Source organism: Hevea brasiliensis, chromosome 13 (assembly GCF_030052815.1).
Source record: "Hevea brasiliensis isolate MT/VB/25A 57/8 chromosome 13, ASM3005281v1, whole genome shotgun sequence".
Taxonomy (NCBI): Eukaryota; Viridiplantae; Streptophyta; class Magnoliopsida; order Malpighiales; family Euphorbiaceae; genus Hevea; species Hevea brasiliensis.
The window spans coordinates 35727338-35799426 of record NC_079505.1 but is presented as its reverse complement, the minus strand read 5'-3'; positions in this window follow the sequence as shown (position 1 = coordinate 35799426).

Genomic DNA, 72089 nt, shown 5'->3' with positions numbered 1-72089 from the left:
AAATCAGAATCAGTATAACCATCCAATTGCAAGTCTCCACCTCCATAGATCAAGAATAAATCCTTAGTTCTTCTCAAGTACTTAAGGATATTCTTGACAGTTATCTAGTGTTCCAAACCTGGATTGGATTGATATCTGCTAGTTAAACTAACAGCATATGCGATATCCCGCCTAGTACACAACATTGCATACATTAAACTTCCAATAGCCAAAGCATATGGAATCCCGACCATCTTATCTCTTTCTTCAGGTGTCATTGGAGACATCTCTTTAGAAAGATGGATACCATGTCTCACTAGTAACAATCCTCTCTTGGAATCAAGCATGTTAAACCTCTTTAACACCTTTTCCAAGTATAGACTTTGGGATAAACCAATTATTCTTTTCGCTCTATCTCTATAGATGCGAATCCCAAGAATATAGGTTATCTCCCCTAAGTCTTTCATGGAGAATGTATTTGATAACCATACCTTTACAGTTGTCAACATACATGTGTCATTACCCATGAACAGTATGTCATCCACATATAAGATAAGGAAAGTGATAGCACTGTCACTAACCTTCTTATATACACATGGCTCATCCTCATTTTTGATAAAACCAAAGGATTTAATGGCTTAATCAAAATGGATGTTCCAACTCCTCAAAGCTTGCTTCAACCCATAAATGGATTGCTTTAGCTTGCATACCTTGGAACCATCTTGGGATTCAAAACCCCTAGGTTGTTCTATGAAAATGTTTTCTGCAATGTATCCATTGAGAAAAGCTGTTTGGACATCCATCTGCCAAATCTCATAATCATAGTATGCAGTTATTGCTAATAGAATCCTAATTGATTTAAGCATGGCAACAGGCGATAAAGTCTCCTCATAGTCGATTCCTTGCCTTTGGCGAAACCCTTTCACTACTAGCCTTGCCTTATAGGTCTCCACCTTTCCATCAGAACCAATTTTCTTCTTGAAAACCCATTTATTCCCTATAGGTACAATACCTTCAGGTGGGTCAACAAGATCCCAAACTTGATTCTTATACATGGAATCAATTTCAGATTTCATAGCATCAATCCATTTTGAAGAGTCTTTATCTAATATAGCTTCTTCATAGGTAAGTAGATCATCTCCATGATCTATTTCTTCATGAGTGGACAACTCTTGTTCTTCTTCATGAAGGAAACCATATCTCACTGGTGGGTGAGATACCCTGGTTGTTCTATGAGGAATAGCTGTAGATGTTTCATCAATGGGTATAGGTTGACTAGATGGATCTATATCCATCTAATCTGTTGGTTGGTCAGAATTCTCTAATTCCAACTCTATTTGCCTTCCTTTGCCTCCTTCTTGGACAAACTGTTGTTCAAGAAATGTGGCATCTCTACTCACCATAACCTTTTGTGATGTAGGCAAATAAAAATAATATCCAAAACTATCTTTTGGATATCTAACAAATCGACCCTTTTCTGATCTGGTTTCCAATTTATCAGTGTTCAGCTTTTTGATATAAGCTGGACAACCCCAAATCTTAACATGCTTAAGACTTAGTTTTCTTCCATGCCATATCTCATAAGGTGTGGAAGAAACTGATTTTGATGGAATCCTATTCAGAATATACAAAGCTGATTCTAATGCAAATCCCCAAAAAGAGATTGACATATCAGTATAGCTCATCATACTACGTACCATATCCAATAGGGTACGATTTCTCCTTTCAGATACACCATTCAGCTATGGCGTTCCTAGAGGAGTCAGCTGGGAAACAATGCCGTGCTCTCTCAAGTATTCATCAAATTCAGTACTCAAATATTCACCTCTACGATCTGATCGAAGAGCTTTAATACTCTTTCCTGTTTGATTTTCTACTTCAGATTTAAATTCTTTGAACTTTCAAAGGATTCATGTTTGTATTTCATCAAATACAAATACCCAAACCTTAATTTATCATCAGTAAAGGTAATAAAATAATGAAAATCGCCTTTAACCATTTCCTTAAATGGATCACATACATCACTATGTATTACCTCCAAAATATTTTCAGCCCTTAGCCTTTGTCCAACAAAGGGTGATCTAGTCATTTTGCCCTGAAGGCAAGATTCACAAGTTGGAGTAGGCTCAGAGCCCAATGAGGATAAAATCCCCATTTTCTCCAATTTTGCAATCCTATCTTCTGCAACATGACCTAATCTTAAGTGCCAAATATATTTTGAATTTTGAGTTGATTTTCATCATGGCATTGCATTCTTTTAGATTTCTATACTCTGGACAGTGGAAACACTTTCCTGCTGGCAGTGGAAACACTTTCCTGCTGATAGTGGAAACACTTTCCTTTACCTTTGTCAACTTTGATCTTTGTTTTTCTGTTTGGCTATCTTCTTGGAAGGACCAGGAATCTGAGGTTTCTTTTTCTTATTGCCCTTCTTCTTGTTGGACTTTCCACTAGAAAAAGATGCAATCAAAGCTACCTCTTTTCCTTTATTACCCGGCATATTCTTTTTGGCAATCACCAGCATGTTGAGTAAACCAGCTAAGGTGCATTCCTGTTTAGTCATATGGAAATTTGTCACAAAATTCTCAAAAGACTCAGGAAGGGACTGAAGGATCAAATCCGTCTGTAGTTGGAAATCCATGTTGAAGTCAAGATGTTCCAACTACTCAATCAGCTGAATCATCTTATGGACATGATCCCCAACATTCTATCCCTCAGACATCCTCATGCGGAACAGCTGCCTAGATATCTCATACCTAGCATTCCTACTGTGCTTACCATACAACTCTTGTAGGTGAAGGAGGATCTCACTCGCACTCTACATGTTCTCATGCTGCTTCTGTAACTCATTACTCATGGAAGCAAGCATGTAACACTTAGCTCTCATATCATGCTCTTTCCACTTGTCCAAAATTTAATGTTCCTCTGAAGTGGCCTCTGGAGGTAAGGGACCAAAAACATTTGAATCTAGAACATATCCTATATGTTCAAGGTTCAGGACAAGTTTCAAATTTCTTAGCCAATCAGAGAGATTAGGTCCTGTCAACCTATTGCGATCAAGTATGCTTGCAAGGATATTGGATGGTGGTGGTTGTTTTGTGCTCATTATTATCAGAAAACTAACTGCAGAAAATAACCAGATTAATTAGTAAATATATCATGTAATTAACCAAAATGATTATGGTCTTTTAATCAAATTGGTCCTCCCACTAACTTAGCGAATCCTACACTTCCAAAGTAGAAAACGAAAATCCTAGTTGGATGGATTTCCAGTGGGTGATTGAATTCTTATAATTCTATTGATCATCCTCAGGTACATCCATTATTGGAATTACAATAAACTATAAGTGAGCCACTCCTTGCCCATCACATCTCATGTGAGGTTCAATCCTTTACCTAACCCCTAATGCTCAAAATCTCAGGTACATCCATTATTGACTTATCTTGCATTAGTTAAGTTGATCCCATTGAGCCAGTAATTATGCAAATAATTTTAATGTCCTCAGGTACATCCAATATTAGCCACCAAACCATTTACATATTTACAACATCCCATGCTTAACAATTATTCTTAAGAAAATTTCTTAAATTAATTGCATCCTATGCAACTATTTAAAATTTCTTAAAATAATTGCCCCAATGGAGGGCCCATGTTATAATTACTTTAATTATTGCATTTCCAACTTAATCAATTGTTTGGAAGATTTTATAGTCATCATAATTACTATTAAGGTCTCACTTTGCACATTATCCATTTAGCATGCATATATCATATAATTGCATACATTCCCATACATCTCATGCATTCATGGATAAGTAGTAAATATGTTATGATCATGAACTTTCTAAGGGATTCAATTCTGAGCCACCAAGAATTGAATCAGGGCATTCCTAGGTGCATTTCATTCATTCATTTTACAAGAGTTGCTGAAGGAGTACATAATCAATACTTGATCTTGAATTCCTCCCACTGGTCCCACCAATGCTCTTGACCTCCTTGAACTTCTTGCAATCCAATATTACATAGTAATCCTTGGCATACCAAGGCGAATTTATAAGAACTTAAATAAATGAAATTATAACAAAAAATTATTACAAACTTAATAATACATGCCCAAATAAATTAAAATAAATTAATTAATTTGCAATCCCAAAGAAGCATAAAAGAAATAAATCCAATCACATTGGTCTTTTATAGTCCATGATCATCCATCATGCATATCACTATTTAACAATTAAATAAAACATACATACTTAAATTAAATTGAATATCTCATATTCAACTTAAAAATCCAGATTTGAATATGATTCAAATAAATTTAAAAATTCAGATTTGAATTTCATTCAAACAAATTTAAAAATTCAGATTTGAATCACATTCAAACAATCTTAAAAATTCAGATTTGAATCACATTCAAACAATTTTTAAAAAATCAGATTTGAATCACATTCAAACAATTTTTAAAAATTTAAATCTGAATATTATTCAAACAACTTTAAAAATCAGATTTAAATATGATTCAAACAACTTTAAAAATTCAGATTTGAATCACATTCAAACAACTTTTAAAATTCAGATTTGAATCACATTCAAACAACTTTTAAAATTCAGATTTGAATCACATTCAAACAATTTTTTAAAATTCTAATTTGAATTAAAATTTAATTGTGTGATTAAAATACTAATTAAACAATTTAATTAGACATAGGATGAGCTTTTAGATCATACAATAATTGCAAATTAAAAAGCAAAACCTTTGCACCACCCATGAAGCCAAACCATGCGCACCATTGATGGTGTTCTTCAAGCATGCCGCCATATATCCATTGCAACCAGCAATTGATAAATCATCTCATGATCAAACACACAATTAAATCATATAATCAACAATCTAAATGGCAAATGTTGTCTCTCTAGCTTGTCCACACTAAGAACACCTATGGCAGCCCTTGAACAGCTTCTAAAGCTTTTTCTATTATTTAGAAAATCAAGTTCTGCCTTTTAAGAGATTAAAGATGTAAACAGGACGCTATAAACAATTTTTAGTATTTTTAATTCAAGAGATTGATGGCTAATCTCTTTGAATTGATGAGAGATGAAGAAGAAGAGGTGCAGAGCCTCAAAATGGCGCGACAAAGGAGGAGTGGCTGCTGGTTGTCTTATTTTTAATTCATAACAACACTTATATAGCTAGGTCAACACATTAAACCCTTGCGACATGTCACTCTCTGATTGGTTCTAGGTATAATTGACCCAATCACATTGTGCCAAGTGTCAAACCTATATTTAATCTTAATTTTAATCATCTTACATGATTAAAAGACATTTGGTAAGCTTATGTTTAATGCCATATGTCACCATCTCATGGTGCCACATGTCACCTTATGAAATAACCAAAATGCCCCTGTGTTTTAATTTTGAGTTCTTAACCCAAAATAATTATTTCTCTTCTTCTAATCAATTTATATCAAATATAAATTAATTAATTAATCTCTATTAATTAATTTCTCATTAATTAAATTTATATTTAAACACTTTAAATATAAATTTAACTTATACTATACATCCAATAATCTAGATTTGGTTTCAAGTCATGCTAGGGACTTTGCAATCTAATTGCAAACTAAACCTATTTAATTAATCAATTAAACTCTTTAATTAATTAATTAAATCATATTTAATTAGGTGATAACTTGTGTATGTGTGTGACTTACTAGGCTCATCACTAATTGGCAATGAGATATGATATCAACTCTTAATATCATCAGAACTCTTTCTTACCATAAATGATTTCTCTAAATCATTTTATGCACCTCATAGACCATGGTTAACACCTAGCATAGCATGTCATGGCCACCCAATTAGTAATAAGGTTTACCTTAAATGAACCTATAATCATATGTTACCATGCACTAGAATCTCTCTGTTACAAAATCCCAACTCAAGTTGGAGTCATGGTTTATGTCAAACTCCATTTGCTATGAATATTATGTTCTCTTTTAATTCCAGTTCTTGATTAAAAAGATTTTCTCATCAGAAACTCTTTTCTGATTAAATCTATCTGTCCTGGCAGGAACTTGAAACATCAAGAACAATTAAATGAACATAGGATTTTATCTCTATTTACTTGGAGGAACAGATTCCTTCTTGATCAATACCTACCTCCATATATAACTAGTAGGAGCCAACACATGCCCATATACCCATACACAGTACAAGTATGAAAGCAGTATCAAACTCAAACTACCTATATATAAGATAACCGTGCTATCTCAAGTCTAAAGATTATATGCACTGATATGATTTATGACAAAACATTGACAAGAGTAAACTCCATGTGCTTGTCATAAGTGTCACTGGTTCGGCCTACTTATCATTTATAAGTGCCTATCATGTTTGTCATATGGCATGAGACTCACCATTCCATCTTATTTATATCTCATATAAATAACTTGGAAATAAACATGAATACAATCTTTCTGGATAAGTCATGTCCTTATTTTGAAGTATGCTCGATTGTGAACCTATTTATGATACTTTGTACTAGAAATACTGTCACTCATATTCTTAACAACTTAAGAATAGAATTTCTAACAAAATATCAAGGGACCTTTTCTATTACACATAAATATCTTATGTAAACAGAAAAGTGGAAATGTCTTTTATTAATAAAAACATGTACAAGATACATACTAAATAATATGCTCTAGGGCATACTAGTAACACATTTTACTTAAAGCTTATGTCATAATTAGCATTTAATCTCATTTTTATTTTCTTTTTCTTTCTTCTTTCTTTACTCATTTTTAATTAGTTTTTTTTCAATATTTATTCATATTTTTAGACATAATTCTCACTTACTTGAATGGACAAGTTGGTCAAAAATCGTTTCTGAAGGCGAAATATCCAAAATGCCCTTCATTTAACTTAACATACTAAAATTGTCTGTACTGATAAATAAAATTTTCTTAATATTTTCTTAGCATTCTAATGCCATTGAATCCTCAATGACTCTTCTCTGGAGTCCCAAAAAATATTTCATGAATTTTTTCCCGGGTTTAGGGCTCCTAGCTGCGAGGACCGCAACTTCCCACCGGGTTACCCATCGCTAGGGCACCAGCTCATTTAACTTGGCTGTATTTTATTTCTAAAATTTTTTCTAAATTTTTCTTACATTTATTTGGTTTCTTTATGACTCATAACTCTACTTTACATATAGTTCCAGTCATTCTAGCTGTCTGGACAGACATTAGTCACCGGAACAGTCGAATGTACGGACTAGTTAAAGTGAGGGTGTTACAATTCTTCCCCTCAAAATTTTCGTCCTCGAAATTTACCCAGTGTAAATAATCGAGGAGCTACTACTTCCTTATTTCTTCACCTTACCCGAGAAAACGGATCTGTATTAGTGTCACCTCGACTCATATGAATGCAATGCATGTTATACACATTATCCCTTTCCATCTATCTATGCTTAGGAATGCCTAAACCATGCTCTGATACCAATAAATGTGACACCCCTCACCCGACTACAGTGTAGCTGAGTAAGGCATGTCACACTTGGTACCGGAGCACCCTATCTTATCTTATTTCTTTAATCATTTTCAAGTGATTATCTTTTAATATCTATTATTTTTCGATGGAGAAACTAACGAAGTTTCCCCTATTTCATTAACGTTTGACGTGTTTCACTATTCACCTGTTTGAAAATTTCAATAATATTTTAAAATAAAAATCTCATCATTTCATGCATCATCTATATATTTCAATTCTCACATTCATTTTCATCAACTTTCATTCAAACTCCATTCACATATCAAAATTCTCATATTTCTATTAATTTATATGATTTACTGTAACACCCCTATGTTCAGTAGTGCGTTCTACTGTTCCAGTGACCAGTGTTATTTGGACAGCTAGGATGCCTAGAACTACACTTAGATATGAGTGAGGAGACATAAAATAATGAAATACAAGAAAAGAAAATACAAGAAAAACAAAGAAAGAACAATAGCAATGAAATGTAACCAAGTTAAACGAGCCGAGAACCCTAGCGATGGGTGACCACACCGGGAAGTTGCGGCGTGGACCGTTGATTAGCCCTGGACCGCGGGGAACCCTGGAAAATATTTTTAGGACTTAAATAAATGTCTATTGAAGTATAAATACCATTAGAAATATCAAAGAAAAATTAATTAATTAGTACAAAGAAAAGTGAGAAATCGTGAAAACGACAAAACTCGGTATTACCGAAAAATCGGGAATGCAACTCGAACAGGGGCATTGTGGTCATTTGACATCCTGAGTTGTCTTTTGACCTAAATTTTCATTAAAAATACATGATATTACACTTGGAAAATATCATGAAAAATTAAATTGGTGGTACGTAGTTTAAATAGCAAAAATTGGGAGCTTAATGTGAGAATTTGGGAATTTAAGATTAAACTAATATTAAATCTCATTTAGTGCTCCACTCACCTCACCTAAGTGGACCACTACACCTTTATTTAGGCAAAAACTCATCTTCTTCAACCCTTCCAAAAAAACCAGCCGAAAGTTGTCTTGAGAAATCCTCCATGGCTGAAGTTGAAGAAGCTTCATGCAAGCATGATCCAAGCCATTTTTCCACTAGCTCCCTTCACTAAAATTGCTCTACACCACTTGGGCAGTAGATAGGCAGCAAGAAGATCAAGTTTAGTCAAGTTTTTGAAGAGTTTCCAAAGTGATAAGTAGGTATTTTTGATGCTTGCTTCATTAAAGTTTGTGTGGATGTTATGGGTAGTTGAATTGTGAAAAGATTTTTAGAGTTTGATGTTTTAAGGGAGATGTATATTTTTGGCACTGAAACTCCATAAGAACAGTTTATCCTTGTATGTAAATGGTAGATTAAAGTGTTGATGAAGTGTTTATATGTGTAAGAATAAATTGGGTGATGTATACTAAGTATATGTGAATGTACACTTGATTTTGGAAGCTTGGAAGTTAATTGAGAGAGATGTATGAATCGGCAACTTGAAGTGTGAACCAAAATATGTTATTTCATGGTTTGGTTTATGGAATTATATTGTTGAATTATGGTGCTTGTTATGGCAGCTTGTACATGTGTATTAAGGTGTGAGTGTGGATATGTAAATGAGCTAGGTTATGTGGCTAAATTATTTGTAATTTGAACTTGGTAAATTCTGTACTATAAGGTGCATATTGAATGTGATTATAAGCTGCCAAAATGACCAACAATGTGAAGTAAAATGTGTTTAGGATATGGTACAAACCAGAATTGACATGGATGTGTAACTTGGTAATGTTAAATGTGTCATTTGATGAGTGATGAACAATGTGTAATAAGGCAGTGTGTATTTTGGCTTAGAACCTTAAGTGTGTGGCTCCAATTGGTATGAGACCAATTGGAGGTGAAACTAGGCACAAAAAGTGCCAACTTTCATGAAGGAAACTTACCAAAATTCTGCCTAAAAGGTGACTTGAAAAATGACCAAATCCGGATTAGTGTATTTAAGGCCTGAAAATTGACCATTTGGGCAGCAGTTAGTGTTTCAGCCATAATTCACTCAAAATAGGTCTAATTGACCTAAACTTTTTACCATGAATAGTTGAGACAAATATCTACAAGTCTTATGAAGACACCAAAGCCCAGAAATGACAATAAGCAAGTCAAATAGCTTGCACAAGTTCGGGTCCAAAAACTGGCGAAACCAAAAGTGACCTAAAGTGACCATTTTGATATATTTTGACCAGCAATAGTAAAATGACCATAACTTGGTCTACATAACTCAGAATGACCTGAAAATTTTCCCTGCGTCCAATAAGACATAGACCTACAAGTTTGTAGTTTTGACCGAAACCCGAAAATCGAGGGAACTAGGTAATCCTGCTAAGTCAAATTAGTATACCGAAATCTGGCAAATTGCAATAAAACGCAATATACATGGAAATGAATTGGGTAATATGTACCAACACTAAAAGGCTATTAAATGTGACATATTGGTAATATTAGAACTGACTCACTTAGAGTGCATCAAGGGTCAACATTATAGGTTGACTAATGAAATGAATTGAAGAGAATAGTACTAAGAAAATTTAAATATTGGATTTTATTGTTAGAAATAAATTCATTGAGTACTGAAAACTTTCAATTGTGTGTTTCAGTTGAAAAGGATATTGAGAAGCATAAGGAATACTGAGTCAGGGCCAAGAGGCATATATCAGAGGTTTGTGCACAATAGTTATTTCTTTTGAATTTTTCAATTGAAATAAATTATGATTATTTGTATGTTATTGTTTTAAATTGTGTTTGTGCACAATAATTTTGATTTCTCATTTTCTACTTAAAAATTTATTTGAACATTATAGTTTTAAATTGTATCTATGCACAATACTTTTTATATTCACTGCTTTTACCAAAAAAAATTATTCATAACTCATTTCTCCAAATAAATTTATTTGGAGAAATGAGTTATGAATAATTTTTTATTGTTTTGGCTTTGAGAATCTTATTTGGAAATTATTGTGTTGCCTACTTTGCAAATGGAAATTTTGAGATAAAATATGATTTGGGAATTGTAGGAAATATTATGATTTGGAATTGTTTTGATTCACAATTGGCATGACACTGTTATTATATTCCTCCCTCTTTGACTTATCAGTCTGGGGTGAGTGTGATTATGTTCCTCCCTCTTTGACTTGTCAGTCTGATATGAGTGTGGATGAGTTCTCATTATTTAGCTAGCTTCCTCCCTCATTGATTGCAATTATTGGGGTGAGTGTGTCTTGTCGTGGTGAACAACACGGCATGTGTGAAAAAATTGTGTCATGGCCTTAACACAATCGAATTGTGTTATTGATTGGCAACATTGTATTATTCAGTTATTTGATCAAATTGTGTTATTAATTGGCAAAACTATATTATTTAGTTATTTGATTAAATGGTGTTATTGATTGGCAGCAAAACTGTGTTATTCAGTTATTTGGTCAAATGGTGTTATTGATTGGCAAAACTGTGTTATTCAATTGTTTGATCAAATTTATATTATATGAACTTTGTAAATTGTGAATTATTTGATTTGTGAACTGTCAATAAAAGATTTATATATCGCATCTCAAATTGTTATTGTGCACCACTGAGTAAATTTTACTCAGTGATAGCTTTTCATTGCTGTTGTAGGTAGACAGACTGACAGGGCAACAGACTAGGCTGCTAATGCTATATTGAGAGTTCATCGGGTATATTGAGTATACCATATTTTGCATTTTGTATTTTAATGTATGTTCACTGTATGTATATATTGTTCTTGGTTTTGAGCAATTGTAAATTTAAAATTGTACATTGAAGTTGTAAAATAAGTTGTAAATTATTTTGACTTGTAAAATTTGTTATATATTTCTTTTATCTTAGTCTTTGAAAATACTGAAAAATTATTGTGGATTTGAGTTGAGAAACATATTGTGTTGATTAAATGTTGGAGTTTGAGATTGATAAATATATTTGAAGTGCTTTTTACAGGTTTTTGAAGAACTGTTTTATTCAAAATACAGATGGCACTCCGCCAAAATTTTCACAGAAATTACTAATAATTCAAATGTGTTAGCTGTTTCACTTCAGTTCAAAAATTTTTAACACCTGTAAATAGTGCTTTCCACTGTAAAAAGAAGTAAGAAAAGTTTTAAAATCCTTTGTAGTGTATTTAATGGGTTATCAGTAGACGAAGTTGGTAATTCATTAGGTATACTACGGGATCATGTTATGCCTTATAGAGGGGTAGGGTGTGACATTTACAACTAATTACATAAAGTTCATAATTTACATGATATACAATTTAATCAAATATGAATTAACTGATTTATTAATTTACATCACATACCTATTAATTACATTTTCATAATTTACATTACAATACTATAAGTAAGCATTTTATACAACATACGAATTATGACCTATATGGGCCCTATCTACATGAATTGCTGAAGATGTGACAACGTTGAATAGTTTAGACACTTCGGTAGATCAGAACTCCAAAATCTCTGTTTAATATTCGTTGGGCTTTACCTTCAGTACCTGCACGAGGAAACAAATCCATCGCGCTAAGCATTGCTGCTTAGTGGTGTAATAATATAACAAGAAATAATGTATACAAATAAAGAAAGAATCAAGCATTCTAAATATTCAAGTATCAATTTGATTTTAAATGACATTTCTAGTATTAACTATCTTCTATACTAATTCGTTCCTCTTTGGAAGTACTGAGTTTATAGCCTTACAGTAATAATATTCAATATACATTTTATTCTAGGAGTATTGTATTTGAGGTCTCTCTACGATTCTGCAAATTGTATTTTTGTTATGTTTCTATTGCTAATCTCTTTTTCACATTTTATTTAATACTTTCTAATGTTTTTAATTACTAATATTCTTAAAAAAAAATTCAATAATTTACACTGCCCAGGTAACCTATGACAGGCTGACTAAACTGGATAACGGGTCATTGGCACTGGACACCGCAGTGCCTCGGGCCGTCATACCATGAGACGCGAAACGTCAACCACGTATGCAGTCAGTATTGCTAAAAAGCCATGATAACATATCAATATGGCTAAAAGCCATGATAACATATAATCGGGCATAAAAGCCATGAGTGCGAGCATAAAGCCATGAATACAAGCATAAAGCCTTATGCAGTACTGCTAAATAATACCCTATTGGCATGCCAATCTATCCAATCTGACACATGTGTCTAGGAAATACATGGGCACATAGTACTACTAAATATTAATATATTTTGTTTCATGACAAATTCCAATTATAATTTATACATTCATTTGATCATTCATATGATCGCAATTCACATCAATTATCCTTCTATACCATTGTACTCAAAGTATTAGTCCTTTTCACAATAATGAGAACTAATGTCTCATTCATACATTAATATGATTCATTTATTCATTCATTATGTCATTCATAAGATCATAATTTATAACAATTATTTCATTATATATTCCATTATATATAGTTTTGTAACATTCTAAACTTTATTTCCTAGTGAAAATACAATATTTAGACTCATTTTCATCTAATGCATATATTCATGAATATCATTTATATAATTCATAATTTATCAATTATATCATCTATTTTTCCTTTCTAATTCCTTATCTAATTTATTACATTATTTTACATGTCCCTAGGTTCAACATTTTCATTTATATTGATTTTCAAACCACATTTCAAGATATATTAATAATGTCTCCTAAGTTCTATTTGTGATGAGAATACAATTCCCATCTACCTATTTTCATAATTTAGGTATACGTTAAATCCTTTAAGTGGGGTACCATTGTAACACCCCTATTTGCATAGCCTGGTGTATTTCACCATTCCGGTGACTGATGTCGGTCCGGACAATTAAGGAGATTAGAATCACATATAAGATAACTAGATAAACCATAAACTCAAATAATTAGTAATTGTCAATTAGTTAAGTATAAATAAGAAAAACAGAACATAAGAAGTTAAACGAGCCGAGAGTCACAGCGATGGGTGACCTTCTCGGGAAGGACTGCGAAGTCGATTTACACTCAAATTTCGAACCGTAAAATGTGACGCTGCGGTCCTTAGGACTATTACGAACAGTGGAAAAGAGAAAATCAAGAAAAAGAATTGTTAAGCTAGTCAAATAATTAGGTCAGGGAGCCAGAAGAAATGTTGAATTATTTACAAACCGGGTTGAACCGACGAGGGGCAATTTGGTCAATTGACCCCGAGAGCTGACTCCTGACCTAACTGTCAAATAAAATCGGAGAAAAGAAAATTTCAGAATCAAGAATTAAATTGAAGAACTAAAGAAAAATAAATGAAAAATTAAGGAAAATTGAAAAAGAAAAGAAAAAGGTATATGACATCATGTGAATGACATCATTGTGATGTCAAAAAATTAATTTTATTTTCTCAACTTTTTTGACCAAGTCTAATACTTAAAATTTCATTTAAAATACCTAAAAATTAAAAAGAAAAATCACTTCTTCCCTTTTCCTTAAGTTTTGGCCGCCCCACTCATTTTCACCTCCATTGACAATCCACCATTAAAGCTTGGTTACAAGCTTGATTCCACCCACTTAACCTTATTTTGTCCCTAAATAAATCCATAAAAACTTGTTAACTTCACTTGGGGAAGCATTTGAAGAAGAAAAGAAAAGGAAAAAGGGAGTGAAATTGAAGAATTGGAATTCAAGTGAAGGTAAGTAATTTTCTTTGAAATTTTAGTTTTGATGCACATGTATTAAGTTAATTTAACTTAGATTTTAATCTAAAAATCAAAGGAAACAATTGTTGGGGGTACTTTTAGTGACTTTTAGCCAGCTATGGATGTATGAGAATATGATGTGTTTTGAATGAATTAAATGTGTTAGGAAGCTTGATTGAGTTGAAGAAGCATGTGTATAGGTATTGAATTGGTTAAATACAACAAATTAGTGAGTTAAGGTTTTGGACACCTAGGGCTTAGGAGACAAAATTTGGAGAAATAGTTAAATGATGTGTTTGACCTAGTTTGAGGTGATAAATGGTCATTTGTTAACAAATGAAGTGTGTTGGAAGTGTTGGAGCTGAGTTTAAATTCGGATTCAATGTGGTCATGCTGCAAGCAACAGGACCAAGGTCCCTTTGAGGAACCAAAACTGAAAATTTACTAGTCCAATTGGTATGAGACCAATTAGGAATGAAAATAGACACCAAATGACACAATTTTCATTTAGGAAGTATGCCTAAAAAGTGACCAAAACCTAGTGAATAAATTGACCAAATCCGGAAATTCTTAGTCTGCCCTGTACAAATAGACCAAATGAACAGTGTTTATTCATTTGGCCATAACTTGAGCTAGGCAGGTCTAAATGACCTGAAATTTTACCAGTGGACAGATGAGATATAGAACTAAAACTTTCATGAAGAACACAAACCCAAATTATGCCATTAACTAAGTCATTTGGCCACCCAAATTTGGTGACCTAAAACTGCCAGAACCAGTTTGGTGCCCAGAAATCTGGGTTAAGTCCAATCCGGCAGCCATGGTTCAAATGGCTATAACTTGAGCTACAAAACTAATTCTAATAGAAAAATGACTAATGGAATAGTGCAACTTAAGATACCAAAACTGAAAATTTACAAATTTGCCTAAAAGACTTAGAATTTGAGTAAACAACCAAAACCAACAAATTTAGTGACCAAAATGTGGTATGTGGGTGAAGTTGGAATTCCCATACCTATTAAGCCTTAGAAAGTCAACAAATTGACTTGAATAGTGTAGTAAATAGTAACTCCAAAGCACAAATTTTAAAGAACGTCAAATTTAGCACATTAGAGCTAGGTAAAAGTGAAATTTAATTTATTTTTAGATTTATGCTAAGTTATGGTACTGAAACACTGTGAACTGTGTGTTTAAGTGGAAAGGTACACCGGGAAAGAACCCGAGGAATCGAGTCAAGGCTAAGAGGCGACTCACTTAAGGTTTGTGCACAACGTATAATTTTTGTAAATTATCTTCTGCATATTGTTTTGAATAATTTGAAATGTTGAATTGTGACATTACTATGATGAAGTATTTATGATGTTTTTTATTTAAATTATTGAAAGTTATTTGTGTATATTTGAAATGGCAATGTTTAGTAAATTGTTAAAATAAGTTTTGAAACCATAGTGTCATGACCATATATTTGAACACCTCACTAGCATGACTAGTGGAGGTAATCAGTTTCAAATTTTGATTCCTTCTATGGCTGGAGTGTTGAGGTGTGTGCCAGTAGAAGAAGAAATTGAATGGATATCCATATATTTGAGCTAGCTAGCCTTGTGATGTGACTTCTCCTTAGCCTCTGGCTATTGAGATTATATTTGTTTCGAATGACATGATATAACTGTGGGTTTTATGAAATGTGTTTTGATACTTCGAAATGAACTTGTTTGAATTAAAATCTCATAATTTATGTTTTGTATTTAATTTTCATATTCAGTCCAATTTTTGAATAAATGTGATTTAAATTCTGCAAAAAGATTATTTTAGTATATTGTGCACCACTGAGTCCTAGTACTCAGCGATAGCTATTATTGCTGTCGCAGATATAGAGACTAGAGGAGCAGTAGATTGAGCTGCTGAGGACAGGAGAGCTACCTGCTTGAAGTTATCGGGTATAATTTATACCCTGACTGTAAATATTCATTTTGATGTATGTATTGCACGTAATTGTATGGACATATAAAATCGGTCTTGAGCAGCTTGTACAAAGTTTGTATAAAATTTGTAATAAATTTTAGTTTGAATTCTTTTAATGTAAATTTTTGCAATGATGTATATAAATTACTTTGTCATTAATGAAATATGAATGGTAGTATTTTATTTTGAATTGAATGAAATTCATTAATGGTATTTGATGATTGTTGGATATTGAAAATGGTGGATTTGAAATTTGAAAGTTGATAAATGTGTTGAAATTGATTGAGATGATTGTGAATTTGAAGAAGTGTTGAGAAAAATTATTAGAAGTGTTTTTTTTACAGGTATTTGAAGAACTGTTTTCTCAAAATACAGACGGAACTCTGTCAAAATTTTTATAAAATTTGCGAAAAAATAAAATGGGCCAAAAATTTCAACTAGCTTTCAACTTTAATTAAATGTTTTGATACCAATTAGAAAATGCTCACCACTTATCAAAAGTAAAAAAATTGTTTTCAAATTTCTTGTAGGGTACTTAATGAGTTATCAGTAGGTGAAGTTCGGTAGTTCATTAGGTATTCTATGGGATCAGGTTATGCCTTACAGAGGGGTAAAATGTGACATGTTTTAGTGGTATAAGGTCCCTTAGGCAAATCCCACATCGACAAAGCACGGAGATGGTCTTGGGTTCAAAAAGTAATGATATATAAAATGGGGGAACTAATCACTAGAGGCGCCTTTTGGTGGAATGGCCTGGAGAGTTGAAAAAACTCCATGGTTAAGCGTGCTCGCTTGAGAGAAATCCTAGGATGGGTGACCTCTTGGGAAGTTCCCTATTCCACCTATGGGACAAACCGTGAGGCTTGTGGCCAAAGCGGACAATTCCTCTAGTGGTTGGAGTCCGATCGTTACAATTGGTATCAGAGCCGCTCGCGTGTCCTCTTGGGTGATAGTGGGTCAAACCTCAGCGAGGACGCTGAGTCCCAAAAGTGGGGGAGAAAGGTCCCTTAGGCAAATCCCACATCGGCAAAGCACGGAGATGGTCTTGGGTTCAAAAAGTAATGATATATAAAATGGGAGAATTAATCACTAGAGGCGCCTTTTGGTGGAATGGCCTAGAGAGTTGGAAGAACTCCAAGGTTAAGCGTGCTCGCTTGAGAGAAATCCTAGGATGGGTGACCTCTTGGAAAGTTCTCCATTCCACCTATGGGACAAAACTGTGAGGCTTGCCGCCAAAGCGGATAATTCCTTTAGTGGTTAGAGTCCGATCGTTATAACCATTGACCCCATTAGCAACTTAAGTTTTTGGTAGTTACTATTCACTTGACCATTTCCCTTCAAAGGTTGAATTTTTAATTCATAATATGTACACAAATATTTGATATATATTTATATCACATTTTGGGTTCTAAGTTTGTTGGCATTGATTGCCAATTGTAATTCAAAGCCTCCTAAAAGTATTTTCAAAAATTCAGTTTTTGTATCCTATGTTTACTGTTCCATTGGTCTAAGCTACAGTGAGAATTTGACAAACTTTTCTTCATCAAAGTTGTTCCTTTATGTGTCTTCTTTAATTTCATCTTTGAATCACTCAATTTGGAGTTTTGTAGCTCAAGTTATGGTCAATTTACCATAACTGGCCGGATTGGTCCTTACCCAGATTTTCTGGGCAAATTTGGTTCTGCCAGATTTGGTGTCCTAACTTGGATTAGCAATTTGAATTGGTTAGGTTTAGAATTTGAGTTTGTGTTATTCATGAAAGTTGTTCTAAATTGTCTAAGATTTCTATTGATATAAAATTTAGGTCATTTGGACATTTCTACATTGATTCATGGCTAAATGAACAAACTATTTGGTCAATTTCCAGGACCAGCAGGTTGGTTACCCGGATTTGGTCAATTTTTAGGGTATTCTAAGTTTGTTTTTTGGGCAAGGTTTCTACATCAAAGTTGTGACATTATGTGTCTAGTTTCATTTCCAATTGGCCTTGCACCAATTGAACCTACACCTCTCAAGTTACAGCTGCCCAAACTTACTAGACTCACATTCAACCCTGCAGGTCCTTTGAGGCAGCATACCCAATCTCAAATCCAAAGCCACAATTCACTTCAATTCCTCATCAAACACAACCAAATGGTTACTAATTGACCATTAGGACTTCCATTCACCAACACATGAGCAAAACCCTAAGTTTGCTCCAAACCCTAACTTCCATGCTCAACTTCCATGCAACCTATACTCCATCAACCTATCCATCACATATATACATATCTCAAACCATTTCTAGGAAAGTTTAATATCAATTAAACTCATCATACCCTCATACATCAAAGCTGCTGAAAATTTAAGTTCCCATATGCTTGATATTTTCTTCAATTTGATGTCATACTAACTTGATTTAGCATGCTTATAACACTTGCAGGAAAGAAGTAGGATGATTATAGCACTAACCTTTGTTTAGCAAAGTCTATTTCTTGCCAACTTCAAGATTCTAGCTTGCTTTTACTTCCAAGCACTCTAGCTAGGTTAGATATTAAGTTTTTATGAAGATAATTATGGGAAATATGGTGAGATTTTAAGGAAATTTAAGCTTAAAGGGAATAACAATGGTGGAAAGCTTTGGAAGAGGGAGAGCTTCGGCCAACTTTTGAGAAATGAAGAAGATGAATGAATTTTTAGTTATTTCTTTTTTTTTTGTCTTTTTATATGTGCTTGTCTAAGTATGATTGGTGTAATAAATTTTAATTACATCATTTTACTTAAAGCTTATGTCATAATTAGCATTTAATCTCATTTTTATTTTCTTTTTCTTTCTTCTTTCTTTACTCATTTTTAATTAATTTTTTTTCAATATTTATTCATATTTTTGGACATAATTCTCACTTACTTGAATGGACAAGTTGGTCAAAAATCGTATCTGAAGGCGAAATGATCAAAATGCCCTTCATTTAACTTAGCAGACTAAAATTATCTGTACCAATAAATAAACTTTTCTTAACATTTTCTTGGCATTCTAATGCCATTGAATCCTCAATAACTCTTCTCTGGAGTCCCGAAAAATATTTCATGAATTTTTTCCTGGGTTTAGGGCTCCTAGCTGTGAGGACCGCAACTTCCCACTAGGTTACCCATCGCTAGGGCACTAGCTCATTTAACTTGGTTGTATTTTATTTCTAAGATTTTTCCTAAATTTTTCTTACACTTATTTGGTTTCTTTATGACTCCTCACTCTAGTTTACATATAGTTCTAGTCATTCTAGCTGTCCGGACAGACATTGGTCACCGACAAAGTCGAATGTATAGACTAGCTAAAGTGAGGGTGGTACAATTGGTTAGCCAGGCATCACGCTATGATTGACTGTAGACTGAAGATAATCACTTTTGGTCTCCCTCAGTACGGTAATGTGGTGATACATGAGGAGAGGCAGCTACTGCCATCAAACATCATTTTGGCTGCACTATCCAGAAAAATGATCAGAAAAGGGTGTGAAGCATACTTGGCACATGTGATAGACACCTAAGTAGGGAGTCCAGCATTGAGGGACATTCCTGTAGTATGTGATTTTTTGGATGTGCTTCCTGATGAGTTATCATAATTACCTCCAAAAAGAGAAGTACACTTTGAGATTGATGTTATGCCTGGTGTGGATCCAATCTCCATAAAACCATACAGAATGGCACCAACAGAACTAAAAGAATTGAAAATACAGTTGTAAGAGTTGCTTAATAAGGGCTTTATTCGCCCTAATGTGTCACCTTGGGGAGCGCCAGTGTTGTTTGTTAAGAAGAAAGATGGCACTCTCCGCTTGTGTATTGATTATCGATAGTTGAATAAGGTGACAATAAAGAATAGACACACATTGCCCCGCATTGATGACCTGTTTGATCAACTAAAGGGTGCTACTGTGTTCTCCAAAATTGACTTGAGATATGGCTATTATCAGCTAAAGGTGCAAGAGTAGAGTATCCCAAAAACTACTTTCAGAACTCGATATGGCCATTATGAGTTCTTGGTTATGCCATTCGGGTTAACTAATACTCCAGCTGTATTTATGGATCTAATGGACACTATCTTCAGAACATACATCGACCAGTTTGTGGTGGTATTCATTGATGACATCTTAGTATATTCGAGGAGTGCAGAGGAGCATGATAGGCACCTGAGGATTGTGCTACAGACTTTAAGGGAGAAACAACTATATGTCAAATTGTCGAAATGTGAATTTTGGCTAACAAAAATTTCTTTCTTGGAGCACATAGTATCGGCATAGGATATTAAGGTAGATCCCAGCAAGATTGAAGCTATCCTTAATTGGAAGTTACCCAGGAATATCACAAAAATTTGCAATTTTCTGGATTTAGCTGGATACTACCGCCGATTTGTCGAGGGGTTCTCTATGTTGGCTTCTCCACTAACCAAGCTACTTCGAAAATATATGAAATTTCAATGGACGGATAAATGCCAGCAGAGCTTTGATGAGTTGAAGAGGTATTTGACTGAAGCTCCAGTCCTTACCTTACCTACTCTGGGTAAAGAGTATACTGTTTACAGCGATGCTTCTCACAATGTGTGACACCCCTTACCCGTCTACAGTGTAGCCGAGCAAGATATGCCACACAGTGTACTGGAACACCATATTTTATCTCAATTATTTTTATCCTTCCTTAATTTATTTCTTCATGGTTATGAAGTGTAATTTGTGAAATTTAACTCATTTCAGTCATTTATTGAAATTTTAAATTCATTTGAGGTTTCGAAAATTTTATAGAAAATCTGGCAAAGTACCGACTAAAAATAGAGAAAACAGTTCTTCGGAATTTGTGAAAAACACTTCCAATAGTCATTCTATTCCACAACTCCCAATTATCACATCAATTTTCAACAATTCCTTAATAATTCTTCCATTTGTTACAATTCCTCAATAATTCTTCCATTTGTCATTCATTCATTTAACATCATAATCATGTACATATCATTTATCAACACAAATTAACAAATATTGACATTCATATCAGATTATATTACATGAGTTTTAATTTATACATGAGAAAATAAAAGTTTGATTACAAACAGTACAAACAGTATAAAATACCAAAATGGGGCCTAGTGTCCTACCAATGCACTATAGCCTGAGAGGTGACACGGGCACTATACAGAACTGTGAATGGCCTCACCCAATCTGTGGTCTACTGGGCTCTCTATCTAAATCTTCAGTACCTACGTGTTGTAAAAGCGACGCGCTAAGCATAAAGCTTAGTGTTGCTAATAATACAAGAAAATATAATATGGAAATAAAAGTAAAAATTTCCTAGTTATTGTGCTTATAAGAAATAAATAATTACTAACTTATTATTTAGTCGAAGGCTAATTATATCTTATGATATTAACTCTTTCTAGCATTTTCTTAATCGGTTTCTTGATGATTTTGAGTTTCTTTTTATAGTAATCATTCTTGTTCTTTATCTTGATATTTAATTTCCTTACTTCCTTTAATAATTAATTCAATTACATTTATACTTTTCCATGCCCAAGTAGCCTATGCAAATTGACCGGACTGGATAAATGGGTAAACTAGCACTGGATACTAGGTACCTCAGGCCGTCACACCATCGGTCACAATGTGTCTCCTGGTGTGCAGACAGAATGGCTAATAAGCCATAAAAGTAATAAGGCATAAAAGCCAAGTATAACATCATAATCAGTATAGCCATAGGCTATCATATCACAGAATGGCATGAAGCTATGCACAGTACTGCTATCAGAACCCTATTGGCATGCCAACCTATCCAAACCAATCACATTAGGCCTACTAGGGCATATTACAAAGTTATTTCTTGAATATTTATGCTTAACATGTAAGGTTACTATTAATTTAGTCATTTAAGTCAAAATATTCACTTTCTCATTTATAATAGTTACAAGAGTTTTAATCACATAGATTTGCCACATTTTAGTGTCCAAAAGTGTTGGTATTAGTTACCAATCATTGCTTCTAATCAATGGAGAATAAATCAAAAATTCCAATTTTAGGTGTTAGAGTTCACTATTCCATTAGGCCATTCCACAGTGAGAATTTGGCCAAGTATTCTCAATCAAAGTTGTTCTTTATTATGTCTAGTTACATTTCACTTTTTGAATCACCCCATTTGGAGTTTTCTAGCTAAAGTTATGGCTATTTCACTATAACTAGTCGGATTGCCTTTACCCAGAATTTCTGGGCAATTTTTGGATATCGGCAGTTTTTGTACACTGACTGCAGGTGAGTTTTTGGATAAGTTATAGTCAAAATTTGGGTTTGTTTTTTTCATGAAAGTTGTAGGGCTATGTCTCAGCTTTCTTTTGGTATAAAATTCAGGTCAATTGGACCTTTCTGTTCTGAGTTATGACCAAATGAATGAACATTATTCATTTGGTCATTTTCCAGGGATAGAATATTGGTCACTCGGATTAGTCACTTTTTAGAGCCATTTAGGTTGGTTTTCTGGGACAGTTTCCTTCATCAAAGTTGTTGCATTTTGTGTTTAGTTTAACCTCCAATTGGTCTTGCATGAATTGGAGTTATCTAGCTTTAGTTATAACCCCAAGAGCACACTAGACTCAAAGGGTCCATAATGCACACTTAAGGCAGTCTAATTCTTTACATTAGTTTATGTCACCAATCACTCCATTTTCAATTCAAACTACACCAAATGATCACTAAATGACCATTACAACATCATTTTGTGTTCAATTGCATCTACCCCCATTTTTGAGTTTCAAACCCTAGCCCTAAAATTCCAAAGTTTCAAATTCTTGCACTAAACTCATAAATTAATGTTTTAAGTGATACAATCACATCAAGGGCAGCCTATTCACTCATTTAATCCAAAGAAATCATCAAAACCATAACAAGTCTATGGCTACCGAAAATAGGGTGACACTTTAACATGTTTTTTTTTTTTATATATAGAATTTCACATATCCTAGCTCAAATTATCATTCTAATAAGAAATTTGAAGAAAAGAGAAAAGGAACTGGACACTAACCTCAATTGATCACTCTTCCAAGTTTCCAAATCTCCTTTTCTTCTCTTCTTTTTGCTGCCTAAAGGTGTTCTAAGGTGTGAGGATCAAATTTAGTGAAGTCAAGTTAGGGATTTATGGTGATTTAAAGTGGGAAGTAAAGCTTGGAGTAGTGTAAAAATGGTGAAATTTTCTTCTCTCTCCCTCTCTCTCTCTCTCTCTCTCTCTCTCTCTCTCTCTCTTAGTTCAGCTGATTGGAGAAGATGAAGTAGATTTCTTTTTCATTTTTGTCTCATTTTTATTTAGTTTTTATCCCTTTTAAGAGACTTGTCAAATTCCCATTGGTTAGCAATTTTAATTACCTCATGCATGATGTCATTAATCTACTTATATTTCATTTTTCTTTTTCTTTCATTTCTACTCATTTTCAATTAAATTTTTAGCAATATTTATTCATATTTTATGTCATAATAATTATTTACTTAATTGGACAAGTCAGTAAAAAATCATCTCTAAAGACGAAATGACCAAAATGCCCTCCGTTTGGCTTATTAAGCCAAAATCGTTTGTACCAATCGAAAAATTTTTCTAAGCCTTTTCTTGGCATTCTAATGCCATAGAAACCTCAATGACTCTTCTCTGGAGTCCCAAAAATTATTTTATGAATTTTCTCCCAGGTTTAGGGCTTCTAGCTACGAAAACCACAACTTCCCACTGGGTTACTCATCGCTAGGGCACCAGCTCATTTAACTTGTGTGTATTTTATTTCTAAAATTTTTCCTACATTTTTCTTGTTAATATTTGAGTTAATTATGGCTCCTCACTTTAGGCTAAATATTTTTTCAGACGTTTTAGCTGTCCGAACTGAGACTGGTCATCGAATATTAGAATGTACGGAATGGCTATAGTGAAGGTGTTACACAATGGGTTAGGCTGTGTACTGATGCAAGATCAAAATGTCATTGCATATGCTAGATTTGAGCTAGCTAGCCTTGGTATTCCTCATAAGCTTTTGGCTATTGAGATGAAAAATATATTGATGGCATGATATGACTGTGTGATTTATAAAAATTGTTTTATGGCTTCTGAAGTGAAAATTTCTTTGATTAAAATTTTAAATTGTGTTTTGTATATGTTTACTAATTCTAGTACTATAATTGGACTAATCATGATTTAACATATGCATAAATTGGTATTTTTGTTATGTTATGCACCAATGAGTAATTGTATTCAGTGATGGCTTTTCGTTGCTGTCGCAGGTAGAGAGACTGGTAAAGTAGCATAGCAAGTTGCTAAGGACTGAAAGTACTTCACTTTTGGATTTTTGTCGGGTATTGAATTATACCCTTTTGTACATATTTATTTTAATGTATATGTCTGTATGTATGTTTTGTAATTGGTCTTAAGCAGTTGTACAGTAAATTGTAATAGTATTATTTTTAGAGTTTATGTTGTAAATTATACTTGTGGATGTAAAGTAAATATTTTAAATGTAATGTGATGAGTTGATTTAATTGTTTTAAAATATTGTGAATTGTGAAAATTTGAGTTGTGTTGGTATATTGGAGGTTGGGGATGGTGATTGAAATTCATTTTGGAAGTGCTTTTTACGGGTTAAAATTTTTGGTTTTTCTCAATTACAGAAGGCACTCTGCCAAAATTTTTACAAAATTTGCGGAAAAATAAAATTTGACAAAATTTTTACCTAGTATTCAAAATGCAAATAAAAGTTGGTAAGACCTGTTAAAAGTGTTCATCACCTTCAAAAGATTATAAAATTGTTTTAAAATTTCTTGTAGTGTATTTAATGGGTTATCAATAGGTAAAGTTCGATAATTCATTAAGTATACTATAGGATCATGTTATGCCTTACAGAGGGGTAAGGTGTGACAGTGCATCACATGTATGGGCCTTTAAAATAGAGTCGAGGTGACACTAATGCAGATTTGTTCTTTGTCTATTTTATAGGATCGATGGCATCTGATCCTTCAGAGCACGGGCCTCCTAGACCGATCGAGGAGGACATAAAGAGTCACGCACCTAAACCTGCTCCTAGTCGGGGGCGAAGCAGTAGTAGAGCAGTGTAACATCCTCACTTTAAATAATCCATATGTTTACTGTTTCGGTGACTAATATCTGTCTGGACAACCAGAATGTTTGAAACTATATTTAAACTAGAGTAAGGAGTCATAAATAACCTAAATAATAATAAGAAAAATTTAGGAAAAATTTAAGAAATAGAATACAACAAAGTTAAATGAGCTATAGCTCCAGCGATGGGTAACCTAACGGAAAGCTACTGTGAAGATAGTTAGTGATCCTATACCTGTGGGAAAACCCAGTGAAATAATTTTTGAGACTCTAGTGAAGAGTTATTGAGGCTTCGATGGCAATAGAATGCTAAGAAAATGCTCAGAGAATTTTCTAGATCGATACAGATAATTTTAGTCCGTTAAGCTAAACGAAGGGCATTTTGGTCATTTCACCTTCAGAGATGATTTTTGACCAACTTGTCCATTTAAGTGAGTGAGGTTAATGTCCTAAAATATGAATAAATATTGATAAAAATTTAATTAGAAATGAGTTAAAGAAAGAAGAAAGAAAAATCAAATAAAAAGGCATTTATGACATAAGCATGATGCCATGATGATGCAATTAAAATTCCCAACCAATCAAAATACAACAAGCACACTAAAAACAAATAAAAAGAGGATAAAAAAAACAAATAAAATCAGTTATCTTCTTCTTCAACCAAGGCTGGCCGAAACTCCCTAAACCCTTCCACCATTAAAGCCTTCTCAAAGCTTTATATCCCTTGCAATTCTACCATAAAAAACCCTAGCTTTCTTCACAAAAAATTAACCTTGCACCATGAGGAAGCTTTAGACAGCAGAAATTTGAAGAAAAAATTGAAGTTGTGATAAGCCCAAAGAGTAGCCAATTCAAGGTTAGTGCACTAATCAAGTTATCTTCCTTCTTTAATCTTTGTAAGCATGCTAAATCAAGTAAAAATTACATGAAATCAAAAGAAAACCATGAGTAAATGGAACCTCTAAATTTTGGCATCCATGAAAAAGTATGAGAACTGTTGGTTTTTACTGAAATTAAGTGGTTTATTTTTGTTATTGATGAGTATAGATGATGGATAAAGTGATTGGTATGAGTTTAGTATGTGTATTCCATGAATTGGAAATTTGAAATTAGGATTTTGGTGAAAATTTAGGGGTTTTTTTAAATTGTTGATGAATTAACATTATTAAGGTCAATTAGTGACTATTTGAAGTTGTTTGACCTTAAATTGGCATTGGTTGTGAGATTGAATTATGGATTGGGTAGGCTGTCATTTTGCTGGAAATTCTGGACCTTGAGTCTACTGGGTTTGGGTAGTAATAAGTTGAGTTATGTAGCTTCAATTGGTGTAAGGCTAATAGGAAGTGAAATTAGACACATAATGCAACATTTTTGGTGGAGGAACCCTGCCCAAAAAACCAACATGAGTTGGCCTAAAAATTGCCTCAATCCGGGTAACACATAAGCTATCCCTGGAAAATGACTAAATGAATAGTATTTGTTCAAATGGTCATAACTCAGTATTGAAATGTCCAATTGACCTGAATTTTATATCAATGGAAAGCTTAGATAATTTAGAACAACTTTCATGAGGAACACAAATAAAAATTCTGATCATAACCCATCCGAAATACTAGCCAAAATCAGGGCATTAAAACTACCATAGCCATTTCTGCCCAGATATTCTGGGTAAGAGTCAATCCATTGAGCCTTAAAGAAATTAGCATAACTTGAGCTACAAAACTCTAAATGGAGTGATTCAAAAAGGGAATTAAAGAAGACACAATAAGGAACAACTTTGGTAGAGAGAGTCTAGCCAAATTTCTACTGTAGTAATGTCCAATGGAACAGTAAACATTGGCCATGAAATCTGAAAATTTGAAATAACATGTAATGAACCTTGAATTGAGATTGGCAATTGATGCCAACAAGTGTTAAACCCAAAATGTGGAATCTTAGTGCAATTAGAATTAACATATCCATTAAGTATGAAAAAGTCAACATTTATGTTTGACTAGTAAGGTAAATAGTAACTACCAAAACCTAAATTTCTAATGGTACCCCACCTAAATAATTTAATGTATATTTAAATTATGTGCATAGGTAGATGGAATTTGTATTCTCATCACAAATAAAACTTAGGAGACATTGTTAATATAATTTGAAATACTATAAATGAAAATGTTGAACCTAGGCATATGTGAAATGGTGTGATAAATTAGATAAGAAATTGTAAATAATAAATAGATGATATGATTGATAAATTGTGAATCATATAAATGAAATTTATGAATATATGCATTAGGTGAAAATGAGTTTGGATATTGTATTTCCACTAGGAAATAGAAATAAAAATGTTACAACATATATATATATATATATATATATATATATATATATATATATATATATATATATATATATATATATTAACGCTTAATGATGCATGAGAGAAAATAAGGGGAATCCTAAATACTTAGTAAGTACATTACTTTTGAATTGTGAATTTATATAAATATTGTAATAAATAAATGAATCACATGAATATGTGAAGGAGATATTAGTTCTCATTATTGGAGAAAAGAAAAATGCTTTGAGTATAATAGTACTTGAGAACAACTGATGTGAATTGTGATCACTAGGATAATATAATGAATGTATAAATTATGAAGAATGCATAAATTATCTATAATTGTGACTTTGAAATATATACTTCTATTAGGAACAAAATTAATTGTTATAAATTGTAATTGAAACTTATAATGAAATAATGATTTAATAATACATATTAATGCTTAATGATACTATGTACCCATGATTGCCTAGACACGCGTGTCAGATTGGATAGATTGGCATGCCAATAGGGTATTATTTTAGAAGTACTGTATTAGGCTTTATGCCTGTATTTCTGGCTTATATGCCTGATTATCTGATTATCTGTTACCATGGCTTTTCAGCCATACTGATTGCATACGTGGTTGACGTTCCATTTTTCACATCCCATGGTATGACGACTCGAGATACCACGGTGTCCAGTGCCCAGTGACCCGCTTATCTAGTTTAGTCAGCCTGTCATAGGTTACTTGGGCAGTGAAATAAATTAAAAATATTATTTAAAAATATTATAAATTAAAAATATTAAAAATTTAATAAATGAGTTAGAAAGACTTGAAAAGAATTAGTTAGAATTAAGAATATTAGTTATTATGAAATGATCTAAACCATATAAAAAAAATTTTAAGTAAAGTGATGAAAGATTAGCAACAATAGGTATAACTTAAATAAATATTACAAATGTACCTTCTAAAACTATATGAATATAAACTTAGTATTTTTATTAATTTTGTATATTGTATATTATTTCTGTGAATTTAGAAACTAAGCACTTCCATAGAAGAACAAAGCAGGATAAAGAATGGTTAATATTAGAAATTTCAAACAAAATTAAATTAATTATAAATCTTAATTATCCGAATCATGTTTTATTTCTATCTTTATTTGTATATTATTTCTTTATTATATTATTGCACCACTAAGCAGCAATGTTTAGCTCAATGGATTTGTTTCCTTACGCAGGTACGGAAGATAAAACCCAGTGGACATTTGACTGGGATTTTTAGAGTCCAGATCTACAGAAGTGTCAAAAGTGTTCAAGGTTGTCACCTCCTTAGCAATGCATGTAGACAGGGCTCACATTAGTCATATTATGTATTTTGTGCATTATAATTATTTCTTATGTTGTAATGTAAATTATGAATTTATGTAATTAGTTTACAAATTATGTAAACTAATGAAATTGAGAATTGTGATCTATGTAATAAGCATGAATGAATTTGTATAAATGGATATGGAATTGAAATACATTGACATATGAAATGATGAGATGGATAAAATGAAGGTATGAATGAAATATATGAGTTTAAACTTGAAATATTAAGACGAGTTGATTCTTACTGGAGATGTGGATATTTAAAATATATTGGGAGTGTTTTTCTTTTCAGGTTTAGAAGAACTGTTTTTCCAAATTCTAGCCGGCACTCTGTCAGATTTTCTATAAAATTTGCGAAAACTCCAAATTAATAAAAATTTCATTAAATCACGTATATGACATAAATTTCAAATAAAGGTCATTTTAATCAATAAAATAAGTAACGAAAAATTTTGATAAGCTAAGATAAGGTGCTCTGGCACACTGTGTGACATGCCTTGCTCGGCTACACTGTAGACTGGTGAGGGGTGTCACAAGTAGAGTCATCATGTGGCGCTGCGGGTAGAGCACATCAGGCTTTCTTTGAACAGATGACTCAGCTGCTCTGTCAGGTCACCGGAGCCATACCTCAGCCACAGCCACCTCCACCTCCACAGCCACAACTACTGCCACCACCACCTGTACAGCCACCACCACTCCTACAGCTGTAACCTGTACACAGATTTACGGATCATTTCTTACGAGGTTGTCCACAGAGGAGTGCTAGTGCTCCCACTGCTCCACCCCAGACAGAGAGACCTGCCCCGACAGTGCAAAGGGGTAGAAGATCTGTGAGGCCTGAGATAGCTGGTACATCACAGAGGGCTTCTAAGACTATAGAATGGCCCGAGGTTGGAGTAGCACCCCGTGTGTATGCTATGACTCGGGAGGAGCCAGATCTGGTAGACATTATCAGAGGTACATTTTATATTTATAATACCATTACATATGTATTGATAGACCCTAATTATAGTCATTCCTATATATATATTGTACCTCCTATTGAAAGAGGATACCGATAGATGGGTTAGAAGATGACATATTTGTCACTAACCCTTTAGGCCATAAGATGATGATAGATTATCAACTGATAGGATCATATTAAAGATAATGGATGAAAGTAAGAAAGAGACTGTATATGAGATAAAAAAGGATGAGTACAGAACTGATTAAGGATAAGTATAGGAAAAATCTGATCTATTGGGATATACCATGGTAACTACGTGTAACACCATCCCTGTAGCAACTCCGTACATTCTACTGTTCCGGTGACCGGTGTAGGTCCGGACAGCTAGAACATCTGGAAAAATATTTAAACTAAAGTGAGGAACCATAATTAACTCAAATATTACTAAGAAAAATTTAGGAACAATTTTAGAAATAAAATACAACCAAGTTAAATGAGTCGGTGCCCTAGCGGTGAGTAATCCAGTGGGAAGTTGCGATTCTCCCAACTAGGAGCCCTAGACCAGGGAGAAAATTCATAAAATAATTTTTGGGACTCTAGAGAAGAGTCATTGAGAGTTCCATGGCATTAGAATGCCAAGAAAAGGTTAAGAAAAATTTTTCAATCAGTACAGATAATTTTGGTCTGTTAAGCCAAACGGAGGGCATTTTGGTCATTTTGCCTTTAGAGGTGATTTTTGGCCGACTTGTCTAGTTAAGTAAATAATTATTATGACATAAAATGTGAATAAATATTGCTAAAAATTAAATTGAAAATGAGTAGAAAAGAAAAGGAAAGAAAATGAAAGAAAATGGAATTTTGACATCATTATGATGTCATTAAAATCCTCCCACCCAATCAAATTGTGACACTTGGCAATAACTCATTTAAAATGAGTAAATGGGCAGAAATTAATGAAAAACAATCAGATTTCTTTATCTCTTTCCTTTGGCCGAACCAGTACCTCTCTTCCTCTTCCACCATTAAAGCTTCACAAAGCTTTGGGTTCACCCTCCAAACCACCTCAAAACCCTAGCCTCCCTTCACAAATTCTCATCCTCACACCTAGAGCAAGCTTTAGACAGCAAAAAGAAAGGAACAAAGTGAAGTTTTGAAGCCTTGGAAAGTGCCTAAGTCAAGGTTAGTGCCAATTTCTTCTAAAAATTTTGTGTATGGCTGCCATTGAACATGATTTTGGTGTTGTAAACCATGGATTGTATGTGTATGAAAATTTTAGTTGTTGGAGTTACACTTTACGGCACAAAACTTAGATTTTATTCATGTTTTGGTGAATGAAAGTTTAAATGGTCAATTAGTGACCATTTGGCTGTGTATGATGAGGAAATGAAGAGAGTTGTGGCTTGGTATTTGAGATTTGGTATGCTGCCCTTGGTGACTTGCAGGACTGAGTGTGAGTCCAGCAGGTTTGGGCAGCTATAAATGGAGTTATAGAGGTTCAATTGGTGCAAGGATAATTAGACATGAAATTAGACACATAATGGCACAACTTTGGTGAAGAAACTCTGCCCAGAAAACCAAACCAAGTTGACAAAAAAATTTCCCTAATTCAGGTGACTTGCATTCTGCCTGGGCAAAATGACCAAATGAATAGTGTCTATTCATTTGGTCATAACTCAGTGTAGAAAGGTCCAATTGACCTGAAATTTTATCATCAGAAAGCTGAGACATATACCTACAACTTTCATGAAGAAATCTAACAAAATTTTTGATCATAACATGTTTAAAAATTGACCTGAAATCAGTGCACAAAACACTATAGATTTGGTTCAATCCAGAAAATCTGGAAAATTTGCAATCCGGCCAGTTATGGTGTTTAAGCAATAACTTGAGCTACAAAATTCCAAATGGAGTGATTCAAAAAATGAAATGTAACTAGACACAATAAGGAACAACTTTCATAACTTTGCCAAATTCCTACTGTACAAATGACCAATGGAACAGTAAATATAATGTTTGAAATCTGAAAATTGTGAATAACTAACACTAAGCTTAAAAATGGTATTGGCAACCAATACCAATAACTTTAGAATGCAAAATGTGGTATGTTGAGAATATTAGAACCAATGTACCTATTTTCTATACAAAAGTTAATATTTTAGTTGACTAATGAAATGAATAGTAACACTTAAACTTCAATTTCAAGAATTGTAAAATTCAAAAGTGTAACATGCCCTAGTACACCTAGTAAGATTGGTTTGGATAGGATGGCATGCCAGTAGGGTTCAGTTAGCAGTACTGCATATGGCATTATGCCATTTTGTGATTTTATGGCTTTTAGCCATTCTGACATTGTGATGATACTTGGCCTTGTGCCTAATATTTATTACAGCTCATTAGCTGTTCTGTAGCACACTAGGAGATACATATGTGACCGATGGTGTGACGGCCCGAGGTACTTGATACCCAGTGCCAGTTTACCTGTTTATCCAGTCCAGTCATCCAGTATAGGTTACCTGGGCAACCACAAAAAATGAAAGTGGATAAATTTAATGAAATAATGAACATAACAAGTACAAAATCAATAGGACTATAAATAATTATCAAAAATTTGTCTGCATAAGACATAAATACATTCACTGCATATTTATTTTCTTGTTATTTCTTTTATTTCTATTATTGGCACCACTAAGCATTATTGCTTAGCGCATTACTTTTTGCCACGCGTAGGTTCTGAAGAGACCGATAGAGAGCCCAGTAGGCTACAGACTGGGTGAGACCATCTGCAGCTCTGCATAATGCCCGTGTCACCTCACCTTCTTCAGTGCATTGGTAGGACACTAGGTTTCATTTTGGTATTTTGTAATTAACTTTTATTTTCTCATGTGTAATTAAGACTTATGTAATGTATTTAAGTATTAATGTAAATAGTGAAAATTGTGTTTATGAGTGAAAAATTAAGTATTTGCTAATGACTTGTTTATGAATATCATGTGAAATGAATGAATGAAAAATGAAAATATTATTGAAAAATATTGAGACTTTGTTGATGAAATGGAGTTTGGGATTGATTGAAAACATATTGGAAGTGTTTTTCACAGGTTCCGAAGAACTATTTTCTCCGTTTTTAGCCAGTACTCTGCCGGATTTTCTATAAAATTTGCAGAACCTCAAATAAATTGATGTTTTCCATAAATGACTTAAATAAATTATGCTTCACCAATTGTACTTCATAACTATGATAAAAAAATAAATAAGGATGGATAAAAATGAATAAAATAAAATATGGTGTTTCGGTACACTGTGTGGCATATTTTACTCGGCTATACTGTAGACGGGTAAGGGGTCTCACACTACGCAATGTTCTCAATGTTTGTGCTGTAAGCTGCAGATTACAGTACCGAATTGGGACTATTGTATAGAGCTACATATTTTCGATAGTAAATCGTGATAAGGATAAGATTGTAAAGCTAGGACAAGTAAGATAGACTAAAGAGAAAGTGAGGTATTATAACACGAAAAAGTGGAGAGACAAGGATATAGTGGTTTCTCGATTATTTGCACTGGGTAAATTTCAAGGACAAAATTTGATTTAGAGGGGAAGAATTGTAACACCCTCACCGTAGTGAAGGAGCGGAAGCATGTAAATTATTAGATTAGAGCATTGAATTTCAAAAATTTCTTATAGGGTTTCATGCATCATGCAACATCCATTATGTGCCTAATTAATCTCAATGCTCAATTGCATATTAAAACACTTTTAATATGTATTAGGATCTATGTTTGCCATTTCAGATTTTTGAATTAACAAATGAATTCAATTGAATCCTAGTTTGAAAGAAGAAAATGTGCACTAACTTTTGATGCATAAGTGATGTAATTGCCACCTTTATGAAGCACCTAGGACCCCAATAGTTGTCCCTCTAGCTTGTTCACACCAAGATCACCAATGGTAGCCCCTAAACCAGCTTCTCAAGCCTTGCCAACTAATTAGAAATTAGGGATTCGCCTTTAGAGAGGTTGTAGATGTGTATAGGACACTAGAAACAATTTCTAGCAATTTTAATTTAAAGGAATATGGACAATTCTCTTTGAATTGATGAGAGAAGATGAAGAGAGGAGGAAGATCTATAGGTGGTGGCACACTTGAGGGAATAAGAAGAGTGTGTTTATTTTTCTTTCTATTCCCTTTTATAATTAGGTCATCAAAACCCTTGCCACATGTCATCACCTGATTGCATCTTAATTTTAATTGACCTAATCACATTAAGCCAACTGTCAAAGCTAGATTTAATCTTGACTTTGATCACCTTGCATGATAGGTAGACAAATAGCAAACTTATATGGTGCCATGTGTCACCATCTCATGGTGCCACATGTCACCCTATGAAATGATCAAATTACCCTTATGTTGTAATTTTGAGTTCTCAAGCCAAAATCATTATTTCTCCTCTTCTAATCAATTTATATCAAATATAAATTAATTAATTATTCTCTATTAATTAATTTCTCACAATTAAATTCATATTTAAACACTTTAAATGTAAATTTAACTTATACTATACATCTAATAACCTAAATTTGGTTTTAAGTCATGCTAGGGACTTTGCAATCTAATTGCAAACCAAACCTATTTAATTAATCAATTAAACTCTTTAATTAATCAATTAAATCACATTTAACTTGGTGATTACTTTTGCATGTGTGTCACTCACTAGGCTCACCACTAATTGCTAATGAGATATAATATTAACTCTTAATATCATCAGAACTCTTTCTTACCATAAATGATTTCTTTACATCATTTTAGGCATCTCATAGACCATGGTTAACACCTAGCATACCATGTCATGGCCACCCAATTAGTAATAAGGAATACCTTAAATGAACCTTTAAACATATGTTAAGATGCACTAGAATCTCTCTGTTACAAAATCCCAATTCGAGCTAGAGTCATGGTTTATGTCAAACCCCATTTGATATGAATATTATGTTCTCTTTTAATTCCAGTTCTTGATTAATTAGATTTTCTTGTCAGAAATTCTTTCTGTCTAAATCTGTCTATCCTGGCCAGGAACTTGAAACATCAAGAACAATTAAATGAACATAGGACTTTGTCCCTATTTTCTTAGGGTAACAGATTCCATTTTGATCAATACCTACCTCCATATATAACTAGTAGGAGCCAACACATGCCAATATACCTATACACAGTACAAGTATAAAAGCAGTATCAAACTCAAACCACCTATATACAAGATAATTGTATTATCTCAGGTCTAAAGATTATATGCACTAATATGATATATGACAATGTATTAACAAGAGTAAACTCCATGTGCTTATCATATGCGTCACTAGTTCGGCCTACTTATCATGTATAAGTGCTATCATGTTTGTTATATGGCATGAGACTCATCATTCCATCTTATTTATATCTCATATAAATACCTTGGGAACAAATATGATTACAATCTTTATGGATAAGTCATGTCTTTAGTGTGAAGTATCCTCGATTGTGAACCAATTTATGATACTTTATGCTAGAAATACTGTTACTCACATTCTTAACAACTTAAGAATAGAATTTCTAACAAAATATCAATGGATCTTTTCTATTACACATAAATATATTATGTAAATGGAAAAGTGAAATTGCCTTTTATTAATAAAATATGTACAAGATACGCATTAAATGATATGCTTTAGGGCATATTACTAACAATCTCCCACTAGCACTGGAGCCATTCATTACAATATCTTAGGCCCATCTTCTTAAGATGTCTGTCTAACTGAGCTTGTGACATAGGCTTCGTGAATGGATCAGCTGGATTTTTCAGTTGATGCTATTTTCTACATGGCTACATCGCCTCGCCCAACTATTTCTCTGATAATGTGGTAGCGCCTTTCTATGTGTTTGGATTTCTAGTGAGACCGGGGTTCCTTAGCCTGTATGACTGCTCCATTATTGTCACAGTAGAGTGAAACTACTGACTCAATGGAAGGAACTACTACAAGTTATGTCACGAACTTCTTTATCCAAACAGCTTCTTTTGCAGCATCTGATGCGCAATATACTCAGTCTCTATGGTGGAATCAGTAGTCATACTCTGTTTGGAACTCTTCCAACTGACTGCACCTCCATTATAAATAAACACAAACCCAGAGGTAGACTTTCTATCATCGATATCTGATTGGAAATCAGAATCAGTATAACCATCCAATTGCAAGTCACCACCTTCACAAATCAAGAATAAATCCTTAGTTCTTCTCAAGTACTTAAGGATATTCTTGATAGCTATCTAGTGTTCCAAACCTGGATTGGATTGAAACCTATTAGTCAAGCTAACAACATGTGCAATATTTGGCCTAGTACACATCATTGTATACATCAAACTTCCAATAGCTGAAGCATATGGAATCCTAGCCATTTTATCTCTTTCTTCAGGTGTCTTTAGAGACATCTCTTTAGAAAGGTAGATACCATGTCTCATTGATAACAATCATCTCTTAGAATCAAGCACGTTAAACCTCTTTAACACGTTTTCCAAGTATAGACTTTAGGATAAACTAATTATTCTTTTCGCTCTATCTCTATAGATGCGAATTCCAAGAATATAGGTTGCCTCCCCTAAGTCTTTCATGGAGAATGTATTTGATAACAATACCTTTACAGCTGTCAACATACCTGTGTCATTACCCATCAATAAAATGTCATCCACAAATAAGATAAGGAAAGTGACAGCACTATCACTAACCTTCTTATATATACATGGTTCATCCTCATTTTTGATAAAACCAAATGACTTAATGACTTCATCAAAACGGATATTCCAACTCCTCGAAGCTTGTTTTAACTCATAAAAGGATCGCTTTTGTTAGTAGTATGCCCTAGAGCATATCATTTAGTATGTATCTTATACATGTTTTTATTAATAAAAGGCATTTCCACTTTTCCATTTACATAAGATATTTAGGTGTAATAGAAAAGGTCCATTAATATTTTGTTAGAAATTCTATTCTTAAGTTGTTAAGAATATGAGTGACAGTATTTCTAGCACAAAGTATCATAAATAAGTTCACAATCGAGGATACTTCATAATAAGGACATGACTTATCCAGAAAGATTGTATTCATGTTTGTTCCCAAGTTATTTATATGAGATATAAATAAGATGGAATGGTGAGTCTCATGCCATATGACAAACATGATAGGCACTTATAAATGATAAGTAGGCCAAACCAGTGACACTTATGACAAGCACATGGAGTTTACTCTTATCAATGTTTTATCATAAATCATATAAGTGCATATAATCTTTAGACCAGAGATAGCACAGTTATCTTGTATATAGGTAGTTTGAGTTTAATACTACTTTCATACTTATACTGTGTATGGGTATACGGGCATGTGTTGGCTCCTATTAGTTATATATGGAGGTAGGTGTTGATCAAGATGGAATCTGTTCCTCTAAGTAAATAGAAATAAAATCCTATGTTCATTTAATTGTTCTTGATGTTTCAAGTTCCTGGCCAGGATAGATAGATTTAATCAGAAAAAGAGTTTCTGATGAGAAAATCTTTTTAATCAAGAACTGGAATTAAAAGAGAACATAATATTCATAGCAAATGGAGTTTGACATAAACCATGACTCCAGCTTGAGTTGGGATTTTATAACAGAGAAATTCTAATGCATAGTAACATATAATTATAGGTTCATTTAAGGTAAACCTTATTACTAATTGGGTGGCCATGGCATGCTATGCTAGTTGTTAACCAAGATCTATGAGGTGCATAAAATGATTTAGAGAAATCATTTATGGTAAGAAAGAGTTCTGATGATATTAAGAGTTGATATCATATCTCATTACCAAATAGTGATGAGCCTAGTAAGTCACACACATACATAAGTTATCACCTAATTAAATATGATTTAATTAATTAATTAAAGAGTTTAATTGATTAATTAAATAGGTTTGGTTTGCAATTAGATTGCGAAGTCCCTAGCATGACTTAAAACCAAATCTACGTTATTGGATGTGCAGTATAAGTTAAATTTATATTTAAAGTGTTTAAATATGAATTTAATTAATGAGAAATTAATTAATAAAGATTAATTAATTAATTTATATTTGATATAAATTGATTAGAAGAAGAGAAATAATTATTTTGGGTTGAGAACACAAAATTAAGACGCAGGGGCATTTTGGTCATTTCACAGGGTCACATGTGGCACCATGAGATGGTGACATATGGCATTACGCATAAGCTTGCCAAATGTCTTTTAATCATGTAAGATGATTAAAATTAAGATTAAATATAGGTTTGACACTTGGCACAATGTGATTGGGTCAATTAAACCTAGAACCAATCAGAGGGTGACATGTGGCAAGGGTTTAATGTGTTGACCTAGCTATATAAGTGTTGTTATGAAAAGAAAATAATACAACCAGTAGCTCCTCATCCTTGGTGCCGCCACCCAAGAGTCTCCCTTCTCTTTCTCTTCATCTCTCATCTATTCCAAGAGATTAACAAACAATCTCTTGAATTAAAAATACTAGAAATTGTTTCTAGTGTTTTGTTTACATCTTTAATCTCTTAAAAGGCAGAACTTGATTTTCTAAATAATAGAAAAAGCTTTAGAAGCTGTTCAAGGGCTGCCATAGGTGTTCTTGGTGTGGACAAGCTAGAGGGACAACATCTGGTGTCCTGAAGACGCATCTGGAAGGCACAAATACACTGCAGTGCATCAAGAGGTTAGTGTGTTTGTTCTTGATTTAATCTAGGGTTCTAAAATTAATCTGATTAATTTTAAAATCTTAAATGGCAAATACAGATCCAAAAACATATTAAAAGGGTTTTAATATGTTGTTTATCATTGAAATCAAATAGATAAAAATAAATCTTGCATGATGCATGTGACCCTAGGTGAAAATTTTTGAATTCAATGGTATAAACTTGTGTTTTTCACACTTCTGCTCCTTCAATTGGTATCAGAGCCACTATATTTGCAATTTAGATTGTTGATTATATGATTTATCCATTGTGGGTTGCAATGGATGTGTGGCTGCTTGTTTGAAGAACACCATCTTTGGTGCGCCAATTTTGGCTTCCATGGGTGGCTTAAGGTTTGGCTTTTTAAATTGCAATTGTTGTATGATCTAAAAGCTCATCCTATGTCTAATTAAATTTTTTAATTAGAATTTCATTCACACAATTAAATTTTGATTCAAATATGAATTTTAAAAGTTTTTTGAATGTGATTCAAATCTGAATTTTTAAAATTGTTTGAATCACATTTAAATATGATTTTTTAAAGTTGAATGAATAATATTCAGATCTGAATTTTTAAAAATTTTTTGAATGTGATTCAAATCTGATTTTTTAAAAATTGTTTGAATGTAATTCAAATCTGAATTTTTAAGGTTGTTTGAATGTGATTCAAATCTGAATTTTTAAATTTATTTGAATCATATTCAAATCTGGATTTTTAAGTTAAATATGAGATATTCAATTTAATTTAAGTATGTATGTTTTATTTAATTGTTAAATAGTGATATGCATGATGGATGATCATGGACTTTAAAAGAACAATGTGATTGGATTTATTTCTTTTATGTTTCTTTGGGATTGTAAATTAATTAATTTATTTTAATTTATTTTAGGCATGTATTATTAAGTTTGTAATAATTTTTGGGTTGTAATTTCATTTATTTAAGTTCTTGTAAATTCGCCTTGGTATGCCAAGGATTACTATGTAATTAGATTGCAAGAAGTTCAAGGAGGTCAAGAGCATTGGTGGGACCAGTGGGGGAATTCAAGATCGAATGTTGATTATGTACTCCTTCAGCAACTCTTATAAAATAAATGAATGAAATGTACCTAGGAATGCCCTGATTCAATTCTTGGTGGCTTAGAATTGAATCCCTTAGAAAGTCCATGATCATACCATATTTACTACTTATCCATGAATGCATGAGATGTATGGGAATGTATGCAATTATATGATATATGCATGCTAAATGGATAATTTGCAAAGTGAGACCTTAATAGTAATTAGGATGACCATAAAATCTTCCAAACAAATGATTAAGTTGGAAATGCAATAATTAAAGTAATTATAACATGGGCCCTCCATTGAGGCAATTATTTTAAGAAATTTTAAATACTTGCATAATATGCAATTAATTTAAGAGATTTTTTTAAGAATAATTGTTAAGAATGAGATGTTGTAAATATGTAAATGGTTTGGTGGCCAATATTGGATGTACCCGAGGACATTAAAATTATTTGCATAATTACTGGCTCAATGGGATCAACTTAATTAATGCAAGATAAGTCAATAATGGATGTACCTGAAATTTTGAGCATTAGGGGCTAGGTAAAGGATTGAACCTCATATGAGATGTGATGGGCAAGGAGTTGCTCACTTATAGTTTATTGTAATTCCAATAACGGATGTACCAGAGGATGATCAATAGAATTATAAGAATTTAATCACCCACTAGAAATCCATCCAACTAGGATTTCCGTTTTCTACTTTGGAAGTGTAGGATTCGCTAAGTTAGTGGGAGGACCAATTTGATTAAAAGACCATAATCATTTTGGTTAATTACTTGATACATTTACTAATTAATCTGATTATTTTCTGTTGTTAATTTTCTAATAATAATGAGCATAGAACAACCAGCACCATCCAATATCCTTGCAAGCATACTTGATCACAATAGGTTGACAGGACCTAATCTCTCTGATTGGCTAAGAAATTTGAAACTTGTCCTGAACCTTGAACATATAGGATATGTTCTAGACTCAAATGTTCCTGGTTCCTTACCTCTAGAGGCCACTCCAGAGGAATATGAAACTTTGGTCTTGTCAGAAACTCTTTTCTGACTAAATCTGTCTGTCCTGGCCAAGAACTTGAAACATCAAAAACAATTAAATGAACATAGGACTTTTTCCATATTTACTTAGGGTAATAGATTCCATCTTGATCAACACCTACCTCCATATATAACTAGTAGGAGCCAACACATGCCCATATACCCATACACAGTACAAGTATAAAAGCAGTATCAAACTCAAATCACCTATATACAAGATAATTATGTTATTTCAGGTCTAAAGATTATATGCACTAATACGATCTATGACAATGCATTGACAAGAGTAAACTCCATGTGCTTGTCATATGCGTCACTGGTTTGGCCTAATTATCATGTATAAGTGCCTATCATGTTTGCTGTATGGCATGAGACTCACCATTCCATCTTATTTATATCTCATATAAATACCTTGGAAACAAACATAATTACAATCTTTATGGATAAGTCATGTCCTTATTTTGAAATATCCTCGATTGTGAACCAATTTATCATACTTTATACTAGAAATACTGTCACTCATATTCTTAACAACTTAAGGATAGAATTTCTAACAAAATATCAATGGACCTTTTCTATTACACATAAATATATTATGTAAACGGAAAAGTGAAATTGCCTTTTATTAATAAAATATGTACAAGATACATACTAAATGATATGCTCTAGGGCATACTACTAACACGTAGGTAGTCCGTACGTTCGACTGTTCTGACGACTAACGTCTGTTCGGACAGTTGAAATGTCTAGAACTGCATTTAAACTTGGGTGAGGAGACATAAATTGATGAAATAAAGACCAAGAAAAAAAAATTAAGGGAAAATAAAAGAAATGAAATGTAATTTGGGTAAAGGAGCTGGAACCACGGCAATGGGTGACCGTACCAGGAAGTCACTGCATAGACAGTTGATTGTCCTAGACCCGCGAGGAACCTTAGGAAATAATTTTGGGGATTTGATTAAAAATTTATCGAGGTATAAATGACATTAAAAATGTCAAAGAAAATTTAATTAATTGGTAAAGGTGAAAATAAAAATAAAATAGGCAGTATAAAAATTTAAGGAACCGTCAGAGCGGGAATTCAATCGGTATTGCCAAAAAGCGGGACTTTAACCCGAAGAGCGGCATTTTGGTCATTTGGCACCCAAAGTTGACTTTTGACCAAAAAGTCCATTAAAAATGAGTGATATTGAATTTTTGAAAATCCCATGAAAAATATGAAATTACATGTAGTGTAATTAAAGGAACATAAGTAGGGATAATTAGAATTATTGAAACCTTGATTATTATATTATTAAACCAAAAGTTAGTGGAGTATAAAAGGGATGAGTGACAAATTTTAAAACCCCAAAAAGCTCCATCTTCCTCACCTTACCTCACATGGCCGAATTCCCTTCTTTCCCAAACCTCCATGGATGGTCACATGCAAAGCTCTCCCTTCCCTCATTTCTCCACATGAAATCATAAACTCACTTCACAAAAGTTGGTCCTCACATATTGGGTAGACTATAGGCAGTAAGAAAAACAAGGTTTGGTGAAGTTTACAAGGTTAAGAATTTCTGGATTTAAAGGTTAGTGCATAATTTCTCACCTTTCTTCTTTTTATTCTTGATTTAAGGGTTAATTGAGTTAGTATAGTGGAAAATTTGAAGAAAATGATGGGTAATTATGAGTCTCCCAATTTGACAGCCTTGAGAGGTATAAGAGGGTGATTTTTTCTTACATGTAACTGGGGGTTAATGATGTTGATTAAGGCAAATGGAATTAGGGTTTTGAATTGATTATTGGAGACTTGTAAAATTTCTCATTTTGACAGCCTTGAGAAGCATGGATATTGTTAATTTTATGTATATAATTGGTGATTAATGATGTTGATTAAGGTGATTATAAGTATTAGAATTTAATTGCATGAATATGATTGAGGTTGATAATGTGAGTTAGGGTTTGAATAATTAATGAATACTTAGTGAAACTGTCCAATTTGGCAGCCTTGTGGAACTTGAGAGATTGATAATTTTATGAATTTAAATGATTATTAATGGTGTTGATGGATAAGTGGAAGTGAATCATAGGTTGATAGTTAAAGTTACATATACTAGCAAATTTTTCTCATGTGTATGTTGTTGATTTTGATCATTTGAATTAGGGCTCTGAATTAACAATTAAAGGCTTGAGTAAACTGCTGGAAATTGATTGTATTGAGATCATTAATGATATTTAGAAGTGTCATGTATGCTATTTGAAGTAAAGGAGTTGGAGGAATGAATTTGGTAGTGTAATTTCCTTGCAGGTTGAGAATTGTTCAAAAACAGTGTGTGTTTTGAGCCCTAACTGCATTTGTGTGGCCCTAATTGGTATGAGGCCAATTGGAGGCAAAATTAGGCCTAAAATGTACCATTTTCCATGAAGAAATCATGTCCAAAGTCTGTCCAAAAAGTGAACTAAAAGTTGCCCTAATTCGGATGACCAAATTGCAAAACCAGAAATTTACCAAATGAACAGTGTCCATTCATTAGGGCATAACTCACTCTAGATAGGTCCAAATGACCTAAATTTATATCATTGGAAAGCTTAGACATAAGGCTACAACCTTTGTGAGGACACGAGGGCCCAAAAATGCCATTAATTAAGTCAAATTGCTTGCCCAAGTTTGGTTACCAAAATTTTCTAGAATCAAAACCACCCAAAATTGTTTGATAAAGGCAACTTGACCAGTTTTGGCAAAGAGGTCATAACTTGGTCCATAGAACTTCAGATGCCCTGAAACTAGTGGAAAAATTTCAATAACATATAGACCTACAATATTAGTAATTTGACAAAACCAAAAATTAAGGGAACTAGGTCAATTATCTTGATTAAGTTGGCATACCAATTCTGGAAATTGTATAAGTGACCATTGACTCTAGAATTAGTCTTTTAATGATATCTCCCACTAGAAATCTTCAATTGAAATGAGCCATACCATTCTGGAAACCTAAGAAATAGATCTTCAACTTTGTTTTAGACATCTTCTTCAACTTATGAATGTAAGAAGCTTAAATATCGGGTCAAAGCTACTGACCAAATTGAAATCTTGTTGCCATAAGATACTTGAGTCCAGTCCAATAATGTGGCTATAATTAATTCTACAAGATTTGAAAAATTACAACTAGAAATTTTGAGTGATCATAAGACATAGGGCAACAAATCCTATGAAGAACACTAGGCCTAAATGTTGGCACAACCTATCCAAATAAATTGGTCAAAGTATGTTACACAAATTGCCTAATTAAGGTCTAGAAATTACAACTGAACCAGTTATGGTTATTTGACCATAACTTGAGTTCTATAAATCTAATTGACATGATTCAAAAAGGAAAATAAAGAGAAGACATAAAGGAACAACTTCTATGAAGGAAATGTGACCAAACAATAGCCACAAATTACTTAATTTCATATGCAAAGTTAAGATACTAATACTGAACCTAAAGAAGGGTTCTTAAAATAAATTATGACTTATCCCTAATAAGTCACTACAAGCTAAATTATATGAAATAGGTATATGGGATCTACTTTCCCATAATACATGGACATGAAAATTCTGTTAAATAATTATTAATGCTTAATTGCTCGCAGTAAACCTAGGCTTATATATATATATATAGTTGGATCGATTGGCATACCAATTAGGGACTACACATAACAGTACTACCTACATGGATAATCATTGACCGACAACATATGTCTGATATGATTGATCTATAGGCTCTATGCCTGCTCATTGGCCATTGTGCCTAATTTTATATCTGGCTTAAAAAGCCTGTCCGCTGGCCTTGTGCCTGACATGACAGATGTATACAGGATATACATATGGCTATCTAACCAGTATACTCCTGTGTATTCAGTATTATAATTTGTTATAGATTATTTGGGCATTGATATGATTTTAAAAGTCTGAGAAAAGAATAAATGAATAGATAAGATATTGATATGACTTTAAAAAGACAAAGAAGGAAATAGATATACAGATAAAATCCTGATAAGTAAATTATTCCCAAAGTACAATAAAATATATAATTGACCTAGAAGTCCAAAATTCTACATAGAGCTATTACTTTTAAGTATTTAGTTATTATTCTTTAAAATTATGCACCACTAAGCAATTTGCTTAGCGCGTTGGTTTTTCCATCGCGTAGGTACTGGAGACCAGCAATCACCACAGCGGTAGCTGCCACAGTAGTGTTCTGACTACAGTTGACAAGATCTGCCACAGTCCAGAGTTCACCTCATCAGTTGTAGTATTTTGGTAGGGCCCATGCATAGACTAGTATTTGGTTCATTGTATATAAGCATTATGTAATTATAGTTGGTGATGTAATTAAATTGTAATGATATTTTGATATTGTAAATAAAGATGTGAATTTCTATATATAAATTTTCTTATGAATGACTTATCATATGAGAAAATGAATTATATGTTATATGATCAGATGAATGGATATGAAATTGTTTTTAACGGGTAATTAGTGGAACCTGTCAAATGCTAATAAAACAGAGGAGGCTCTGCCTGGGTTTCCATTGAAATAAATTGTAATAAAAAAAAAGTATTTCCACATATTTTTAAATGAAGTTTAAAATTAACAGTGAGCAGGACAACATATGATAGGGTGATCAGGCACCGTATGTGCACTCCTTGCTTGGCCACGCTATAGACAGGTAAGAGGTGTCACACCTTGGGACTTTAAGATTTAGCATCTAATATAAATAGCAGCCAGTAGAAAGCATCGGGGGGGGGGGGGGGGATATTAAAGAGAAACATCTATCTTTCAAGGAAAAAAAGGAAGAGCCTTGAGAGAAGACTTCCTAAAAACCCAAGCCGTCTTAAAGAGGGATTGCATCAAAACTAAGGGACAAATCTCTCAACCAAAGTTCTACAAGTCCTGTGACACCCCTTACCCGTGTACAGTATATCCGAGTAAGCAATGTCACACGGTGTACCGGCACACTCTATTTTACCTTAATTAATTTTTATCATAGTTTTGAATATAACTTGTGAAATATAGTTCATTTAAGCCATTTATTGAAATTACAATTTATTTGAGGTTCCGAAAATTTTATAGAAAATCCGGCAGAGTGCCAGCTAAAAATGGAGAAAACAGTTCTTCGGAACCTGTGAAAAACACTTCCAATAGCCATGTTCTGTGACACCCCTTACCCGTGTATAGTATACTCGAGTAAGTAATGCCACACGGTGTACTGGCACACTCTAATATACCTTACTTAATTTGTGTCATGCTTTTGAAGCTAATTTATGAAATATGATTTATTTAAGCCATTTATCGAAATTATTATTTATTTGGGGTTCCGAAAATTTTAAAGAAAATCCGGCGGAGTACCGGCTAAAAATGGAGAAAACAGTTCTTCAGAACCTGTTAAAAACACTTCCAAATAATTTCCAAACAATCCCAACTTCAATTTATCAACAAAATCTCAATATTAAGATCTCAACAACATTTCAATTCCAGTTCTCAATCATCCATCACATGTGATGATCACATATAAATCACAAGTAACATTTACATTTCCATTCACAAGTACAATTTTCATAATTTACATAAACATCAATATACATTACACAAGTTTAATTACATATGAGAAAAACAAAGTTAAGTTACAAAATGTCAAAATGACACCTAATGTCCTACCAATGCACTGCAGAAGTTGAGGTGACAAGGACACTGTGCAGAACTGCAGGATGGACTCACCCAGTCTGTGGTCTACTGGGCTCACGATCTGTATCTCCAGTACCTACGCGTGGCAAAAGCAACGCGCTAAGCAATAATGCTTAGTGGTGCAATAATATAATAAAAGAAAATAGCAAGAAATTAAATGTGTAGTGAATGTATATGTTTTATTTGTTTGGTATTTGTATATCATTTACTTTGTCCACTTTTATTCATTTGGTTGCCCCAAGTAACCTACACTAGATGACTGGACTGGATAAATGGGTAAATTGGCACTGGGTATCAAGTACCTCGGGCCGTCACACCATCGGTCACATATGTATCTCCAGGCAAATGTAACAGCTAACAAGCTGTAAATATATCAGGCACAAGGCCAAAGCTCAATACAAGGTCAGAATGGCTAAAAGCCATGAAATCACGGAATGGCATATTGCCATGTGCAGTACTGCTAACTGAACCCTATTGGCATGCCAAACTATCCAAAACAATCTTGTTAGGTATACTAGGGCATTTAAAACTTTTAAATTCTTCAATTTGTAAATTTCAAGTTTTGGTGTTACTATTCACCTCATTGGTCAACAAAAATGTTGACTTTTGGATAGAAAATAGGTGTATTAGTTTTAACACCCCAAACATACCACATTTTGTATTTAAAACTTGTTGGAATTGATTGCCATTTTCATTTCTCAACTTAAATCTAAGAGGGCAGAAATTTCAGTTTTGGAGACCCAACTTTACTGTTCCATTAGGCCCTGTTGCAGTGGGAATTTGAAGAAATGACAAACATGAAAGTTGTTCCTTATTTTGTCTAGTTGAATTTTCTTTTTTGAATCACTCCATTTGGAGTTTTGTAGCTCCAGATATGGTCCAAAAACCACAGCTGGTCGGATTTGCATTCTGCAGAAATTACCATATCTACAGTAACATGAACAGTGACTGCCACTGCCATTTGGGTTAGGTTCTGGCCATAATTTGGGGTAGGTTCCTTCATGAAAGTTGTTTTTCTATGTCTTAACTTGTTGCTGTAAAAATTTCAGGTCAATTGACCAAATCTACAGTGAGTTATGGCCAAATGAACAGTTACTGTTCATTTAGTCAATTCTACAGGGGCTGTTGCAGGGTGTCCGGATTGGGGCCAAGTTTTGGTCCTCTTGCTTTGGTCTTTTGGGCATGGTTTCTTCAGAAAAAATGTGCCATTATAAGCCTAGTTTCATGTACAATTGGCCAAACACCAATTGGACCAACACAGCCAAAGTTATGGCTGTGCAATTGGACTGAAATTTCAGTCACTCTGCTGCACTAACAAGGCAGCCTACACATTCACTTGGCTATACTATTTTTCAGTCCAATTCATGGTCAACATACCTAAAATGGTCACTAATTGACCCTTATAATGTTATTTCACAATTTCATAAGCTAAATCCAAGTTTCACTTCTCAAAACCCTAATGTCCAATTTAAATTACCCATAAACCTCAATTAGCACTCTAGTTCAACATCCATGCATATTCATACCTTAAACATCATTTCTATCCACTCTATATTCATTAAAACAATCAAACTCATCCTTCCTTAGGGCTGCCAAAAATTGAAGATGCCCTAACACATATAATTTACTTCAAGTTCTTACAATTTCTTAACTTAAAATGATGCTCTAACAAGGATTAAAGGAGTGAGAGTGAAAGGATAGCACTAACCTCACTTTAACCTCTTGTAGGGCAGATTTCTTCAAGCTAAAACTTCACTTTCCTTCTTCTTCTTGGCTGCCAAAAGCTTCCCCAAGTGATATGGTCAAGGTTTAATGAAAGGGGTTAGGGCTTAGTGGTGTAACAAGGTAGGAAATTAAGCTTGCTTGATTGAACATCAATGGAGGGAAGAAGAAGAGAAACTCACGTTTTTGGCTGAAGAGAAGGCAACTGGTTTTTGGTCTTCCTTGGTCTTTATTTAGCTCTTTTATTAGTTAGCCAAATGGTTACTTAATGGTGATTGGTCGGCAATTTTAAATGACATCATCAAGATGTCATAAATGAGCTTTTCTTTGATTTTTCTTTTCTTTTCATCACTACTCAATTTCAATTTAATTTCTAGTAATGTTTATTCATATTTTATGTCATATTAATTATTTACTCAACTGGACAAGTCGGCCAAAAATCACCTCTGAAGGCGAAATGACCAAAATGCCCTCCGTTTGGCTTAACGGGTCAAAATTGTCTGTACCGATTGAAAAATTTTCCTAGGTATTTTCTTGGCATTCTAATGCCATGGGAACCTCAATAACCCTTTTTTGGAGTCCCAAAAATTATTTTATAATTTTTCCCCCGGGTCTAGGGCTCCTCGTTGCGAGAACCGCAACTTCCCTCCGGTTACCCATCGCTTGGGCACCGGCTCATTTGACTTGGTTGTATTTTATTTTTAAAATTTTTACTAAGTGTTTCTTATTAATATTTGAGTTAATTATGGTCCCTCACTTAAGTTTAATTATTTTTCCGGACGTTCTAGCTGTCCGGACCGACACCGGTCACCGGAACAGTAGAATGTACGGAGTTGTTATCGGGAGGGTGTTACATGTTCAATCATTCTCAAACTCCAATATCAAAATCTCAACCTTTTTCAAACTCATTTCTCAATCATTCATCTCATGTAATATCATGTATAAATCACAGTCAAACATTCACTTTTCATTCCCAAACATAATTCTCATTATTTACATGAACATCAAAATACATTACATAAGTTTCATTTACACAAAGGAAAATAAAAATCAATTACAAAATACCAAAATGAAGCCTAGTGTCCTACCAATGCACTGTAGATGGTGAGGTGACACGGACACTATGCAGAGCTGCAAGATGGACTCACCCAGTCTGCGGTCTACTGGGCTCACGATCAGTATCTCCAAAACCTACGCGTGGCAAAAGCAACGCGCTAAGCAATGATGCTTAGTGGTGCAATAATAAAATAAAAGAAAATAGCAGAAAATAAGTATGCATTGAATGTATATGTCTTATTTGTTTGGTATTTGTATATCTATTTATTTCATTAACTTTATCCACTTTCATTCATTTGGTTGCCCAAGTAACCTATACTGGACGACTGGACTGGATAAACGGGTAAACTGGCACTGGGTATCAAGTACCTCGGGCCGTCACACCATCGATCACATATGTATATCCCGGTGTGCAACAGAACAGCTAACAAGTTGTAAATAATATTAGGCACGAGGCCAAGTCTCAACACAATATCAAAATGGCTAAAAGCCATAAAATCACAGAATGGAATAATGCCATGTGCAGTACTGCTAACTGAACCCTATTGGCATGCCAAACTATCCAAACTAATCTTGTTAGGTATACTAGGGCATTTGATACTTTAAAATTCTTCAATTTGTGAATTTCAAGTTTTGGTGTCACTATTCACCTCATTGGTCAACAAAAATGTTGACTTTTTGATAGAAAATAGGTACATTGGTTTTGACACTCCCAACATATCACATTTTGCATTCAAAACTTGTTGGCATTAAGCATTAATACCATTTCTAAGTTTAAACCAAGGGAAGCAGAATTTTTAGTTTTTGTAACCCAACTTTACTGTTCCATTGGTGACTGTTACAGTGAAAATTTGAGGAAATGGTAAACATGAAAGTTGATCCTTATTTTGTCTACTTGAATTTCTTTTTTTGAATCACTCCATTTGGAGTTTTGTAGCTCAAGATATAGTCCAAAAATCACAGCTGGCCGGATTGGAAATCTGCAGAATTTACCAAATCTACAGTACAATGAACAGTAACTGTGAGTGCCTTGTTGGACAGGTTCTGGTAATAATTTGTGGTAGGTTCCTTCATGAAAGTTGTTTGTCTATGTCTTAACTTGTTGCTGTAAAAATTTCAGGTCAATTGACCATATTTACAGTGAGTTATGGCCAAATGAACAGTTACTGTTCATTTGGTCATTCTGCAGAACTTGTTGCAGGGGATCCGGATTGGGGCCAATTTTTGGTCCACTTGCTTTGGTCTTTTGGACATGGTTTCTTCAGCAAACTTGTGCCATTATAAGTCTAGTTTCATGTCCAATTGGCCAAACACCAATTGGACCTACACAGCCAAAGTTATGGCTGTCTAAGTGGGCTGGAATCACAGCCACCCTGCTGCACTCACTAGGCAGCATACACATTTCACTTTGCCATGCTATATTTCAGTCCAAATTATAGTCAACTTACCTCAAATGGTCACTAATTGACCACTAGAATGTTCTTTAACAATTTCATAAGCCAAGTCCACATTTTACTCCCAAAACCCTAGCTTCCCATTATGATTCACACAAGATGCCTTAATTTACTAACTCATTCACTAACCACATACATACATGCTTTAAACATGATCTCTAGTCCACTTTAAATCCATCAAAACAGTCAACCCTATCCCTTCCTTAGGGCTGCCGAAATTCATGGTGGACATACACAAAATTTTTATTCATTTAAGTTACAAATTCTTACTTAATTCAAGTCACTAACATAGAAATAAAGAGTTTAAGGTATATATGTGCACTAACCTCTTGTAGGGCAGAATTTTCCAAGCTTAAACTTCACTTTTTCTCTTTCTTTTTGCTCCTAAAAACTTCACCAAACTGAAATATCAAGGTTTTATGTTGACACTTAGGGTTTTTATTGAAGGAAAGCTAGGGAAAATGAAGATGTAGAAAGTTTGTTAATGGAGGAGTGAGGGAGGAGGTGTAAGACGTTTTGAAGAAGAAGAAAAGGGCTGCTGTTTTTTCTAGAATTCTGCCTCCTTTTCTTTAGTTTAATGTATTTTAATTGTCTTGCTTTAATTTGATTGGCCATAGCATTTTTAATTACCTAAGCATGACATCATAATTCCCAATTTAGCTCCTTTTTCTTTCTTTTCTTTTGTACCAAATTTCAATTTAATTTTTAACAACATTTATTCATATTTTAGATCATAATAATTATTTACTTAACTGGACAAGTCGGCCAAAAATCGTCTCTAAAGGCGAAATGACCAAAATGCCCTCCGTTTGGCTTAACGGGTCAAAATTGTCTGTACCGATTGAAAAATTTTTCTAAATATTTTCTTGGCATTCTAATGCCATAGGAACCTCAATGACCCTTCTCTAGAGTCCCAAAAATTATTTTATGAATTTTTACCCAAGTCTAGGGCTCCTAGTTGCGAGAACCGCAACTTCTCACTAGGTTACCCATCGCTAGGGCACCGGCTCATTTAACTTGGTTGTATTTTATTTTTAAAATTTTTCCTAAATTTTTCTTATTAATATTTGAGTTAATTATGGTTCCTCACTTTAGTTTAAATATTTTTCCGAACGTTCTAGCTGTCCGGACCGACACCGGTCACCGGAACAGTAGAATGTACGGAGTTGCTACCGGGAGGGTGTTATAACTCTTCCCCTCTAATTTAAATTTAGTCCTCGTAATTTACCTGATGCAAATAGTTGAGGGAACTGTTGCCTCATCGTCTCTTCACTTTCCCAAGTTGCCTCCTTGGTGTTGTGGTGCCTCCAAAGCACTTTCACCAGTGGAATCTGTTTGTTCCTCAATTCTTTTACTTCCCGAGCTAGGATCCGTAGAGGTTCTTCTTCATATGTCAAATCCGGTTGTATTTCAATTTCTTCCCTGGAGATGACATGTGAAGGATCTGAGCGGTATCTTCTGAGCATGGACACGTGGAACACATTGTGGATCTTATCCAGCTCTGGTGGTAAAGCTAGCCTATAGGCCACTGGACCCACACGTTCAATGACTTCATATGAGCCAATGAACCTAGGGCTTAACTTACCTTTTCTTCCAAACCTCAATACCTTCTTCCACGGTGACACCTTGAGGAACACTTTGTTGCCAACCGCATATTCTATTTCTTTTCTCTTCAGGTCGGCATAAGATTTCTGTCTATCTGAGGCAACCTTCAGATTGGCTTTGATTAGTTTCACTTTCTCCTCAGTCTGTTTCACTGTGTCAGCCCCACCGCTTTGTCTTCGCCCAATTCAGTCCAAAGACACCGAGTTCTACATTTCCTCCCATACAATGCTTCATACGGCCATTTGGATGCTAGCTTGGTAGCTATTGTTGTATGCAAATTACGCTGGGAGGTATCTATCCCAACTTCCTCAAACTCAATGACACAACCCTCAAAGATATCCTCAAGGACCTGGCATATATTTCATGTTATTATTATCATTTTAACTCAATATTTGTATCAATTCCATTGGTTTCAATTGTTTACCTGGATTACTCTTTCTGATTGCCCATCCGTCTGAGGATGGAAAGCTGTGCTGAAGTGGAGTTGTGTACCCAAGGACTCATGCAACTTCTTCCAAAATCTCGATGTAAATCTTGGGTCTCGATCAGATATGATGGAAAGGGGAATTCCATGCAGTCTAACTATCTCACTGATATACAATTCTGCTAACTTCTCCAGTGAGTAGTCACCCTAATCGGCAGAAGTGTGTCGACCGTCAATCTATCTACTATCACCCATACTGCATCATGTTTCTTCTAGGTGAAAGGTAGACCACTCACAAAATCCATGGTGACCCGATCCCATTTCCATTCAGGTATGCATATAGGCTGTAGCAATCCTGATGGAACTTGATGTTCTGCCTTGACTTGTTGACATGTCAAGCATTTAGTCACATAGTCACCTATGTCCTTCTTCATACCAAGCCACCAATACTGAAGCTTCAGATCATGATACATCTTTGTACTTCCTGGGTGCATAGCATATACACTGGTGTGTGCCTCTTTCAGAATACTGGCTTTTAATTCCCCATTGTCTGGTACACACAATCTTCCTTTGTAATACAGACATCCATCTGCTTTCACTTCATAATCAGTTGCTTTTCCCTCTGAGATTTTGCTCATAATAGCCATTAGCTTCTCATCTACCTTCTGCCCATCTAAAATCTGCTGTAACAAGTTTGGCCTCACTTGCAACTCAGCCAAAATAGCTCCATCTCGAATCAAAGTTAGACGGGCATTCAATGATCTCAAAGCTGTGATGGACTTTCTGCTCAGCAACAACATTTGCCTTCCCAGGATGATAGTCAATCACACAATCATAGTCCTTCAGGAAGTCAATCCATCGCCTCTGTCTAAGGTTGAGCTCCTTCTGAGTTGGCAAATATTTCAGACTTTTGTGGTCTGTGTAAATGTAGCACTTTTCACCATACAAGTAATGCCTCCATATCTTCAGTGCGAAGATAATTGCTGCAAGCTCTAGATTATGTGTAGGGTAATTCTGTTCATGTGGCCTTAGCTGTCTAGAAGCATAAGCGACCACCTTTCCCTCTTGCATCAATACACACCCTAACCCATTATGAGAGGCATCACTGTAGACCACAAAGTCCTTTCCTGACACTGGCTGTGTTAACACTGGTGCCTCTGTCAACATAGCCTTCAACTTCTCAAAACTGGTCTGACATTTGTTATTCCAATCAAATCTAATATTCTTGTGTAACAACTTGGTCATTAGAGCAGCTATTAAGGAAAATCCCTTCACAAATCTCTTGTAATACCCAGCTAGCCCCAAGAAGCTTCTGACCTCAGTTGTATTCCTGGGAGGCTTCCATTCCATCACTGCTTCTATTTTCTTGGGATCCACCCTAATCCCATCAGCTGACACTATGTGTCCAAGGAATGCAATCTTATTCAACCAAAAGTCACACTTGGACAACTTAGCATACAGCTTCTTTTCTCTCAGGGTTTGCAGAACAATCCTCAAATGCTCATCATGTTCTTCCCTGGTCTTGGAATACACCAAAATATCATCAATAAAGACCACTACGAACCGATCTAGGTATGGATGGAAGATACGGTTCATAAGGTCCATGAATGCTGCTGGTGCATTTGTTAGGCCAAAGGGCATCACTAGAAACTCATAATGCCCATATCGGGTCCTGGATACAGTCTTTGGCACATCTGCATCCTTCACCCTCAACTGATGATACCCTGATCTGAGATCAATTTTAGAAAATACTCCTGCTCCCTTCAACTGATCAAACAGATCATCAATTCTAGGCAACGGATATTTATTCTTCACTGTCACTTTATTCAACTGCCGGTAATCAATGCATAGCCTCAAAGTCCCATCCTTCTTTTTCACAAAGCGACTTTGGAGCTCCCCATGGTGACACATTGGGCGTATGAACCCCTTATCAAGCAACTCTTGCAACCGAGTTTTCAACTCCCTCAATTCGATGTGTGCCATCCTATAAGGAGCAATGGAAATGGGTCTTTGTGCCGGCAGTGTCTCAATAGCAAATTCAACTTCCCTTTCTGGTGGCAAACCAGGCAACTCTTCAGGAAATACCTCTGGGAAGTCTCTTACTGTCGGTATATCACTCAGGTTTGGCTTAGCCTGCCTAGTATCCACCACATGTGCTAGGTAGGCTTCACAGCCTTTTCTCATCATTCTTCTTGCAACTGTGGCTGAGATAACATTGGACAAGAAATTTGTCCTTTCCCCCACAACTGTGATCTCATTACCCTCAGAAGTTTTCAAAGAAATTCTCTTCAATTTGCAATCAACTATTGCCTGATGACGTGACAACCAGTCCATTCCCAAAATCACGTCAAACTCGTGGAAGGGCAACTCAATCAGGTCTGCCAAGAATTCATACCCCTGAATCCTTAACGGGCAACCCTTGTATACTTTATTCACCACTACACTGTGGCCCAATGGATTAGTGACCAGAATGTCTTGATCACTCTCCCCTACTAATATCCCCCTTTCTACGGGTAAGTTGATGCAGATGTATGAATGAGTGGATCCTGGATCCACCAATGCATGCACAGATGTATTGTAGAGGGAGAACGTACCCCTGATGACGTCCGGGGCATCTTGCTCCTCCTGGGCTCTAATGGCATAGGCTCTGGCAGGTGGTCTGCTATCAGGCCTCTCTGCTGGCTCAGATGCAGGCCTCTGTGATGGTCCCACTGCGTCAGATTTGCCAGATTTCCTACCCCTTTGTGGTGCAGGAGCAGGTCTGTCTGCTTGTGTTGGAGCAGCTGTAGTAGTTCTGCGTGGACAGTTCCTCAGCTGATGCTCTGTTGACCCATACCTTAAACAGGCACCCGTCACTCTCCAACACTCCCCCTTATGCCATTTCAAACAGTGTGGAGATGCAGAAGATGCTGGGGCTGGTCCCCTGAACCCCATCCCTGGAGAGCTACCCACTGATGGTGTGGACTGACCTCTCCTAGGGTAAACTGTGGCCTGGGCCCCTGAGATTGACCCTGACCTTGTGGTTGACCTGAACTCTGTGCAGGTGGACCCTTGAACCTCTTCCCAGATGCAGGAGCTGAACTAGACTGACCTGGGCCCCTCTTCTGCTGTCTTTCCCTTCTAGTCTGCTCACTGATTCTTACTTTTTCAACCTTTATTGCAGCTTCCACTAACTTAGTGAAGTCGGTAATTCCCAAGGTAGTGATCATGATCTTTATGTTGTCATTTAGTCCCTCTTCGAATCTCTTGCACCTTTCAGCTTCATTAGGGACTATCTCCCTTCCATAGCGGCTCAATCGAACAAATTCCTTCTCATATTCGGCCACTGACAGCTGTCTCTGCCTCAGGTTAATGAATTCCCTTCTTCTCTCTTCTAGGTATACAGTACCCACATATTTCTTCTTGAATTCGGAGAGGAAGAAGTCCCAAGTTACTATTTCTGGTTGTACTTCACTGGACACCGTATCCCACCATTCATAGGCATCATCTTGTAACAAAGATATGGCAGCTTCCAAGTTTTGCTCTGGAGTGCAATGGAGTTGTTTTAAAACTCGCTGCTCGTTCAACCAGCTTTCCGCAATGTAATCATCTTCTCTCTTCTTAAAAAGTCCAAAGCTCCAAATTGTCTTAATCTTTTCAGGTGTGATTTCTGCTGTGGAGCTGGTGGTGGTGGTGGTGGCATTACCCCACCATTTGTCTGAAGAATTCGCCATTTCTTGGAACATGGCTCGTGGAGGCCGAAAGGTGCTCTACTTGAGTGGCGAGCAGTTCTCCCATACCCCAGTCTCACCGCTGCAGGTGGAGCATGACTCTCCACTTCCTCCTCAACTGCCCTCTGAGATGTAGGGTCCATATCCTATTCAAAATAAGAAAGACAAACAGATCTGCATTAGTGTCACCTCGACTCTTACAAATGCAATGCATGGTATGGACTCAATCTAGGCCCAAAAACGCCTAAACCGTGCTCTGATACCACTAAATGTGACACCCCTTACCCGTGTACAGTATATCCCAGTAAGCAATGTCACACGGTGTACCGGCACACTCTATTTTACCTTAATTAATTTTTATCATAGTTTTGAATATAACTTGTGAAATATAGTTCATTTAAGCCATTTATTGAAATAACAATTTATTTGAGGTTCCGAAAATTTTATAGAAAATTCGGCAGAGTGCTGGCTAAAAATGGAGAAAACAGTTCTTCGGAACCTGTGAAAAACACTTCCAATAGCCATGTTCAATCATTCTCAAACTCCAATATCAAAATCTCAACCTTTTTCAAACTCATTTCTCAATCATTCATCTCATGTAATATCATGTATAAATCACAGTCAAACATTCACTTTTTCATTCACAAACACAATTCTCATTATTTACATGAACATCAAAATACATTACATAAGTTTCATTTACACAAAGGAAAATAAAAATCAATTACAAAATACCAAAATGAAGCCTAGTGTCCTACCAATGCACTGTAGATGGTGAGGTGACACGGACACTATGCAGAGCTGCAAGATGGACTCACCCAGTCTGCGGTCTACTGGGCTCACGATCAGTATCTCCAAAACCTACGCGTGGCAAAAGCAACGCGCTAAGCAATGATGCTTAGTGGTGCAATAATAAAATAAAAGAAAATAGCAGAAAATAAGTATGCATTGAATGTATATGTCTTATTTGTTTGGTATTTGTATATCCATTTATTTCATTAACTTTGTCCACTTTCATTCATTTGGTTGCCCAAGTAACCTATCTTGGATGATCTGGATCGATAAACGGTAACCGCACTGGGTATCAAGTACCTCGCCGTCACACCATCGGTCACATATGTATCTCGGTTTAAATGTACGGCTAACAAGTCAGAATAATATTAGGCACGAGGCCAAGTCTCAACACAATATCAAAATGGCTAAAAGCCATAAAATCACAGAATGGCATAATGCCATGTGCAGTACTGCTAACTGAACCCTATTGGCATGCCAAACTATCCAAACTAATCTTGTTAGGTATACTAGGGCATTTGATACTTTAAAATTCTTCAATTTGTGAATTTCAAGTTTTTGTGTCACTATTCACCTCATTGGTCAACAAAAATGTTGACTTTTTGATAGAAAATAGGTACATTGGTTTTGACACTCCCAACATACCACATTTTGGATTAAAAACTTGTTGGCATTAAGCATTAATACCATTTCAAAGTTTAAACCAAGGGAAGCAGAATTTTCAGTTTTTGTAACCCAACTTTACTGTTCCATTTGTGACTGTTACAGTGAAAATTTGAGGAAATGGTAAACATGAAAGTTGTTTCTTATTTTGTCTAGTTGAATTTCTTTTTTTGAATCACTCCATTTGGAGTTTTGTATCTCAAGATACGGTCCAAAACCCACAGCTGGCCGGATTGGAAATCTGCAGAATTTACCAAATCTACAGTACAATAAACAGTAACTATGAGTGCCTTGTTGGATAGGTTCTGGTCATAATTTGGGGGTAGGTTCCTTCATGAAAGTTGTTTTTCTATGTCTTAACTTGTTGCTGTAAAAATTTCAGGTCAATTGACCATATCTAAAGTGAGTTATTACTGTTCATTTGATCATTCTGCAGAACCTGTTTGCAGGGGATCCGGATTGGGGCCAATTTTTGGTCCACTTGCTTTGGTCTTTTGGACATGGTTTCTTCAGCAAAATTGTGCCATTATAAGTATAGTTTCATGTCCAATTGGCCAAACACCAATTGGACCTACACAGCCAAAGTTATGGCTGTCTAAGTGGGCTGGAATCACAGCCACCCTGCTGCACTCACTAGGCAGCATACACATTTCACTTTGCAATGCTATATTTCAGTCCAAATTATAGTCAACTTACCTCAAATGGTCACTAATTGACCACTAGAATGTTCTTTAACAATTTCATAAGCCAAGTTCACATTTTACTCCCAAAACCCTAGCTTCCCATTATGATTCACACAAGATGCCTTAATTTGCTAACTCATTCAATAACCACATACATACATGCTTTAAACATGATCTCTAGTCCACTTTAAATCCATCAAAACAGTCAACCCTATCCCTTCCTTAGGGCTGCCGAAATTCATGGTGGACATACACAAAATTTTTATTCATTTAAGTTACAAATTCTTACTTAATTCAAGTCACTAACATAGAAATAAAGAGTTTAAGGTATATATGTGCACTAACCTCTTGTAGGGCAGAATTTTCCAAGCTTAAACTTCACTTTTTCTCTTTCTTTTTGCTCCCAAAAACTTCACCAAACTGAAATATCAAGGTTTTATGTTGACACTTAGGGTTTTTGTTGAAGGAAAGCTAGGGAAAATGAAGATGTAGAAAGTTTGTTAATGAAGGAGTGAGGGAGGAGGTGTAAGACGTTTTGAAGAAGAAGAAAAGGGCTGCTGTTTTTTCTAGAATTCTGCCTCCTTTTCTTTAGTTTAATGTATTTTAATTGTCTTGCTTTAATTTGATTGGCCATAGCATTTTTAATTACCTAAGCATGACATCATAATTCCCAATTTAGCTCCTTTTTCTTTTTTTCTTTTCTACCAAATTTCAATTTAATTTTTAACAATATTTATTCATATTTTAGATCATAATAATTATTTACTTAACTGGACAAGTCGGCCAAAAATCGTCTCTGAAGGCGAAATGACCAAAATGCCCTCCGTTTGGCTTAACGGGTCAAAATTGTCTGTACCGATTGAAAAATTTTTCTAAATATTTTCTTGGCATTCTAATGCCATAGGAACCTAAATGACCCTTCTCTGGAGTCCCAAAAATTATTTTATGAATTTTTACCCGGGTCTAGGGCTCCTAGTTGCGAGAACCGTAACTTCTCACTAGGTTACCCATCGCTAGGGCACCGGCTCATTTAACTTGGTTGTATTTTATTTTTAAAATTTTTCCTAAATTTTTCTTATTAATATTTGAGTTAATTATGGTTCCTCACTTTAGTTTAAATATTTTTCCGAACGTTCTAGCTGTCCAGACCAACACCGGTCACCGGAACAATAGAATGTACAGAGTTGCTACTGGGAGGGTGTTACAAGTCCATAACTGCAGAATCTTTTTTTTCGGTTCTTTTGTTTTAATTCTTTGGATTGGTTTTATGTTCATTTATTTTCATCATATTATGCTTGTCAAACTCACTATGAGTGAGTAATTCCGTTAATTCTATAATTTGGTAATTAGCATTCTTAACTTTTGATATGGATATATATTGAGTTCTATTTAATGGAATTGCATTTTATTCTTTGATTCAATCTCTTGTATTCTTAATGCATGCTACTTGTTGGTACCCACTTAGTTATGATCTAAGATATTAATCGAAGAACTGAAAGATGAAGATTAATATTGGAAAATCAGGATTTTGAATCTAGGAAATCTGACCTAGAGATAAGCTAAAGACCTTTGAGAAACTCCATAATTAATAATAAATCTTAAAAGATTTTGATAAGGACTAATCACCATAAAAGTATGGTTTAGGCATAATTCAAATACACCTTAGATACCTTGAGAGAGAATGTAGGATATTTTAGGATTAATTTCCATTAAAGTAACAACACTCAATCCATTGATAAAGCAAGGTTAAAACCATAACAAGGTTAAGGTGTGAAATCTAAAATTCCAGAATTGTTCATCCAATTAGAATTCTCTTTAAGTTCTTAGATTTATTTTCTTTGGTTTCAATAATTATTTAGCTTTAGATTAAAATTTACTTCCTAATAACCTTCGAAAGTTTAGACAGTCAAAATTATAGTGTGGTTTGGTACTTACGCCTATAATTTCTCATGGGAATGATACTTTACTCATCACTTTATTACTTATTAGCAATCTGTATACTTGTGGTGGCTATAAAACCAGCAAACACCACCTCCTGTTGAGCTTAAGCACAAAACTTATTGGGCAATTCAAACCCTTAATTTTGACTTGAAGACTACTGGAGAAAAGAGGCTTTTACAACTCAATGAATTGAAAGGGATTAGGCAAGACGCCTATGAAAATGCAAGAATCTTTAAAGAGAGGACCAAAAGCTAGCATGATGAGCACATCACAAGAAGAGAAATCAAGGACGGAGATATTGCCCTACTCTTTAACTCTAGATTGAAGCTATTCCTAAGAAAGCTAAGGTCTAGATGGTTTGGCCCCTTCAAGGTTCTATAAGTCTTCCCATATGGAGCAGTAGAAGTATGGAGTGAAACCTCAAAAACTTTCAAGGTTAATGGCTAAAGGCTAAAGCCATACTTCTTGGGAGAGCCAATTGAGAAAGGAGCCACAAACTCCTTTAGCAACCCACCTGCACAGTAATAAGCTAAGAGGAATAGTCAAGCTAATGACTATAAATAAGCGCTCCTTGGGAGGCAACTCAAGACTTTAAAATTTCTTTAAGTTTATTTTGTTTTTTTTTTTCTCTTTAAGTGTTATAGGAATCCCAAACCCTAACTTTGGACATAAGCAAGGAGTGGAGAGTAAGGAAACGGTGGAAATAATAAGTCAAAACTACACAAGAGAGAGAATTTCAAAACCGAGGAAGTATTTCTGTTACTAACCTCTATTATACATTTCATTCATGCATTTAGAAACAAGTTAGCATTAAAACTTGGAGAGACAGGGAAAAAAAAGCATTCAAATTGCCTAGAAATTTTGATTTAAAAAGTTACATGGGGTACCCCATGCAAAAACACATAGCCCATGTAATTTACTGGACCTAAGAATACACATAAGAATGCACCCCAGAAAGTTACACGGGGTGACCCGTGCAAGGGACACATGGCCCATGTAACTTAGGAAGGAGAAAGGGAATGGAAATTTTGAGAAATAAACACTTAAACTGGGCGCCCCATGTAATTTTACATGGACCTATGTAAGTTAATTGGGCTAGAAAAAAAAGGAGTAAAGGGAGGCAAAAAGTTACATAGGCCTGACCCGTGTAGTGATACATGGCCTATGTAACCTGCTTGAGTTTAAAAAAAAAAATAACAAAAGATTACAAAGGGTGACCCATTTAACGACACATGGCCCCGTGTAATTCTTCGCAGACTGCATATCGAAGAGGCATGAAAAAATTTCTCAAATGAAGTGCCCATCCCTTTAAATCCCACTTAGACATTACGAAACCCATTCCCGTGTTATAAAAACCCTTTCTCTTCAAGAATCCCCCCACAAATTCTCCATCTCCCTCTCCCTCTTTACTTCTCTCACAAACCCTAACCTCTCTTGATTTTCCCTGAATGGCACCCACTAAGAGATCTACAGGAAGGATTGGTTATTCCTTAAGAGGAAGGAATGACTCACCATCTCCACTCCAGAGGCCAAGAACTAGGTAAGCAAGGCAAAAAGAACCACAACCTAGCCCCAACCTTAACCTCAACCACAACCCAATTTTTCTTTGGCTTGTTAGTTCAAGAACGCTGCCCACAAGGATATTTGTGTATGAAGGAACGGAAGCATGAAAAACACAAGTTTATACCATTGAATTCAAAAATTTTCACCTAAGGTCACATGCATCATACAATATTTATTTTTATCTATTTGATTTCAATGATAAACAACATATTAAAACTCTTTTAATATGTATTTGGATATGTATTTGCCATTTAAGATTTTAAAATTAATCAAATTAATTTTAGAACCCTAGATTAAATTAAGAACAAACACATTAATCTCTTGATGCACTGCAGTGTGCTTGCGCCTTTGAGATTCGTCTTCAGGACACTAAATGTTGTTCCTCTAGCTTGTCCACACCAAGAACACCTATGGCAACCCTTGAACAGCTTCTAAAGCTTTTTCTATGAATTAGAAAATCAAGTTCTGCCTTTTAAGAGATTAAAGATGTAAACAGGACACTAGAAACAATTTCTAGCATTTTTAATTCAAGAGATTGATGGCCAATCTCTTTGAATTGATGAGAGATGAAGAAGAAAAGAGGGGAGAGCCTTAGGTGGCGGCATAAATGGAGTGGCTGCTGCTTATGTTTTATTTTTGCTCATAACAACACTTATATAACTAGGTTAACACATTAAACCCTTGCCACATTTCACCATTTAATTAGCTCTAGGTTTAAGTGACCCAATCACATTGTGCAAAGTGTCAAAACTATATTTAATCTTAATTTTAATCATCTTACATGATTAAAAGACATTTGGCAAGCTTATGTGTAATGCCATGTGTCACCATCTCATGGTGCCACGTGTCACACTATGAAATGACCAAAATGCCCCTGTGTCTTAATTTTGAGTTCTCAACCCAAAATAATTATTTCTCTTCTTCTAATTAATTTATATCAAATATAAATTAATTAATTAATCTCTATTAATTAATTTCTCATTAATTAAATTCATATTTAAACACTTTAAATATAAATTTAACTTATACCATACATCTAATAATCTAGATTTGGTTTCAAGTCATGCTAGGGACTTTGCAATCTAATTGCAAACCAAACCTATTTAATTAATCAATTAAACTCTTTAATTAATTAATTAATTAATTAAAGCATGCCATGGCCACCCAATTAATAATAAGGTTTACCTTAAATGAACCTATAATCATATGTTACCATGCACTGGAATCTCTTTGTTACAAAATCCCAACACAAGCTGGAGTCATGGTTTATGTCAAACTCCATTTGCTATGAATATTATGTTCTCTTTTAATTCCAGTTCTTGATTAAAAAGATTTTCTCATCAGAAACTCTTTTCTGAATAAATCTATCTGTCCTGGCCAGGAACTTGAAACATCAAGAACAATTAAATGAACATAGGATTTTATCTCTATTTACTTAGAGGAACAGATTCCATCTTGATCAACACCTACCTCCATATATAACTAGTAGGAGCCAACACATGCCCATATACCCATACACAGTACAAGTATGAAAGCAGTATCAAACTCAAACTACCTATATACAAGATAACTGTGCTATCTCAGGTCTAAAGATTATATGCACTGATATGATTTATGATAAAACATTGACAAGAGTAAACTCCATGTGCTTGTCATAAGTGTCACTGGTTCGACCTACTTATCATTTATAAGTGCCTATCATGTTTGTTATATGGCATGAGACTCACCATTCCATCTTATTTATATCTCATATAAATAACTTGGGAACAAACATGAATACAATCTTTCTGGATAAGTCATGTCCTTATTATGAAGTATCCTCGATTGTGAACCTATTTACGATACTTCGTGCTAGAAATATTGTCACTCATATTCTTAACAACTTAAGAATAATATTTCTAACAAAATATCAATGGACCTTTTCTATTACACATAAATATATTATGTAAACGGAAAAGTGGAAATGCCTTTTATTAATAAAAATATGTACAAGATACATACTAAATGATATGCTCTAGGGCATACTACTAACAATCTCCCACTAGCACTAGAGCCATTCATTACAATACCTTAGACCCATCTTCTCAAGATGTCGGTCTAACTGAGTCTGTGACATAGGCTTAGTGAATGGATCAGTTGGATTTTTTCAACTGATGTTATTTTTCTGCATGGCTATATCGCCTTGCCCAACTATATCTCTGATAATGTGGTAGTGCCTTTCTATGTGTTTGGATTTTGGGTGAGACCTTAGTTCCTTAGCCTGTATGACTGCTCCATTATTGTCACAGTGTAGTGGAACTGCTGACTCAATGGAAGGAACTACTGTAAGTTCTGTCACAAACTTCTTTATCCAAACAGCTTCCTTTGCAGCATCTGATGCAGCAATATACTCAGCCTCTGTAGTGGAATCTGCAGTCATGCTCTGTTTGGAACTCTTCCAACTGACTGCACCTCCATTACAAATGAACACATACCCAGAGGTAGACTTTCTATCATCGATATCTGATTGGAAATCAGAATCAGTATAACCATCCAATTGCAAGTCTCCACCTCCATAAATCAAGAATAAATCCTTAGTTCTTCTCAAGTACTTAAGAATATTCTTGACAGGGATCTAGTGTTCCAAATCTGGATTGGATTGATACCTGCTAGTCAAACTAACAGCATATGCGATATCCGGCCTAGTACACAACATTGCATACATTAAACTTCCAATAGTCGAAGCATATGGAATTCTGGCCATCTTATCTCTTTCTTCAGGTGTCTTTGGAGACATCTCTTTAGAAAGATGGATACCATGTCTCACTGGTAACAATCCTCTCTTGGAATCAAGCATGTTAAACCTCTTTAACACCTTTTCCAAGTATAGACTTTGGGATAAACCAATTATTCTTTTCGCTCTATCTCTATAGATGCGAATTCCAAGAATATAGGTTGCCTCTCCTAAGTCTTTCATGGAGAATGTATTTGAAAATCATACCTTTATAGTCATCAACATACCTGTGTCATTACCCATCAACAGTATGTCATCCACATATAAGACAAGGAAAGTGATAGCACTGTCACTAACCTTCTTATATACACATGGCTCATCCTCATTTTTGATAAAACCAAAGGATTTAATGGCTTCATCAAAACGGATGTTCCAACTTCTCGAAGCTTGTTTCAACCCATAAATGGATCGCTTTAGCTTGCATACTTTGGAACCATCTTGGGATTCAAATCCCCTAGGTTGTTCCATGAAAATGTTTTCTTCAATGTATCCGTTGAGAAAAACTATTTTGACATCCATCTGCCAAATCTCATAATCATAGTATGCAGCTATTGCTAATAAAATCCTAATTGATTTAAGCATGGCAACAGGCGAGAAAGTCTCCTCATAGTAGATTCCTTGCCTTTGGCGAAACCCTTTTGCTACTAGCCTTGCCTTATAGGTCGCTACCTTTCCATCAGAACCAATTTTCTTCTTGAAAACCCATTTGTTCCCTATAGGTATAATACCTTCAGGTGGGTCAATAAGATCCCAAACTTGATTCTTATACATGGAATCAATCTCGGATTTCATAGCATCAATCCATTTTGAAGAGTCTATATCTGATATAGCTTCTTCATAGGTAAGTGGATCATCTCCATGATCTACTTCTTCATGAGTAGACAACTCTTGCTCTTCTTCATGAAAAAAACCATATCTCACTGGTGGGTGAGATACCCTGGTTGTTCTACGAGGAACAGCTGTAGATGTTTCATCAACGAGTATTGGTTGACTAGATGGATCTATATCCATCTGATCTGTTGGTTGGTCAGAATTCTCCAATTCTAACTCTATTTGCCTTCCTTTGCCTCCTTCTTGAACAAACTGTTGTTCAAGAAATGTGGCATCTCTACTTATCACAACCTTTTGTGAAGTAGGCAAATAAAAATAATATCCAAAACTATCTTTTGGATATCCAACAAATCGACCTTTTTCTGATCTGGTCTCCAATTTATCAGTGTTCAGCTTTTTTATATAAGCTAGACAACCCCAAATCTTAACATGCTTAAGACTTGGTTTTCTTCCATGCCATATCTCATAAGGTGTGGAAGAAACTGATTTTGATGGAATCCTATTCAGAATATACAAAGCTAATTCTAATGCAAATCCCCAAAAGGAGATTGGCATATCAGTATAGCTCATCATACTATGTACCATATCCAATAGGGTACGATTTCTCCTTTCAGATACACCATTCACCGTATGGCGTTCTGGAGAGTCGGTGAGAAACAATGCCATGCTCTCTCAAGTATTCATCAAATTCAGTACTCAAATATTCACCTCCACGATCTGATCGAAGAGCTTTAATATTCTTTCCTGTTTGATTTTCTACTTCAGATTTAAATTCTTTGAATTTTTCAAAGGATTCATGTTTGTATTTCATCAAATACAAATACCTAAACCTTGATTTATCATCAGTAAAGGTAATAAAATAATGAAAACCGCCTCTAGCCATTTCCTTAAATGGATCACATACATCACTATGTATTAGCTCCAAAATAATTTCAGCTCTTAGCCCTTGTCCAACAAAGGGTGATCTAGTCATTTTACCCTGAAGGCAAGATTCACAAGTTGGAGTAGGCTCAGAGCCCAATGAGGACAGAATCCCCATTTTCTCCAATTTTGCAATCCTATCTTCTGCAACATGACATAACCTTAAGTGCCAAATATATTTTGAACTTGAGTTGGTTTTCACCATGGCATTGCATTCTTTTAGATTGCTATACTCTGGCCAGTGGAAACACTTTCTTACTGGCAATGGAAACACTTTCCTGTTGGCAGTGGAAACACTTTCCTTTGCCTTTGTCAGCTTTGGTCTTCCTTTTCTGTTTAGCTATTTTCTTTGAAGGACCAGGAATCTGAGGTTTCTTTTTCTTGTTGGACTTTCCAGCAGAAGAAGACGCAACCAAAGCTACCTCTTATCCTTTATTGCCCGGCATATTCTTTTGGGCAATAACCAGCATGTTGAGTAAACCAGCTAAGGTGCATTCCTGTTTAGTCATATGGAAATTTGTCACAAAATTCCCAAAAAACTCAGGAAGGGACTGAAGGATCAAATTCGTCTGTAGTTGGAAATCCATGTTGAAGTCAAGATGTTCCAACTGCTCAATCAACCGAATCATCTTGTGGACATGATCCCCAACATTCTGTCCCTCAGACATCCTCATACGGAATAGCTGTCTAGATATCTCATACCTAGCATTCCTGTGTTTGCTCACCATACAACTCTTGTAGGTGAAGGAGGATCTCACTCGCACTCTGCATGTTCTCATGTTGCTTCTGTAACTCATTACTCATGGAAGCAAGCATGTAACACTTAGCTCTCATATCATGCTCCTTCCACTTGTCCAAAGTATCATGTTCCTCTTGTGTGGCCTCTGGAGGTAAGGGACCAGGAACATTTGAATCTAGAACATATCCTATATGTTCAAGGTTCAGGACAAGTTTTAAATTTCTTAGCCAATCAGACAGATTAGGTCCTGTCAACCTATTGTGATCAAGTATGCTTGCAAGGATATTGGATGGTGGTGGTTGTTTTGTGCTCATTTTTATCAGAAAATTAACTGCAGAAAATAACCAGATTAATTAGTAAATGTATCATGTAATTAACCAAAATGATTATGGTCTTTTAATCAAATTGGTCCTCCCACTAACTTAGCAAATCCTACACTTCCAAAGTAGGAAACGGAAATCCTAGTTGGATGGATTTCTAGTGGGTGATTGAATTCTTATAATTCTATTGATCATCCTCAGGTACATCCATTATTGGAATTACAATAAACTATAAGTGAGCAACTCCTTACCCATCACATCTCATGTGAGGTTCAATCCTTTACCTAGCCCCTAATGCTGAAAATCTCAGGTACATCCATTATTGACTTATCTTGCATTAGTTAAGTTGATCCCATTGAGCCAGTAATTATGTAAATAATTTTAATGTCCTCAGGTACATCCAATATTGGCCACCAAACCATTTACATATTTACAACATCTCATGCTTAACAATTATTCTTAAGAAAATCTCTTAAATTAATTGCATCTCATGCAACTATTTAAAATTTCTTAAAATAATTGCCCCAATGGAGGGCTTATGTTATAATTACTTTAATTATAGCATTTCCAACTTAATCATTTGTTTGGAAGATTTTATGGTCATTCCAATTACTATTAAGGTCTCACTTTGCACATTATCCATTTAGCATGCATATATCATATAATTGCATACATTCCCATACATCTCATGCATTCATGGATAAGCAGTAAATATGGTATGATCATGGACTTTCTAAGGGATTCAATTCTGAGCCACCAAGAATTGAATCAGGGCATTCCTAGGTGCATTTCATTCATTCATTTTACAAGAGTTGCTGAAGGAGTACATAATCAACACTTGATCTTGAATTCCTCCCACTGGTCCCACCAATGCTCTTGACCTCCTTGAACTTCTTGCAATCCAATATTACATAGTAATCCTTGGCATACCAAGGCGAATTTACAAGAACTTAAATAAATGAAATTACAACCCAAAAATTATTACAAACTTAATAATACATGCCCAAAATAAATTAAAATAAATTAATTAATTTACAATCCCAAAGAAACATAAAAGAAATAAATCCAATCACATTGGTCTTTTATAGTCCATGATCATCCATCATGCATATCACTATTTAACAATTAAATAAAAGATACATACTTAAATTAAATTGAATATGTCATATTCAACTTAAAAATCCAGATTTGAATATGATTCAAATAAATTTAAAAATTCAGATTTGAATCTCATTCAAACAAATTTAAAAATTTAGATTTGAATCACATTTAAACAACTTCAAAAATTCAGATTTGAATCTCATTCAAACATTTTTTAAAAAATCAGATTTGAATCACATTCAAACATTTTTTAAAAAATCAGATCTGAATTTTATTCAATCAATTTTAAAAAATCAGATTTAAATATGATTCAAACAACTTTAAAAATTCAGATTTGAATCACATTCAAACAACTTTTAAAATTCAGATTTGAATCACATTCAAACAATTTTTAAAATTCTGATTTGAATTATAATTTAATTGTGTGATTAAAACTACTAATTAAACACTTTAATTAGTCAAAAAATAGGCCTTAGATCATACAACAATTGCAGAATTAAAAGCCAAACCTTGAACCACCCATGGAAGCCAAACCATGCGCACCATTGATGGTGTTTTTTTTCAAGTATGCCGCCACCTTGCTTTGCAACCAGCAATGAATCAATCATCTCATGATCAAATTACACAATTAAATCATATAATAAACAATCTAAATGGCAAATATAGTGACTCTGATACCAATTGCAGGAACGGAAGCGTGAAAAACACAAGTTTATACCATTGAATTCAAAAATTTTCACCTAGGGTCACATGCATCATGCAAGATTTATTTTTATCTATTTGATTTCAATGATAAACAACATATTAAAACTCTTTTAATATGTTTTTGGATCTGTATTTGCCATTTAAGATTTTAAAATTAATTAGATTAATTTTAGAACCCTAGATTAAATCAAGAACGATTACACTAACCTCTTGATGCACTGCAGCGTGTCTGCGCCTTTGAGATTCGTCTTTAGGACACCAGATGTTGTCCCTCTAGTTTGTCCACACCTTAATGATGGAATTATTTACAAATTATTGGGAATTTGGAAATCAAAGAAATAAAAAGGAAAGAGATACAATTAAGTGAATTAAAACCTAAAGACTCCTCGGGTATTATGGAAAAAGATGGACTATAACCCGATGAGGGGCACTTTAGTCAATTTACTTTAAGAGTTGACTTTTGACCTAAATGTCCATTAATTTGAGTAAGATTAAAACATTGGAAAAGAATTAAAAATAGGAAGAAGCATACGAAAAAGAAAAAAAGAAAAAATAAAGGGATTAGGAAATTAAAAATTTTGCAATTATGACATCACAATGACCTCATCATGACACAATAAAAAAATTAATTAATATATATGTTAGATAATTATAAAAAGGAGACAAAATGGGGAATTAAAAATAGAACAAATCCAATTCTTCTTCCTTATCTCCCATGGCCGGCCACCCATGCTCTCTCTCTCTCCTCCATTTTCATGCACTTCCAAGCTTTGAATCTCTACTCTCCTTCTATAAATGCCCCATTAAATTAGTAGAAAACCTCTAATCAAACCTCAAAGTGAAGATTGGGAAGAAAAAAAATAAGAAAATTGGAAGAAAATTTAAGTTTGGAAAATCACTATTGAGGTAAGCTTCTTTTCATGTTTAATTAGTTACATATGCAATGAATTAAGTTTGAAAATGGGGAAAATTACATGAGAAAGCATGAAAATCATGCATGTATGGGGAAGGATGGATTTCAGCTAGCTTGGGGACATTAGGGTTTTGATGTGTTTTGATAAAATTGATCATGAATTCTAGCTTAAATGATTTTGTATGTAAGATTTGTGAGTTGAAATTGCATGGAATTTACATGAATTGGAAGATGAAAAATTAGGGTTTCAGAGAAATTGGGGTTTTGATGATATGAAGTGCAATTAGGGTTTCTGATACCAAATTAAGGTCATTTGAGGTGCAATTAATGTGATTTGGTGTTGAATTGATGAAAGGAACTAACGGAATGATAGTGTGTTAATATGTTGGAATTCTGGACACTTGAGTCCAGTACACTTAGATACTCATAAGTTGAGTTACTAAACTCCAATTGGTGTTAAACCAATTGGAGATGAAATTTAAGACATAATGCTAGAATTTTCATGAGAGAGCCTGCCCAGAAAATGACCATAGGATACCTCAAATTACGCTTGAATCTGGGTTACCAATTCTGGACCTAGAGAAAATGACCAAATGAACAATACTTAGTAAATTAAGCATAACTCACTCTAAAAAACTCTAATTTAGGTGATTCTTGAACCAATGGAAACCTGAGACATAGAAGAACAATTCTTATGATAACCATAAAGCTAAATTATGATCCTAACTTGATCAAATTGCTAGACAAAATTAGTATAGCAAATCAGCCTTAGTGCTAAACTGAACCAAGAAAATATGAAGGAGTAGGTATCCGACCAATTTTGGCGAAATTGCCATAAATTGGGTTACAAAATTGCAAATGTAGTAATTCTAAAGTCAAAATTCTCATAAGACATAGAACTAAAAACTTCATATTTTGACCAGAACTCAGTTTTTGGGGCAAAGTAGGGGAATTATTAGGGTAAGTTAGGAATGCTAAATCTAGAATTCCTGCACCTTAGCTAAATTATCCTATGACCTCCGAATAGTTATCAGGTCATAACTTCCTCTACAAAACTCCAATTGAAGTGATTCAAAATGATTTGGAAACCTAAGACAAATACCTAAAATATTGTTTTAGGGACTAGGGCCAAATTATGAACTTAAGATGTCCGGATATAGAATACAAGGTTAAGACACAAATTTGGAAAACTTGGAATTTCAGGATATGGCACCCGTAATAGTATCTAATATTTTGGCCATAACTTGAGATCCAAAACTCTAAATTATGTGATTAAAAAAGGAAAATAAAACTAAGACATAGAGGAACAATTTTCATGAGAAACACTTCATCAAATTATGATTAGAATTAAGTTGAATTTGGGCTCAAAACTCAGATTTTAAATCTGCCCTGAGTCCAAAATCAACTAGAACTTGGAAATTCATTAGAATTTTGTTTAATTAACTAGGAATGGAACTTAGAATGAGTATTAAAGCTTGGTAATTTTGTGATTTTAGTGGACAAAGAAACTTCTAAGCAAGGGAAGGCTTAAGACATAAAGTAAGAGATACATTAAAGGTTTGTGCACAACTAGCCTTTTTCTATGTTTTAAAATTTGAAATTGATTTGAATGAGTTATGATTTTCCTTTGCATTTGAGAACTTTAATTTTGTGAAATG